Source organism: Papio anubis, chromosome 2, assembly GCF_008728515.1.
Source record: "Papio anubis isolate 15944 chromosome 2, Panubis1.0, whole genome shotgun sequence".
NCBI lineage: Eukaryota > Metazoa > Chordata > Mammalia > Primates > Cercopithecidae > Papio > Papio anubis.
In genome coordinates, this window is record NC_044977.1 from 125,180,713 (window position 1) to 125,252,801 (window position 72,089).

The 72,089-nt window shown below is 33.2% G+C and overlaps 1 long non-coding RNA gene across 1 annotated transcript; it reads right to left on the reverse strand.

Moving 5' to 3' along the window:
* Positions 1 to 20,227: 20,227 nt before the first annotated feature.
* On the reverse strand, positions 20,228 to 34,277 carry LOC116273808. The gene is made up of 2 exons (XR_004182236.1): positions 32,806 to 34,277; positions 20,228 to 21,305 (listed from the first exon to the last, which is right to left on the reverse strand). It is a non-coding gene; the product is annotated as an uncharacterized LOC116273808 (long non-coding RNA).
* Positions 34,278 to 72,089: the final 37,812 nt, after the last annotated feature.

Genomic DNA, 72,089 nt, shown 5'->3' on the forward strand with positions numbered 1-72,089 from the left:
TTTTGTACAGCAGACCTCTAGAAATTATTTATTTTGCATGACTGACATTGTAGAGCCATTGAATGAGATGTCACCTCACACTTGTTAGGATGATTACTATTAAAAAAAAAACCCAAATGATAGCAAGTGCTGGTGAGGATGTGGATTAATTAAAAACCTTGTACACTGTTCCTAGGAATGTCAATTTGTGAAGCCACTGTGGAAAATAGAATAGAGGTTTCTCAAATTTAAAGATTGGCCAGGTGCAGTGGCAAATGCCTGTGATCCCAGTACTGTGGAAGGCTGAAGTGGAAGGAATGCTTTAGGCCAGGAGTTTGAGACCCGCCTGGACAAAACAGCAAAATCCTCCCTCTACAAAAATTTAAAAGTTATCTGGGTGTGGTGGTGCACACCTGTAGAGAGGCACCTTAGAAGGCTGAGGTGGGAGGATTGCTTGAGTAAGTTCAGGACTGCAGTGAATTATAAGAGCATCACTGCACTCCAGCCTGCATGGCAAAGCAAGTGTCAGCCTAAAAAAAAACAAAAAACAAACAAACAAACAAACAGAAAAACAAAAAAAAGAGAGAGAGAGAGAGAAAATACAAATATAAAAACAACAGGTAACTTCTGGGCATATTTTTTAAATAATTGAAATGAGGATCTCAAGGAGATATCTGCACCCCCATGTTCCTCACAGATCAAGTACCTTTTAGTTGTTATAAATTGGAAAGATAAATGACTATTGATTTCATTCAAGGGCAGTAACCCCCAAAAGGAATTCTTCTACCACTTCCACTCATTGATACTTAAAACCACTGAATTTTAAAATTCATAAGAAATGGACTATCTCAATTTAGTTCAAACATTTAAGTTCTAAATGTAAGGAATTTAAGATGAGTTAGAAGTAATAAGTATATTGGCCGGGCGCGGTGGCTCAAGCCTGTAATCCCAGCACTTTGGGAGGCCGAGGCGGGTGGATCACGAGGTCAGGAGATCGAGACTATCCTGGCTAACATGGTGAAACCCCGTCTCTACTAAAAATACAAAAAATTAGCCAGGCGTGGTGGCGGGCGCCTGTAGTCCCAGCTACTTGGGAGGCTGAGGCGGGAGAATGGCGTGAACCCGGGAGGCGGAGCTTGCAGTGAGCCGAGATCACGCCACTGCACTCCAGCCTGGGAGACACAGTGAGACTCCGTCTCAAAAAAAAAAAAAAAAAAAAAGAAGTAATAAGTATATTTATAATGAGATATAATATAAGCTAGAATTTACATGAGAGAGTTGTAAATTAAATATTAGAGTAGCATACAGGTGAATGAGTTTAATATCCAAATAGGAAAAAGGAAGATTAGAGAGTGCTTCATGCAGTAATCTTTTATAAGAACAAGTAAGTATGTTTGACCTTTGCCCCAGAGAGAGAGAGAGAGAGGGAGAGACATTATCATTTTTATACTAGACCAAAAAGAAGCCTGCTCCTTAATCTGGAGGGGCACACACTCTGTATATCCCAAGGCTGTTGGCTAAACAAATATCTTTGAAAATACAGTCTTGAACAAAGGCAGTCTTTACTTCTGCTCACAAGATGGGCAGAAATGTGAAGAGCTCATGGATAACTGTCTCACAATAGAGACAAGGTACCTCAGTAAGCCACATGAGAGATGATCTATACCTGGAACTATGGAAAAATGAAAAGCAGAAGAGTGAGTCAAGCATTACAAAAATGGGTAAAAGGGAATGAATATGTGTTGTTTGGGAATGGGGGAAATGAATAGCTGAAGATTTCAATATGAATAAATGTATATCTGTTTCAAAGCATAAGATAACTATACTTGGGTAGATGCTATCTTGGCAATTACTTGCTAAGTAGAAAATGACCCAGAAAATTCACATGTAAATGATTCAACAAAACACTGTATTTGTAATCTCTATCAATTAAAATATGAACATTTTACTTGTTAACTGATATAGAAAATATTGGTTCATTTAAAGGTGATACTATCTTTGTTATTGATTCTTATATATATTAGCTAGTTTTTCTTTTGGTTCATCTTTTGACAATCAGCCCATTAGAAGCTAAATATATGTTATTTCTTAAGAAAAAATAAGGGTTTCCAGAGCTAATGAGAAGCATTGCATTTAAGTAATAAATAACCCTAAATTTAGTATAAATTTATCATAAGAATTATTCATTTAGGATATTTGGAGATATTGCCAAAAGCCAATCATGCTTATACATATATATAACTATGAGAAAACTCACAATTTTTATTCATGTCATGCTGTATCTAAATGATAGGTATGTGATTTATCTTACCTGCTGCAGTTGACAATTTAGTCATCAGTAAAAAACAAAATTAAATCCATTACTTTGCATGTTAGCAATCTGACCTATGGAATCATGGAGCTGTTAAGCAACAGCAAGCTTTATTTGTGCTCCCAGAAAACCAAAACTGATGTCAAAGAAAAAAGATTAGTATTAAGAATGAAAATTTTGAGTGCCATCTGGGATTGATGATTAAAATCAATTTCAAAATACATAATAGCAAATGTATTAGTCTGTTCTCACATTGCTGTAAAGAAATGCCTGAAATTGGGTAATTTATATGTTTAAAAAAAGAGCTTAATTGACTCACAGTTCCACAGGCCGTATAGGAAACATGGCAGCATTTGTTCAGCTTCTGGTGAGGCCTTAGTAAACTTAAAATCACACAGAAGGCAAAAAGAGAACCAACACTTCACATGACTTAAACAGAAGGAAGGGAGTGGGGGGATGCCATATACTTTTAAAATAACCAGATCCTGTGACAACTCACTCATTCGCTATCAGGAGAACAGCGCTGAGGGGATGGTGCTAGGCCATTCATGAGAACTCCATCGCCACGATTCAATCATCTTCCATCAAGTCCGACCTCCAACATTGGGAATTGTATTTCAGCATGATATTTGGTTGGGGACACAGATCCAAACCATATTAGCAAGTACAAATCTCACTTAATTTTTAATGAATATTTGTAGAGTAAATTCATTATAAAGTAAATCCTAATGCAAGCAGTGATATAACAATTTTCATGCATTTTTTAGAATTTGGGCCTATGGATTTATAATCACACTTCCTAAAATTCAAAAATAAATTTAGGATATCAAGAAGAAAATGAGGTCTTAGATAGCCTTATCAAACATCTACTGATTCTAATTATTTTTTCTAATTCCATGATATTTTACTGCCTTATTTATTTCCCAGTTGGGGATAGAATCAATATTCTTATTTTTAGGTTCAGAAAAAAATAACTGACATGAATATGCCTGATGGATTCTTATCAGGTAAATTCAATATGTAAGGCAAAACAAAATGTCCTGGTGTGTAAGATAAAAGTAGTCATTTGATAGTACAGAAAGTTGTGCTTTAATATCCATCTAGGAAAAAGGAAGATTAGAGAGTGCTTCATGCAATAATTTTAAATTCTAGATTTCTGATACTTCCAGTATTATTATTTTTTGGTGGGTTTATAATATTATCCTTTTTCCTTGCTCAAAAATTTGATTTAGAAGGATAGAAAAAAATCTTAGGCCAGGAAGAGGAGTAAAACAGCACAATAAGGCAAGAAACAAAAGAAAATCACTTTGTGCTTTCTTGCAAAAAGTTGGAGGACAACCTTAAAGTTGTCTGAGAAAGAATGGGTAGGCCACTTCCATTCCCCTCACTTTGTGACATGAACATTTTAAAATTTCAATTCTGAATAAATATGAAAATTGAAAAAGGTTATGTAGAAAAGTTTTAGATGAAAATACTTTGTGGATACTGTTGCCTGAGAAATATCACAACTATTTGGATTTAGGGACAATTCTCTGAATCAAATTGTTACAAATCATTTAAAATAAGTAAAAAGCAAAGGTCTGATTGAGTCCACCAATAATTTGTGATTGAAAAAGCCTTCAACAATTCAAACAGAAAGAAAAATAAAGCAGAACAAAGATGATCCTAGTGGACAACTTTCCTAAACTCAGTTAAAAAAAATCTTTGGTACACTTTTTCATAGACACAGCTTCTCAGAAAATTGGGCTTCTCTACTAATTATTCCCTGTGACAAATAGGAAAGATTTGGCAGAGGCACTCTTTCCTGCACATCCCTCCTCATGAGCATCTGCCTATCAGTAGTATCCTCCAAGATTTTAAAATGTTTCTAGAAGGAAGATGAGCAGCTGAAGACTTCTCCAACACTACTGTGTACCACTTCCCGCCCACAGTTGAACAAGAAGTAGTGAAGCAGGTTCACCCTGCACTGGTTGCCAGCTTGAGTCCAGTGAGACAGAACACCAATGCACAGAAGTTACATGAAGCAAGCTTATGACCTACAGAGTCAGGAAAGAGCAACAGAAGCCAAGGAGTCATTGTGTGCTGGTCCCCCAAAGGTCAGGAAGCTGCCTGGCCAGTAGAGTCCCTAGTGCACATTCCCCACTTGTAGCACAGATGAAAGTCTTCAGAAAGCAGCATAACGTGAGTTTTATGCCTCAGGATTAATGTGGCACAGAGGCCCAAAGTGTTGAAGGACATCCTATTCTAAGGGGACTGGAACAGAGCTTAGGCTGTTACAGTCAATTCCCTCTTATCTCAAGATACTGCATTTCCAACAAACTCTACAGCTATTCTTAAGAACTGCAAGTGAGAAGAGGTGAGGAGGAATGAGTTAGTTCAAGGCTACCCAGGGAACTATTCTGCAAAAGTGGCTCAAAAGATTACGAGAAGATGGCTTGAAGGGATCAGTGAGTAACTAATTATTTTCCTTTTAAGTTAGTGCACCATTTTAAGCAAACTGACTAATACTATTAAGAAATTAACAGTATGTTTGCTTTCATTCGAAATTCCCAAAGCCTTTGTTCTTTCTGACAACGTATTTAAGGCAATGAAAGTACTGGCAACTATTCAAATAAGCTTAAAAATATTTTGCAAAAGAAAGGCAATTTTTTATATGTTATATCTGCTACTCTTGTATCATACAAATGGCCAGGACTAACGTCTGCCAGTGATGTATTTATGGAAATATGGGCATTACATTTGGCTGGGAAGAATTTCAAGTAGATAAACCAAAACAGAGCGATAAAAAAAAAAAAAAGTATATCTAGTGTGTGTGACATTCCTTTGGGAAACCATCTTTTCTTGGCCAAGCAAATTTATAAAATAAAAAATGAGGGTCTTATCATGTTAAAAGACATGAAATATACCTGTGAATGTTATAAAGAGAATATTTTGTTTGGCATTGGCTTATAAAATTTTGTTTTGATGTGAAACTGAAATTACAGAATAAGCACGTATATATTTTTTTCAAAGCACAAAAACAAAACAAAACAAAACAAACAAACAAAAAACGAGTTCCTGGAAAGGAAGGGAAATATTGCCACCTGAATATATTTGCCTGAAAAAATAATTGTCTCCTTTTAAGAGCTGGCTCTGTCATTGGTGTTGAAAAAAGCATACAAAATTAATTCATATGGTTTAATTTTATTTTTTATACTTATGAGTTTTAGACTTACGTACTTTTTCTTTCTTAAGAATGAAGTCCCTTACATTTGCATTTAATACATGGTTAAGTTTATGCAATTGATATATTATTAATTTGTATTATTCATCAGTATTTTTTATTTTCAACTGGTTCAGCTGGTGCATATTAAGTGACAACTGCCAAAAATGTAAACTAGAAAATATTCACTTTTTCCAACACATTTCACTTAATCAATTTGGTGATGGGTTGATCTACTTTTGTTTTTGTTTAAGAGCTTATGTTATAAAACGGTTGTCAGATAATTCAATTACATCCTGTGGTAACACAAAATTGGCCAAAGATTTATAACATCAAATTAAATTTAGAAATCTAAAACTTGTATATGGATAATTATTTTATGATTACATTATTGGCATATTATATAAAGCTCTTTATTTTCCAAATGATTATGAAAATAAAATGGCATTCTCGAATAGGTTTAAAATATAACCGAAAAAAATGAGAGAGCAGAATGTTATACTGGCTTTCAGTTTGTAATCCTAGAAGGAGATAGCTGGACAGTGTAGGCCTATTGCCACGTGGCACACAAAAATCAGAGAACTATCATGACAGCATAGGGCACATTGGCTGTAAAAGGACATGAGTTAGCTCTACTGCACCTCCCTTAATTCTTGCTGTTCCATGAAAGGTATTCCCATGTTCCCCAAAGCACCATACAACAAAATATAATAAAACTCAGACTCAGCATCATGCAGGAGAGCCTCTGGAAAGTGGAAACTATCCTAGTTCCTTTGGGCTACTATCAAAAATGTCATACAACGGGTAGCTAATAAAGTAAATAAATTTATTTTTTCACAGTTCAGGAGCCTGAGAAGTTCAAGATTAGAATGCCAGCACATTTGGTGTCTCACATGTCTAAGGAGTTGAGTAAGCTCTCTGTGGTCTCATTCATAAGGAGACTAATCCCATTCATTAGGACTCTACCCTCATGACTTAATCACTTCTCAAAGGCTTTAGCTCCAAATACCATCACATAGGGGATTAGATTTCAATGTTGGAATTTGAGGAGGGACAAAAACATTTAGTCTGTAGCAGAGAGATGCCCAGTTTTAGAAGCTTTGCAGGGGTTGGGGGTTGGAGATTAGCTGCTAAACGGAGGGCATGTAGAATATAGCTGAAAGGCAAAGGTGTCTACAGCAATACAAGAAAGACACTGATCTCTGAACAAGTCAAACAAACAGACCATGGGTTCAACACTTGAGACTTCACTAGCAGATGCCAACAAGCCATACCAAAGCCTGAAGAAGTCACTAGTTAGAAAGCCAAAGGACAAAGAGGAAAGAAGGTGATCCTTCATGTGTGCATCTCAGGTATTCTCTCCCCTTATGCATGCCCTGAGTCAACCAAATGTCTATTTAGGTAGTGAGAAAATCCCAGGAAGATGGATTTTTACCTAAAAGAGGCTACTTAAATTAGAAAAGACTGACACACTACTGTATTTTAATTAATACAAGAAGCCATAATTTTTAAGATGTAATCCAATTTTAGAGTTGTTAACGTGCTTAAAAATGTGATTTAATTAAGAATGAAGAAAAGAATAATACTGAGAAAAGGACTATTAATACATATACATAAAATTGTATTTACCAACCTCTACCATACCTCTGAAGCTGTTATTTGTGGCTGTCTCACTTGAACTAGTCATTGTAAATCATCTTTGAATGGGGCCTCTTAACACAGGGAATAATAATCTATAGGTATAATTGCTTATTTAACCAGGAATGATTTCAGCAGTCCAAACAACATACTTGAAATAAGAAATCTTTTTTGAGTTCTCTACAACCTTTATTTTCTGAAATGCCCTATCTCCCTTACCTCATATATATCTGATGTCATAGACTACAATGAAATTTTATTATCCCACTTTGTTCTAACTGCTTAGAAAATGACTCTGTAAACTCTACTAGCAGTTTTGATATATCCATTAAGTGTATTTTAATTAACACCAGATAATTTCTCAAATACCGATTTGGATTTATTATACAATATCAACATGAGTCTAGAATAGCAATATGTGTCAGGAAACAATTAGTTGATTCTTTATGAAGCTTCAACTTCGATATATGAATACATGCAATTAGAAGATTTTCTAGGTTTATATAGTTGGAATACTAACTAAGATCATTTCCAATTAATCCCTATTTTCCTTAGCTATATTTCTCTTATTTCAATTTTAAAATCGTTCATTCATTCTCCTTTTATAATTGCAATAATCAGGAGAACACCTGATGGTCTGAGGGTATTCAACTTTGCTCCCCAGGGGACTCTTTGTGCTCTATTTTGCAAATAGTTTGAAATTTGAATTTCCCCTCTATCTATCTATCTATCTATCTATCTATCTATCTATCTAGATAAATAGATATTTCTTAATATATACATATTCTTAGATTAACTTTAAATGATTGAGTTGTTCTCAGGATTACTAATACACTTAAATTGGTGATTTTCATGTGTACTTTTACTGCCTATTAGAAAGACACTTTTTAGATATTTGTGAGAGTATATTTGTTTGTCAGAATGGCTGCAAGGACTTCTTACATTCAAGAACAGGTGACAAAGGATGCTAAGTGTACCACGTATGCATAAGACTGTCTTACACAGATAAGCGCTTTGCCACTTCCTACAGGAAGCAGCTTACAGGATATTGCACCAGGTATAAACCTTTTAAAATTTATCACTAGGACTTAACTGTATTTCGTGTTTGAACAGAAATATTTTTGCGTAATTTCACATAACACTAACCTGAAAATAAGTACTGAGGAAAGATTATAAGAACAGTTTCATTGTGGTTCCTGTCAGAAATTTTACTAAGAGTTGTTTACTGGACTTGCCATGCACATTATCTGTATAAGTCTATAACTGTTGATATTGTACAATCATGCCTGTGCATTTTTGTATGATAATAGACATTATTTTATTTTAATGGACCTACCTTCTAGACATTATATTGATTAGTAAACTTTCCACTCATGTGTGGGATTAGTCAGTGATTGCTCCAATAATGCTGCATCAGAAATTAACCATAAATGCAGTAGCATAAAACCATCTCCATTAATTTCTTGCCTTTTTCAACTAATTTAATAGTTAGAGTTTTAGATTATTTGGGGTATATTTTTCTCCAATTAGAAGGTCGAACTCAGGTCTGCTCCACCAATCTCTCATTCTCTCCTGAACCAGAGATAATCTGAAGCACATTCTTTTGGTTTGAATATAGAAGCCCAAAATATATAGCTTAAATGAGTGAGCACAGTTCAAATTTTTGCTCACATGACATTTGTTAACATACTTGGCCAAAGCAAGTCACATGGCCAAGCCAAAAATCTAAAAATGGGAAAATACACCCCATTCATCATGAAGCTAAAGCAAGACATACGACCAATTCTAACATTACTGAGGTGGAAAAGTATATGTCTCCTATGGAGTCATGTTAAGGAGACAAAGTTAATGTTTGCTGTAAAATAACCTAAAATGATAGGCATTATATTGATTTTTATTAAATTAGGTATAGAATTGGATCATGGTATCTATGACTTTCATTGAACACAGTACGCTGCTTTAAAATAAGCTTTCCGGCCGGGTGTGGTGGCTCTCGCCTGTAATCCCAGCACTTTGGGAGGCCAAAACAGGTGGATAACCTGAAGTCAGGAGTTTGAGACCAGCTTGACCAACATGGTGAAACCCCATCTTTACTAAAAATACAAAAATTAGCCGGAAGTGGTGGCGCATGCCTGTAATCCCAGCTACTCCACAGGCTGAGGCAGGAGAATTGCTTGAACCCAGGAGGCAGAGGTTATAGAGAGCCGAGATCATGCCATTGCACTCCAGCATGGGTAGCAAGAGCAAAACAATGTCTCAATAAATAAATAAATAAATAAATAAATAAATAGGCTTTCCGTTTAGAATGCACACGATATATTCAAGTTGGACCACATCCTGAATTATAAAGTAATCTTAAGATTTTGAAAAAATTGAAATTAGGTAGATTATGCTCTCTGACCATGTAGTAGGCAGAAAACGGGCTCTGCAAAAATGTTCTCATCCTAATCCTCAAAACCTATTAATCGGTTATAGGCAATAGGAATATTGCAGATGTGACGTAGTTAAGAATTTTGAGATGAGAATATTATTCTGGATTATCTGGATTGGCCCAGTGTAATCACAGGATCATTTTAAGAAAGCCACAGAAGGATTAGAGTCAGAGGAATTGTCACTAGAGAAACAGAAGTGTTTCAAAGTGTTGCCAATTCTACAAGAGGACCACGTCAAGCAATCTGAACGATTCTAAAAGCTTGGAAAGACAAGCCCCTAGCAATCTTTAATCTACTTCCGTTTCTACAAATTTTCCATCTTGTACCATGTACTAGAACTTTAGCTCTTTTATGGCTAAATAATATTCCAATTTTATGTGTATGAAACATTTTATTTATACATTCATCATCTGTTGATAGACATTTGAGTTGTTTCTAACTTTTGAGTATTTTGAATAATGTTGCAATGAATATTGACATAAAATTATCTGAGTCTCTTTTTGATTATTTTGTTTTTATATTTTAAACTGCAATTCCTATGTCAAATGGGAATTCCATGTTTTAATTTCCTTTAAAGCAACTGTCAAATTGCTTTACAAATTGACTGCAGAATTCTTATTCCCATTAGTAATGCACAGGGTTTCATTTTCTCCATGTCTTTGCCAAAACTTTTATGTGTTTTTATTATAGACATTCTAGTAAGTGTGACATGGTATCCCATCATGGTTTTGATTTGAATTACTACAAATGGCAAATGTTGTTAAACAGTTTTTCATTGGCTTATGGGTCATTTATATGGCTCCTTTGGAGAAATGTCTATTTAAGTCTGATTCTCATTTTTTATTTGGATTGGTTGTCTTTTTGTTGATGAGCTGTATCACTTATATTTTGGTTATTAAACTCTTATCAGCTACATGATTTGCAAATATTTTATCTCATTCTATAGGCTATTTTTCACTTAATCACATTCTTTAATGTATATTTTAATTTTTATATAGTCAAATGCATCTATTTTTCTTTTGTTTCTTATGTTTTTGTTGTAATATTTAAGAATTTATTACCAAATCTGAGGTCAAGAAAATTTATCCCTATGTTTTTGTCTATGAATGAAATGGTTTTACCTCTCAAATTTAGGTGATTAATCCATTTAATTTTTTAAAAGGTCTTATGTAGAGAGCCAACTTCATTATTTTGCATAATAATATTCAGTTGTCCTACTTCCATCACTTGAAGAAAGTATTGTTTTTCCATTGAATGTATTAGGCACCTGTGTTAAAAATTAATTGTCTCAAATGGATGAATTTATTTTTAGACTCTCAATTTGAGCAAGCTATGTGTCTATCCTTACATCAGTGACACACTGTTTTAATTACTGTAGCTTTTTAGTAATTTGTAAATTCTGAAAGTGTAAATTCTGCAAATTTTCCTTCATCTTCAGAGTTTGAATATGAGAGGCACCTTGAAATTCTGTATAATATTGAGGATCGTTTTCTGCAAAATAATGCCACTTTAACTTTGATAAGGATAACTTGAATTGTAGGTCCACTTTGGGTAGTATTGACATCTTAATAATGTTAAGTCTTGTTATTATAAAAACAGAATATCTTCCCATTTATTTAGGCCTTTTGTAAATTTCTCACCTCTTTGATTAATTTTATTTCTAGATATTTAATTCCCTTAGATACTATTGTAAATGAAATTGTTTTCTTAATTCAAATTTCTGATAATTCATTGCTATTGTATAGAAGCAAATCTGATATTTGTATGTTGATTTTGTGCCCTGTAACTTTACTGAATTTGCACATTAGCTTTGATGCTCCAAGAATCTTTGTGGATTTCTTGGGATTTTCTACCCATAGGATCATGTCAAATGTGAAAGTGAAAGTGAAGTATTAAAGTCCCCAGTAGATAGCTATTGTAGAGCTGTCTACTGCTTTCATACTGTCAATGTTTGCTTTATATATTTGGGGCTCTATGGGTTGGTGCATGTATGTTTATAAGAATTATACCTTCTTAATAAATCAAATATTTCATTAATATATAATGTTTTTAATATTTTATAAAAGTTTTTGTCTTAAATCTATTTTATTTGATATTACTATACTTACTTATCTTTCTGTTAGTTACTATTTCCATGGAATGTCATTTTTCAACCTTTCACTATCAATATATTTGTGTTTCTGAATCTAAATTAATCTTTTTTTATAGTTAGCTCTTTTTCCCAATATGTACTGCCAATGTTTTCCTTTGGAATGGTAAATTTAAATAATTTACATTGAAAGTAAATATTGATTAGGAGGGACTTATGTCTGCCATTTTGCAATGTGTTTTCTGTATACTGCATATATTTTTATATCATTGCTTTCATTACTGTCTTTTAAAAAAATTAGCTGATTTATGTATTAAACTATATTGATTTTCATCTAATTTTCTTTTGTGTACACTCTTTAGATTATTTTATTATTACCATGGTGATTATATTTAACATCCTACATGTATAATAATTTAAGTAGCTATAATATAAAAATACATATAAAATCTCTGCTTCTTTACAGCTACATCTCCTCATCTTATTATTGACACAGATTATATCTTAATACATTTTGTGCCCAAATAGCATAGAATTTTAATTGTATTTTATACATTTGTGTTTTAAATCATGTAGAGAATAAAAAAGAAATCACAAATCAACATTACAATAATACAGACATATATTTGACCAGGCGTGTATTTACATTTATTGAGTTTTTTATTTTTTCATATGGCTTCAAGTTACTAGCTGGTGTCCTATTGTTCAAACTGGAAGAATTCCTTTCTTATTTCCTGTAGGACAAGTCTAGTTGTAATGAGCTCCCTTCTCTTTTGTTTACCTAGGAATGTCAATAAATTCTTTGTAAATCATAAAAGACAATTTTGCTTGTTATAGAATTATTCGTTGATTTATTTTTATTTTCCTTCAGTACTTTAAATATGTCATCCCGTAGTCTTTTGCCTTCCATGGTTTCTGATGAGAAATTGGCTATTAATTTTATTGTACATTATGAGTTACTTCTTTTCTGCTGCTTTCAAGATTCTCTGTTTATGAGTTTTGACAATTTGATTATATTGTTTTTCTGGGTATGAGCCTCTGTGACTTTATCTTATTTATAATTTATTATTCTTTATAGATTTATAGCTTCATATGTTTCATAAATTCCGGACTCACAGACCACTTAGGCTCTGTTTACTTTTCTTATTTTTCTGCTCCTCAAACTCGAAATTTCAACTGTCCTGTCTTCCAGTTTGCTGATTCTTTCTTCTGCATGCTCAAATTGGAAGTTTTAATTTCAGTTATTGTATTTTTAGCTTTAGAATTTCTGTTAGGTTTATTTTTATAATTTCTGTCTATTTATTGATATTCTTTCTTGTTTAATTACTACATTATTTTTCTAATCACTTTTAGTTCCTGTCTTGTTTATGCTTTATCTCTTTAAACATACTTGAAAGAGTTGTTTTAAAGTCTTTGTCAAGAAAATTTGAGGTCTGGGCTTCCTATAGAAGGTTTTTATACATTTATTGCTTATAATTTCACCATACTTTTCCTGGTGCTTGGTATACCTTGTGTTTCTTTGTTGAAAACTGGACCTTTGAATATTAAAAGGTGGCTACACTGAAAATGAGATTTTTTCCTTCTCAAAGTTTAGGTATTGGGAGGCTGCAGTGTTTCATTTTCTTAGTGAGTTTTCCAAAGACTGTATTGCTTGTTATGTGTGGTCACTGGAGTGTCTGTCTTCAGTTCATGTTGAGCTATTGTTTTGGTAGACGTTTCTTCAAATGAAAGAAGCTAAAAAGAAACAAAAGGAAATAAAAGAAAATAATACAACTACAAACAAAATTAAAAATAACAAAAAAAATTCTCTTTGTTATTTTATATTATCTGTGTTCTGAGATACTTCTTCAACACTCAGTGAGGCTTGTATTGAGCATAGGAACCAATCCAAGGTGAAAACTTATGGCATTCTGCAGTCTTTTCTGAGTATGCATCATGCTTTTAGCATAAATGTGACTTTCCAAATCTCCCATATATTGGAGTGTTTTTTAATATTCTAATTTCTCCAGGAATCTCTCCAAGTTTTTCTTTCAAGTTGTAGGTGATTTAGTGTACACATTGATCCTACTATTTTTCAGCGGGCATCTGTGGGCTATAAGTTTTATTTCCAGCAAATTTGAGCAATGGTTTTTATTCCTGGCCTTAGTTCCAAGTTAGGAAAAACAAAGTTGACTACTTTGCATCAGTCTCTTAGCTAGACCCCAAACAAGTTATTACAGATATAACCTGTGAATAATTTGTGAAGAATGTCTGTTTTGCTTTCTCTAAAACCAAAGGTCAGGATTCTATACTGCAAACATGATCTGTAGCCATTACAAGACTGCTACCATGGTTGGTTATAAATCTTTGACTATTGTCAAGAGTTCTGAGAAAGTTGTTTCTGATACTTTCTGCTTTTTAAAAATGTTTTCATGTGGGAAAGGAGTTTGTAGTTGCCTACTCCATCATCTTTTTCTGATGTTACTCCTCAACATAATTTTCATATTTTTTTAGCAAAAAATAGCAGCCTTATACATAATGACATTTTTGTGACAAGAAGATGAGCCTAACAACCTTTGATATTTAATATGATCATATTTTTCTTCATGTATACCCCCAATTATTTAAACCCTCTTATCTTGTCACATGCAAAATGTCTTTTTAAAAAATACTAAAATATGCCACTTTAGAGTTCACATATTGTGAACTTTTATAATATTTGTATATATACTTCTTATATCATTTGTCATTATGTTTTACTCAGAAAAAAACTAACAAATCCATAGTTATTGACTTTATGCTAAGTACTTATAATGGTTTTCCGATAATTATAGAAGTTAATTTTAAATATGTTATTTAGAACTTCTTTCATTGAATATGTTACGATTAGTTACATTAGATACATCTTTACTGAAGAAATATTGTTCATAAAATAATGATTTATTTTTATGTAATTTGGATATTTCCACATTTTTCTCATGTTAAAAATAAACTTTATTTTTAATCTTATTTTTGAACCAAACAAGAGAAAAGAAATATGGTGAGTTATTTGACTGTAAACTACCTAGTTCTTTACCACATCAGTCTAAAAGTATCAAAGGGGCAGGTGTTGGAGCATCATTTCAATAGAAAAAATGAAAATAGAGCCTAAGCCCTTGTGGCAGATGTCAAGCATGCTGACAGCTGTTAAAAGAAAAATCATTTTCCTGATCCAGTGCAAGGAGACAGCCTGTAAGATTAAAGATGTATCTCTTCATCTATGTTTTTGGCAGATCGTTTCCACTGAATAGTGCCTGAAAGGTACTTCAGATGAGTAAAGGACTCCAGGAATTTTCATCATCTCAACCACACAAAAGGTATAATGAAAAATCAGAAAGTAAAGAAATACAGAAAAAGAAGAACAAAAACCTAAGCTGACCAATATTTTTGTGTGGTCTTAATCTCAAATATTACTAAGATAATATTTTTCTTGTTTAAAATACTCTAAGTACTCCAGTGGTAAAGAAATAAGACACCAAACAGTAAATGGCACATACTAAGAACTTAATAAATAATTATTAAATGAATGAATCAAGTGAACTTGATAATACAAAAATATTTGTTTGTAATTCATGGATTACCTTAGTTTATCTTGTCATCTGAAATGTTACCCAGTAGAATGGCTATTATCAAAAAGAAAAATATAGCAAATACTAGTGAAGATGCAGAAAAAGGAAATTCTTATGTGCTATATCATTGGAAATGTGAACTAGCACAGCTATTATAGAAAACAGTGTAAAAAAAATCCTTGTAAAATTAAAACAAAAGCTACTACACGATCCAGTAGTCCCTTACTGGGTATATATCCAAAAGAAATAAAATCAGTATGTCGAAGAGGCGCTTGCACATCCTTTACTGCATCACTATTTATGACAGTTGATTTAGGCTGGAATCAACCTGAATGTCCATCTATAGATGGATAAAGAAAAGATTACACACACACACACGCACACACACACGAAGACACATACAATGTAATCATTTCATTCAGCCATTAAAAAAAGAATAAAATCCTGTCATTTGCCACAACATGGATAAACCTAGAGATCACTGTTAAATGAAATAAGTCAGACACAGAAAGACAAATACCACATGTTCTCACTCATATGTGGAGTCAGGAAAAGTTGATTTCACACAACTAAAGAATAGAGTAGGAATAATGGTTACTAGAGGCTATAGAGACAAAAGGCGAGGGATGACTGAGAGAGAAGTTGGTCAATAGATCCAAAAGTTATAGTTAGACAGAACAAGTATTGGTGTTTTATTACACACTAGTGTTACTATAGCAAATAACAGTGCATTGTATATTCCAAAATATAAGAGATTTTGAATGTCATAATCACAGAAAAATGATGAATGTTTAAATTGATGGATATAGTAGCTATCCCGATTTGATCATTATACTATGCATACATGCACTGAAACATCACATTTTACTCCATAAATATGTGCAATTATTATGTCAATTATAGAGTTCAAAATTAAATTTTCGAATGTTACTGTTAATTCGTATTAATTTTATTAAATTCTCAATATTTTAATAACAAGTTTAGTTACACAAATGATTTTGTGCATATTCACTAGTAAAATTTTTAATATTAGAGTAAGATTAAAGTTGAAAATGTCTTTTAATACCCAATTCAGGACTGTCCTTTCTCTCCTAGTTTATTATATTTGTTGTTCCATTTGTAAAACAATTACATAACAAATACAGTAGGTAGTACAACGGAGTGTAATTATTTGTAAATTACAGTGTTTTACAAAAGTAAGAGTATATCTTAGCAATGTTTTCATATTAATACACATAGAGCTACACAATTTGCATAGTATTCCATACTATGGATAAATTAGAAGTTAATTATTTGTTTCCCTACTGGTAGACATTTAGTATTTATAAGTCATTTTTACTATTGCAAATATTGCTACCATCAATGCTGTTGTATACATCTTGCATTTTCTGAGTGTTCCTTTAAATGTAGAAATTGACAAGTAGAATTATCAGGCAAAGAAATACATACTTTAAATTTAAGTTGAAATTTGCCTCATTTTGTGTAAATGCTGTAATATATTTATTTTGTTATTTTTACTGTTATTAGTGTGTTCACTGATAAGCTGTCCTTACCTCACATGTCTATTCAGAACAGATATATTTTCAGATAAGATGTTAGAATATAAATAAAATATGTTCATTCCAAAATATCCTTCTTATGTTTTCTCTGACATAAATTCTCCATCTCAGGAAGAAGCATTATGAATTATACCTTGAAAACTTGTACAAATTTTCCTCCTATGTTAGTGTATGTTCTATGCTCTACTAAGTTGCATTATATATTTTGTTTAGGCTCCATTTAAAATTTCCAGCTTATTTAAAGGTGACTTAATCCCATGATAACATTCTCAGATGTCACCAAGGGTTCAAATCTTTACTTTCTCAATGTCAGACATAGTGCTTTGCATATGATCAATATATTCCAAATAAGTATAGCTTTATAAATATTAATTACACCAAGGCCATCTTTATAAAACTCAAGTCAGTTTTCTGGATTAGTTTCTTTGTATTAGTTTTACTATATATGGACCTGAGATATTTAAAAATAAAATACATATTCAGTAGAATTCAAATTGATCTGTTATTTTTGGCAAAACAATATTGAAAACATTTCAGAATATACACATTATTTTCATAAATAGTTTGTAGTAAAGATATGATGCAGTGTCATAATCATTAATGTCAAAAAGCTTTTTTTAGTGTCCAACTTCTCTTTCTGCAATTTAAACCTATTATTTCCTGTCTAAATGCGAGTAGGGACTTAGAAAACCACCTACTACCACATATGCTATATTTGAAAGTTACTAAATTCTCCCACCATTGTGTCTCTCAGTTCTGTTCTTTGGTTGTTTGTTTGTATGTTTGTTTGAGAGAGTTTCACTCTTGTTGCCCAGGTTGGAGTGCAGTGGTGTGATCTAGGCTCGGGGCAATCCCCGCCTCCCAGGTGATGTATTTTTAGTAGAGACGGGGTTTCTCCATGTTGTTCAGACTGGTCTCGAACTCCCGACCTCAGGAGATCCACCCGCCTCGGCCTCCCAAAGTGATGGGATTACAGGTGTGAGCCGCTATGCCTGGCCTTAGTGTGTGTATATACACACACACACACACACACAAAAATATATATATACATACACACACTAAATATATATATATATTTATATATAATATATATATACACACTACATAAATCTTTCAGATGGAAACTATTTCCAATGTGACTTTTTAAAATTTTGCCAATCATATGTACACTATGTACAGCAAAGTAAATATAATATCTTTCAAAGGAAGCCTTTGAGAGTCATATGCTGCTGTTCTTAAATTCAACAATCATGTTTGCTTTGGTTTTAAGCATGATTACCACTATTAAGTTTTTACTTTGAAAAGGAAATGAAAATGCCCAAAACACAGTTGCTTCCTCCTCTTATAAGCACTGAGTATGATGACCAGAGACAGTCACTGGAAGGAATTGTAAGGATATAAATATATTTTAAAAGTTGTATTTAAAATGTTATATTTAAAAGTTGTATTTAAAATGTTATATTTAATAACAGTAAAGTTATTAAAATGTTATATTAATATAAATATACTTTAAAAGTTGTATTTAAAATGTTATATTAATGGAATAGATCTTTGTGCTTGTTTAAGCATTCGTTTTTGGATCACAAACATTTATTTATTCATTGGCAATGGCAATATTCATCAATACTTTGATAACACCAGAGTAATGAGTACGCATCTCTTGAAGAAAAACGATATTGGACTTGGATTTTACATTTTAGTGTCCCTTTTTGAGTAAAGACATTCCTTGACTGTGTCTTAAGTATTTTTCTCTGAATGTTTGTAACTTACACAACACCAAACAGTGCCTTATATTCCTTAGGTATGTGTTACAGGCTGACTTGCATCCCACCCAAATTTGTATGTCAAAGTCCTCACCTCCAGTGCCTAAGAATGAATGTGTCAGGATTTGAAGATAACATTTTAAAAAAAGAAATTATTACATTAAAATTAAGTCATTAGGGTGGGCCTATTCCAATAGAACTGGTGTCCATATAAAAAGAGATTTGCATATAGATACACATACAGGGTAGATCATGTGAAGACACAGGGAGAAGACAGCCATTTACAAGTCAAAGAGAAAAGCCTCAGAAGAAACTAAAACCTTGCCACCACCTTGATGTTTGGATTTATAGCCTCCAGAATTGTAAGCAAATATATGTCTGTGTTTAAGACACCATATCTGTGATAGTTATCATGACATCCCAACAAAAAACACAATATTCAATTTAAAAATTGTGAAATAAATGAAGCTCACAACAGGTAAAGCAGAATGGTGTAGGGGAAGAATGATTTTATACTAAATGATCTTTTTAAAAATGTATGTTAGTCTTACGATACTCAATTTGTAGTCAACACAATGTGTGGCCAGTTGTTTAAGGGAAAGACAGAGACAATTATTAAATTTTTAATAAGAATATAATATACTAGTTAGAAACTGATATTAATAATTATATAAGGAAAAAGATACAACATACATTTTCTCCCTCTATATTGAGAGAGATTGTCATTATTTAATTAAGATTATTATCATTATTTAGTATTATATGCTTTTCATGTATTCATCTTGTATAAGTATCAAACACACACAGTAAATAACAGATGCAAAACTTCTTAGGATGTGGCATACTTTTCTCAGAGAAAATTTTAAATAAAGTAATAAATAGTATGCCATTTTACAGTGAATTTGTTCCATATGTAGAAAAAACTAAGATATGGGTAATTAATATGATAGACTGTGTGTGTTTGATACTTATACAAGATGAATACATGAAAAGTATATAATATTAAATAATGATAATCTTAATTAAATAATGACAATATCACTCAATATAGAGGGAGAAAATGTACGTTGTATCCTTTTCCTTATGTAGTTATTAATATCAGTTTCTAACTAGAATATTATATTCTTATTAAAAATTTAATAATTTTCCCTGTCTTTCCCTTAAACAACTGGCCATACATTGTGTTGACTACAAATTGTTTTAATTCACAGACAGTATTGCAGAAATTGAAAGATAATTTTAATACTTTCCCAGCACTACAAATTATTTACATCTATACACACATATTAACTCTCCCCTGTAGTATCTCTGGGTGAACCATCCTTGCTCCTAAGAAAACTCTTGTACCTGTTTGCTACAATCTATCTATCCTTTTCAACATGACACACACATGCTTTGGCAAGCTTCCCTTTTACATCTGTAATATCAGATTGTTTCTCTGTATGGGATCATTCCCATCATAGTACAAACACACAATAAATTCTCATCTTAGAAAAAAAAAATCACATACCTATAAATAAAAACTATCCTCCCTTGACCCTGATATTCTTCCATGTCACTCCTAAATGTGTACAGAAAAGTTTTTACATGTAGAGCTTACATTTATTCAGCTCCCATTATCTCTTACACCGATTTTAATCAGGCTTTTATTCCTTCCAAGGAAGCAGTTCATTTCTGTATTGACTACCCACTTCAACTGGGCTTTTTTTTTTTTTTTTAAAACAAGCAAATTTTCAGCATTTCTTACTTGAAATAACACGTTGTGGACAATGAGATACAGCAATGAACTAAATAAAGCTAAACAGAATAAATCAGGTGTCCTTTTTCATTGGTATTATAACACGGAATGCATTTGAACCGCAAAAAATAATGACATCATGTCTTTTGCAGCAACATGTTCAGAACTAGAGGCCATCATGTAAAGTAAGGTAACTCAGCGAAACAGAAAGCCATCCCACATTTTCTCACTGATAAGTGGGAGCTAAATAATGGGTACACATGGATATACAGCATAGACTCACAGTCACTGGAGTCCCCAAAAGGTGGCAAGATGGGAGGGTGGTAAGGGTTGAAAAATTACCTTTTGGGTACAAGGTTTACTATTTGGGTATTGGGTACACCAAAAGCCTACACTTTACCACTGTGCAATATAGCTACGTAACAAACTGCACTTGTACCTCCTAATTCTATACAAATTTTAAAAATATTTAAAGAAATTAGATAGCAGGAAAAATTAGTTCTTTAGAACTTCCTACTCACAGTATATTCTGTGGACGACTAGCATTGGCATCATCTAGGAACATGTGAGAAGCAGAAACCATCAGGCTCTATGACAAACCTGTAGGATCAGAATTTCCATTTTTACTGAGATCCCCAGGCAATTCAAATAAACAGTAGAGTTTAATTTAGGAAGCATTGGAAAACTCTTAACAGAAGACACCTACTTGGAAAATATGTAATAGACCTCTAATATTTTGTAAATTCATATTTATGAATGATTTTAATCCATCATTTATTTATTAGTATCTTTGCTTGGTGTTATTTCTGTGGTTTGCATTATAAATTCCAGTTTATAATTTCATTTCCTGTTTATAGATTTCATTTAGTTGCAAGAAACAGAATAGCCAGTACCGCAGATATAAAATGTGATTGCCATTCTTCCAGCAGCTCAACAGCATCACTACTGATATTTATCTGATTATCTCAAAAATTCAGTAATGTTGCAGGATGGTTTTTGCCTTCAAGCTGGAAAAAAAAAGAGAAGGGACATAACAAGCATGGTTTCTGTTTTCATCAGAAAAGTAGAAGCTTTACCCAAAGCATTCTCATCACAAAACATATCATCTTATTTGTTGTGTGCCAAAAGTGGGTAATTTGGCTACAACTAGCGGCAAGATAGACTAGAAAAGTAACTACATGGCTTTCTAGGTTATATACAAAAAGATTATAAGAGCAAATATGATTAGAAATGTCTCTTGGAATAGAAAAGCAGCAGTGTCTGCCACAACATCATAGATATATTAACTATGTCTTTAAACTTTAAATAGACACTTATAATAATTATTTATGACTACTACTACCACCAGCATGTCCATCTCCACACTAAGTATCACCATTGTAGATTTTCTCTTAATGAAGAATCTCAGGACCTACTAACTTTGCTGCTACTCTCATACGGATCCAGTGGTTTAGGTCATTCCTAGGATTTAAGTCACACAATATGGGCACAAATAACATACAAAATATATATTCTTTATGTTAAAAGTAAAAAGAATGGAATATATTTGTGGTGAGCAGATACTCCTTTGCTGTCTTTGAAGAAGTATGCTCACATGTTTTGAGTTGCCTAAGAAGATATGTGCATGGCAAAAACTGAGAAGTCTCCTGCCAATAGCCACATGAAGACTGAAGCATTCAGTCTGACAGCCTGGAAGCCTACCACCTGGGTTGCAGCTTTACAGAAGTCGCCATGCCATGCCTGGACTCCTGACCCCCAGAACCAGTGAGATCATGAATGGGTATTGTTTTAAGCTGCCTGTTTGTGTTAATTTCTTACACATTGATAGATAACTAGCAACAAATTCAGTTTTTAAATAATATATAATTTGGTATCTTTAATTTGCCCATAAATAATGCTTGCTGAGACATTTTTATGAAAATATTTGGCGTGTATTTTAAAAATAGAACTCCATTGTTACCAAAATATCACTATCAGTGCTTACCATAGCTTTTCTGTACACAATATGCACTTGTTGCTTCTAGTCTCTAGAAGTGACTTTTATTTTTATCTTTTTTTAGTCATGCAAAAATGTATTTATTTTTGTTTTACCATAATTTAATTTAATTTATATTGCCTACTCCTATTTTCCAAAATAAAAGAAATGCAATCTTATTCAATTCAAATTTATCTCAGTTCTATGTTTAGACATGTACTCTTTTTAAAATCTCTTACATTAGACATTAAAAAGAGGAGATATATGTATTTGGTCATTATTTTTAAACAAAGGCATCTATTGAAAAAAACAATCATTTTTTTTTTAAATTTTTAAACTTTTATTTTAAGTTCAGGGATACATGTACAGGTTTGTTATATAGCAAACTCAGGTCACACCAGTTAGTTGTACAAATTAATTCATAATGCAGATGTTAAGCCTCCTGCCCTGTAGTTATTTCTCCTGTTCCTTTTCCTGCTCTCCTCCTCTACTCTTAAGTAGACTCCATTGTCTGTTGTTTACCTCCTTGGGTCTATGTGTTCTCATCATTTAGCTCCCATTTATAACCGAGAATACGCAGTATTTGGTTTCTTGTTCCTGCATTAGTTTGCTAAAGCAAATGGCCTCCAGTTGCATCCATGTTCCTGCAAAGAACATGATCTTGTTCTTTTTAAGGGCTGCATAATATTCCATGTTGCATAGGTGTGAATTGTTTTTTTTGATCCAGTCTACCGTTGATGGGCATTTGGGTTGATTCCGTGTCTTTGCTATTGTAAATAGTGTTGCAATTAACATATGCATGCATGAGTCTTTATGATGGAATGATTTATAATCCACTGGGCATATACCCAGTAATGAGATTGCTGGGTCAAATGGTAGTTCTGTTTTTAGCTCTTTGAGGAATCACTGCACTGATTTCCACATGGCTGAACTAATTTACACTCCCACTGACAATATATAAGTGTTCTTTTTTCTTCACAATCTCTCCAGCATCTGTTGTTTTTTGACTTCTTGATGATAGCCATTCTGACTGGTACAAGACGGTATCTCATTGTGGTTTTGATTTGCATTTCTCTAATCATCAGTAATGCTGAGTTAAAAAGCAACATTTAAAAAGAAACTCACAAATTAGGACACTGAGTGTATGTGTGTTTGGGGCATGTGAAAAGCTTTTTCCAAAGAAAAGCCTGCCATATGGTTCCTTATTTGGATATGCATCATTCTCATGATGTGAATTTTAGTTCAAACTTAAAATTAATAGAAATTTTAAAATGTGGACTATATATCTGGTAGTCAGAGTAATTTTAAAAGTTGTAAATGTTTATCACACCACATAGACCAGAAGAAGAGAGCATTTCATAGAGACTTTTATGCCCCAGTAGTTGTTTCACTGAATTTATGTTTATAGCAGATACTTCTATTTTTAATTGTTCAATTATTACTTTCAATTAGCAAGCCATTACAGTGAACCTGTTATTTTACTTTTTTCCTACTTGAGAGAGAGTTCATTTTTTTGTATCAGGATTCAGACTATCCAAACAGCAAATCCTGCTCTGTTTTTTAATTCATCTATTCTGATTAATTAAATATTTAACATTATCACTATTTACATTTATCCAATAGAAAGAAAATCTTTTCAAAGTAAAGAAGTTTTGTGGCCTCAGGGAAGTGTGAACCATAATGACAGTGAGAATAAAAATCAAGAAAATGAACTCTGGCCTTGTTATATTGTATCTGTAATAAAAAGGCTATTCTCAGAAAGGAGAACCTAGGATTCTTATACAAGGAATACATGGAAAATCATATAGCTCTTCTGGCTTTCCATGGTGTCATTATTTTGTTTAAATTATTATATACTAGGAATTCATTATGTACACCCATGCTACAGAGCAATAATAATACATTTTTGAAACATAAGATTTGAATCATTAACCCTTTTGTATTATCCCTTGTATTTACATTGTAGAGTTAGCCGTTCTCACCAAAGCTAAAAGTGTGATTCTTCTTTTGCCATCATCTTCCTTTATAATTGTAGCACTAAATATTTATCTTAAATAGAACTCAAAACTCTCAGAATTCCTTACGTGGTCTCTACTTAACCTTACTGTAAAAGTTTCTTTGAGAACAGTGGTCACAGCTATCATATTTATAATTGTATTTCTAAACTCACAAAGTGGGTGCTCAACAAAATATTTGATGAATAGCAGAATTCTCTTAGACCAGCAGGATTTTCATACTACATTGGCAATTTAATCATAAATTTTAATTCACAAATTGCTAATTTGGAACTTCAGTTAATTATGGCTTCAGGTGTCCAATTTAGCGCCTCAAGAGAGCTTACAAGCTTGCATGCCATTACACGATTAACACGTAACAATTTTATTCATGAATTTTGAAATTCACACATGCTTTGAACAAGCACAGCAGTATACTAAGGGAATGGGTTGGGAGCAGTTCAAATTATGAATAGCCATTTGGGGCAGCATTGTCAGTAGACAATATAAAAGCAATAATAAACTCACTAAATTTTAGTCTGCTTTATATTATCACCATGTGTTATCAATTATAAACAATGCCAGAGATAAAATACTCTTCTTCAAAAGTACGTACCACTTCGACAGTCCCTGCCTTGGTTAAGTCCCTGAAGAAGAAATCACTAAATAAGGATTGCTGCAAAATTCATTTATAAAAATCTCATTTGCTTCGTATCCCTAAAGGGAAGTGTGAACTTCTCAATAAGTGACAAATATGCATAAAGTCATGAACACTTAATTTAGGAGACAATGACTAGAAAGGCATAAATTGAATGGGTGGGAGTGAGCAATCAATAAACAGCCATTTGGAAATGAACTAATTCCAAATTGAAAAAGAAAGGAAAAGTCCAATAGTATACTAAATGCTAATATAATTAAATTTTAATTTGGTTATACAGTATATGCAATATAATGGCTTGGGGACATTATTAGAATGTAAAAATTAAATCCCTTATACTTGTTCATAGTTTTCTGTTATTTATTTTTAATCACTTTTTTACTCTTGATGGTTAGTCAATGCTCTTTTTCCTTTAATTTGAAAAACATTTTATTAAAAACTAACATATGCTCGTAGTAAGACAAAACCACAAAACATTTTACCACACATTAATACTCTTCTTAACATGTGGGTGAATACCCTTCAGACTTGATATATTTATGAATATGTTATAAAAGAATTCAACAAATGGTTACTATTTTACAAATTGTGTTTTAAAAAACTAACATTTTACTTTTCCATTATTGTTCTGTAGGCAATAAAATTCTACAACAATTACATTCAATCACTACATGATATTCTATTATAAATACAAACTTTATATATAAAAGTCTCATTAAAATGTTATTTTGCTAGTATGGATAATAAATATTTGACAATAAGTATACTTATAGGCTAATTATTATACTCATCTCTATTGTTTATTTTTAGTAAAGACTCCTACTGGACTTTTCATAGCAAAGAGTATGGACAGAGCTATTTAGTATATGTCTTGTGGTCACTTTACATGTAGGCACTAATTTTTGCAAGCTTCTGAAGGGATTATGATGATGTTTGATTCAGGAAGTGAAAAATGAATTTGTTTTAAAATATTTATATAAAGCAATAACATCAAAATTAATAACTGCCTTACAGGTAACATTGTCAACCTAATAACATGATTACATTTAATATTGCTAACATTTCTCCTTGCAACAACAGTTTATAGCTTTTCTTACTTCATAAGAAATTCCAAGTAGGCTTGGTGGTCAAAAAATAAAAGTCAGGCAAGACTTTTATATATATTATCATCGGGAGGCTGTACCAATTTGTAAGTATTTTAAATAATTTGTTGATACATACAAACCAATGGAATAAATTTCAGTGATTCATTAGCCCTAGACCTCTTCTCTCTTTCCTGACAGAAATTCTGCAGTTGACCTGCATACCAAGGAGTAATACTTTTTAAAGGTAATATACTGTTGGTAAGGAAGCAACACATTCTCGTTCGGAGGGATAATGATCTTATCTATTTAGAATATGAACACTCACTGATTTAAGTGGGCTTTAAAAAATAATGTGCCAGTTCAGATAGTAAAGTTAATGAAGATATAAGTGGAATGGGAGAGAAAGTTTAGCCTGTCAAAATGTGACTCTCCATACAAATGTTTAAACACAGTAGTGTCTTTCATTCAATGTTGTACATCAGCATAAGAAAGTTATGACACCAACCCACAAGTAACTGGTTAATTTCTCTTACACTGAATGTCTCTGACTTGTCAATTATTTTCTTTCTTCTTCTATCTATGTCAGATCTGAGGAGCCATAAAAGAGACATCATGCCAGCAACTCTACTCCAGAATGGAAATATCCAGCGCCTAACCAGAAGCCAGGGAGTAGGGTGAATGAGATAGATAAAAGATCATCATCCCAGCCTGCAGCCCTCAGTACTGATCGCTCTATGGAGTAGCTATTTTTTTGTTGTTTCTTTACTTTTCCAATAAACTTGCTTTTGCTTAAAGAAAATAAAAATAAAGGAGATACGAGAACATCCAATAAAAGAAGGCAAAAGTTGTGTACATAGAGGGTACTAGGCTAAGGAAAGCAGGGCAATTAGCATTAAACCAACCCATACCTTTGTTCAACACTAAGAATGAAATCTAAATTTATTTCTCTGGCCTTGACTAAGCCTATGACATCAACCTGAGCTACTCTTCTGCTCACAGCATTGCAGACACATTGACTGTTTCATGTATCTTTGTCCTTATTGCTACACCTGAATTCTATCCCCCACCTTCCCCACGTAAAGAACACCGTTCTATTACTTCTTCTGTGAGTCATTTTTAAACAAAACTCAATATTTCTGTCTATTTTACTGTGTCCAATACATACTTTAGTCAAAGAATCTAGGTCAGGGTTTTTCAACTTTAGCATTATTGACATTTGGGTTTAGAAGAATTTTATTTTGAAGGACTGTTGATTGAGCAGCTTGGAGGAATCGCTCACTGAAGATGGTTATCCACATCTCAAGACTCTGATCTCTAGCAGGCTAGTAGCATCCCGTCAAGTTTTGACAAGCAAATATACCTCCAGATTTTACCATGTTCTTCAATGAGGAAAGTCATCTCTGTGGTTGAAATTACTCATTTAGGCCTATTTTTATTGCATAGAAGCATATCATTTCTTCTTTCAGCATTCTTTCTTGAGAGAAAAAATCACAATGCCTGAGTCATCTCTTTATCCCCAAAGCGTATCCCAGTATAAGACTCCTGGAAAACACTTAGGAGAAGTTGTGTTTACTACAAGACAATAATATCAACTAAAAGTATACTTAAATCATTTTAATTCTTAAAAATCGCTTTAGATATTGAAGGATCATAGCTAAGATCCTCCCCAGGAATTGCCCTGACCAAAGGGAAATACCTTTCCCAAGGTTGTTGCCTTTTCCTGGGAGCAGCTTGCATCCAGGGACTGTTGATACAAAGGTACAAATGCCAAATCCCTGTGGCTTATTTGAGGTAATGCCTGAGAGTCAACTCCTTATTAGATTGGTTGGCATGGCTGGCGTAAGTGCATCAGAGTTCACCCTCTTCCTCTGCCCCATCTTGTGTCTCTTACAACATTGTAGGTGTTGTTCTCAAGTGCACTCCCTAATGAGCATCCTTAAAATATCTATAGAAAATCCATCCTGCACAGAAGGTAGCCTCCTTACCTTGAAATCTTATAGAGTCAGATACCTTTTTGTCTCCTTGAGTATAAAAGGTGTTCAATTAAAACATTAGGAAACACTCCCATTGATTGTCATATCAATGGAAATATATAAAATACCCTTATTTATAACTTAAAAGTGATTACTAGGGAGACACATTTTCCCCTATTCACACAATAGTTTGAAATCGTTATTTAGCAGCTTTAGAGTACAAAGTTTACTATTTTAACATAGGTTTTTTCCCAGTGAAATAATAAGCACATTTTAGTAAAAAACAAAAAAGAAAAAAATTCTCAGCCAGGATTCTTAAGTTCAGTCAAAATCCCACAACATTAAGATATTTAAAGGAATAAATTAATTTAGTTTTTACAAATATCATTGACATTTGTACTAGAAAACTATTATATTTTAATTTTGATCACATGTCAGCCTCAATTATGTTTCTAGCATAACAATTTACTTCAGTAATATCTTCATTTCCTTTTCTAATTTTGGAGTCATTTTCCTGGTAGTTATAATGTTTTATAATGTCATTAAATTAACAATGCTTATACTAAAAATTTAAAATCTATCTTCTAAAATGAGAAAACACTTGATATCTCACCAATGCTAAGCCATATAGTTAACATTAGAAACTATCAGAGCAATAACAAAGTTAGAAAATCATATAGAGTTGGGAATCATTAAATGCAATGAAACTTTATAATTAAATATTTCAATTAAGTATGATACCAATTAATATTTACAATCCTTCAGAGAATACTCTCTCATGCAACTAAATGCAACAAGAGTAGGTATGACACAATCAACATAATAAGGGAATTAGGCACAATTTTTGATGCCAGAATTATATAAGGGATTGTATTATCATTTTTATGATGAGATATTCAACCAGTTTGTTTTGCTCCTATACTGCTTCCACACAGTTATTTTAGCAAGAAACTGGCTCATTTTCAGACATCATGAGTTTCACCTGTCTTAATTATCATCACCTGCTACCAAGAAACTCAAAACAGAAGGATAAAATAAATTAAGAGTAAATTTTGTGGCAATATCCACCTGTAGAGTTAGAAATTGAATTTATATAGACAAGATTTTATTTCTGTTTGAATTTTGGTTTTAATAATGTCCACCTAAAAATCAGAGAAAAATACTACCAAATATGTTGAATTTCATTTGGGATTTTTTTTTAAAAAGGTTATATTATAGAAGCATGATTTTGGCACGTCACAGGTTCATCCTTCAAGGGAAGAGTATAGGGAAGCTTTTATTGGCAAAAGGGGGAAGTTCACATAACCTGCTGACAAACAGAGTTCAATGGTCCCAGAGTCTCGAAGCCTGAATTGTCATCGGTTTATTGGTGGAGATGTTGTTACTGGACAAATGTTATCTTCTGGAGCATCTTATCTGAATTGCTGAAGTCCTAAAGAATGTCTAGTCATAAACCTTGTCATAGAAATATGTGCGTAAGTGTGCACGTAACATGCAAGCCATGAAAAGCGGGAGAACATGAAGAGCATGAAGGGACTTCTTGTGGGGCCATTTTCAAGATATTTTTTTTTCTTTCATCTCAAACAGGTAAGTATGAGGTTTTTTCCGTCATGTTCTCACAGCCACAATTTGTCTGGGTTTGACTAGTGACTTCATCTTGATAGCTGCAACTTTCACATTTCCCCTTTTGGTCTAGATATTTCCTCAAAAGCATCCTATTCATTCATGTTGTATTCAAGTTGTGAGTGCCCCTTGGTGCCGGAATGAACGTGTCCTAGTTCATTGGTCTGGGTCCACATCAGGAAAGATAATGAATAGTTGAAAGTGAGTGTCAAGACCCTTTTAATCACTTTTGAGCAACAATGAATATAGAAAGAGAAGTTCTCTGTCTTAGTTAATCTAGATTGCATCATTAAGTTTGATTACTATTACATAGCACTATCATCTCAAAGCAGTGGGCCAAAATTATTTTTTCAGGAGTTGAATTTCTGAAGAGATTTAACAGGAAACAGGCACAAATTTTAAAAAGAAAAATATAAAGCAAACATAATAGCAATATTACAATTCCAGTTTGCATTATGGTTTTGAGACACGAACCTAGATTTACAGGCAACCAACTGAACAGATCAAATGACCGAGAGGAACTAGGTGAGACTTGTTATATTCAGATGACTTTTTCTTTTATTTTATATAACCGAGCCTCAACTTTCCCAGAGGAATTTATCCAGGTACAGCATGCAGCATTAGTACAGGCACCATTTTACTCAGCTAATAAATGATCAAGAGCAATCCAGTTATCTAAGATTACCCTTACAGCAGAAGCTAACAAATGCTGTTATATAGCAATATCCATTGCAGCAGAGTCTGCAAGAATTCCTAGGGTAGGAGATCAATTTCTTTCTTATTCATTAGTGGATACACCATACCATGATACAAAAGATCTGGCAAATCCAGAGACCCAGAGCTCACCACGTTACTCATGTTTGACCCTTCGATGTAGTGAGAGGGAGCTAATCCATTGGTTATTCCCATGATTGGTTTCAGATGTCAGTTGTCAATTATGTATCACAATTATGCTAACCCTCATTGGCCTTTAAATGTGTACACATTTGGGGGCACATACTAAAATGTGTCACACACAAAAGTAAATATATCCAACATAGAGCTCAGACACTTCTTCCATCTGTGATTTTTCTGTATAAGGTAGAATTAAACCAGGGTCAGTTGTATTACTGTAAGCTATAATAACCTCTCATCCTTAAATCAGTTACAAGAACTTTTTCTACAGATGTTAGGGAGTCTGAATGAACAATTTAGAAGTAATGATTTATTGAAAATCCCCGAGGTCAGAATTGGGAGGCCACTAAAAAGGTAAGGCAAGTTAAGGGTAAATAAGGAAGCTTACTCACACAGAACGGTTCAACAGTACAATTTTTTCAGGCGGTTGGAGATGGGATGTTAGTGAAATCTGTTACAGGTTGAAGTTGGGGGTTATTAGAGTCAGAAACATGTTGAAGTTTCTGATGGCACATCCAAAAATTATTAAGAATTCCTTGTGGTGACAGACTGGAAAATGTCAGTAAGGGCATTTTCCTTTTAGGGAAGAGGGATATAAAATAAATGAGAATCAGAAATTAGAAAATGATATACAGGCCTGGTCCAAACATCTTGGGAAAAGCCATCTATTCAGATGCTATCTGATTCAAATCCCAGGCATTTTTAATTTCAATTTGTTGACAGGAATGCAGGTCCACAAAGGAGATGTTTTGTTTAGATGAGATACATGTATCCAGGAATCAATTACTTTAAGTTTAGGGGCACAGGTGCTAGTCAACAGGTCCTCATAGGAACCTTTCCAACCTTTCCATTGAGGTTGGAGTAAGTCCTTTTGGAAATGTTTCCATCAGACAAAACTTCCTGATTGTAAGTTATGGCATTTTAGGTCTCCTGGGGTTGCACTGTGGAAGGATTTTTCTGCCAGAGTATATTTTTTATCCATTGCCTTGATTATACTTTCACAATATTAAATAATTTCATGTTTTATTAATTTTGTGTCAAAATAAGTTTAGGCCAAATGCATGGGTTGTCCAGTAATTATCTGGAATGGTGAGAGATTATGTAATCCAACGGAAATGTCTCTTAAATTCATAAGCTCTAAGGACTTTTGGTTATGTCAAGTGTGAGGTTTCCATAAGCGTTGTCAATTAAGTCTTTAGAGTACTACTAGTTCATGTACCTAGTCCAAAGGATTGGAGACAATAAGTTCATTGGAAGTGTGATAAGATTAACCAGATAGCACACACATGTTTTATCACTTATTCAGTAAAATGAGTCACTGTGGAGCTCCAGGGGTATTCCCCAGGTAGGGATTCTCTTTTATAAAAGGACTTTAGTCACTGCTGAGATACTAGCTCATCTGCAGAAGAGTGCTTCAACTCAATGGGAGAACACACAGATCAAGACAGAAACATATTTGTATCCATGCGAGGAAGTAAGCTGTATGAAAATCCATTTGCCAACCTCAGATGGCTCATCTTGTAGATTAAAATGGTCAGGGGTTGTGTCACTGGCCTTCTAGGATTAAATATAGGACAGGTGGGGCAGGCTAAATAAACATTTTTGGCCACTTTATTGATGTCGCCTCACCAGTATTATTGCATAAAATTGATAATCTTTTCTGTAGCCCAATAAGTTATATTATCTATGTTAGTTAATGAGGAACATTTCATGGAGTCTGACAGAACAGTTTTTTTTTTTTTTTAATCTTTCCAAAACCAGAATTCCTCTTTATCACTCAATCAACTGTCACTCTTTATTTAAATTTCTTTTTCAGCTTTTGATGATCAATTCTGTGCACCTTTAGTAATTGTTTGAGGATTGTCATCGGGAGGCTCTCTAGGAGAAACATGGCAGAGATTTGATTGCTAGGACCTATAAGGGCAGCATCTGTTGCTGCATTATCAGCAAGTTAATTTCTCTAGTTTCCAGAGTATCTAGGTTCAAGTGGCCTGGAATTTTGATAATGGCTAGAGCAGCAAGTAACTACATAGCATCTAATCATTATTTTACATAAGGGTCATTCTTCATATTGTCTCCATTGAAAGTGAGGAAAGTTATTTGAATCTACAAAATTCCAAAATCATGAACAATTCCAAAAGTTTACCTACTCCCTGTATAAACATTCACAGTTTTTCCTTATGCGAGGAGATAAACTCAAGCAAGGACAAATAGCTCTGCCTGCTGGGCTGAAGTGGCTAAAGACAAAAGAGCTGCTTCCGCAATCTCAAAGGAAGTAGTTTTTGTGTAGCCTGACAACACTTACCAGAATCATTCTTTAAATATGAGCTGTGTGTAAACAAAGACTTGCAGTGTTGTCCAGTGTTGTCTAGTGAAGTTCCCTGTAGATTCTCCAATGAGTTGAAAGATCATCAGTCAGAGTTAAGCAGGCATGTGGTGTCTCATCTGAAAGAAAGGGCAGGAGAGTTGTAGAGTTAAGGCTATTGCAGCATTAGAAAAATAAATGAGATGCAGCTCTCAGGAAAAGCTCATTGGAAGTAAGTTTCCTGGAAGAAAACTGCTAAGTGTGATGTGAGAAAGAGGTTGAATAAGCTTCCCCAGCATAAGAAACAAATATAGTTGGGGGTATCCCATAACAATCTCTTCAGTTGCCTTGACTGATATGGCTGTAGCAGGAATTGCTCTTAGGTGGAGCAAAAATATTCATGCAGTGGAACCCAACTGTCAACTATAGCATCTTAGAGAACAGTATTGGCCTTCACACTTTTGGTTTAACACCCCAAAAGTACTTTCTTTATTTTCATATACAAAAAGGGAAAAGGGATTTTATAATCAGGATTAGCTAGAACTGGAATATTTATCAATTACTCATTTAACTAGTTTGCTTTTCAGATTCTGTCCAAATAACAAGGTCACATTTGGTAACTTTAAGTAAACCAAACAGGGACTGCACCAGAAGAGAAATGTTAGACATTCAATTATGACAGTAACCGGCAAGTCTAAGAAACAAACAAGTTGGCTTTTTTATTTTGATAAAGTGCAAAACTCTTTGAATCTGCTCCAGATCTAAATGTAATCAATTTTCTGAAACTAAATGGCCCAAATATTTCACCTGAGATTTTACTGGGTACAATTATTATTATGATTTTTAGTGACTTAATTACCTTTAAAAGCCAATTGTTTTAATAGAAATACACTATACCTGTAAAGGAGAGCAAAGATGGAGGTTATCTACATATTGTAGTAAAGTGGAGCCTCAGGGAAACAAAACACATCCTCCAAGTCTGCCCTTACTATTTGAGAGAAATAGGAAGGACTTTAAATAAATCCCTAGGACATTAATATTGAAGTGTATTTCTGGTTTTCCCAGGTAAAAGCAAAAAGTTTTGGGGTGGGTTGATCTATTGAAGTACCGAAGAATGTACAGATCAATGACCATAAAATGCCAGCTCTCAAAGGGCATTGAGTTTAATAATGTATGGATATTTGGAGACATTAGATGTGTTGTAATAACAATATAGTTTATTGCTTGTAAGTGTTGAACAAACCTCCACCCATAGTTGATTGCTTTATTAAAATAGGTAAAATAAGGGTATTACAAGGACTAGTGCATAGAATAATAAGGCCCTGATTTTTATGTCTTTCTATAATAAGTTTAGTATTTTGAAATGCCATCTAGTTAAGTGAATGTTGTTTAATGTTAGGCAGGAGTTTTGATGGAGCAATCGGGATTTTAATAGGAGATGCACTATAAATATTTCCACTATTTATTGATAATTTTGCTCCTTGGCGTGTGTTGATTCAGTAATTACCAAATTGTAGCATTATTTCTGCTTTCTGAAAAGGAAATGGCATAACAAATGTGGAAATCTGGGGAGTCAGGTGACTCCAAAATTGAGTCAACAGTTTGGTTGCTCAAATCCTAAAATTATTTTTCCCTCTCAGGAAAAGGAAAACCTACCATCATATTATTTTTTTTCCAGAAAATTAATGCTCATAGGCAAGTATTTGATTCAGTAGTGAAAGTGTGGCATTATTTCTGCTTTCTGAAAAGGAAATGGCATAACAAATGCTTGGAAATCACAGAGTCAGGTGACTCCCAAAATTAGGTCTGTAACAGTTTGGATTTGCTCAAATCCTAAATTAATATTTTTTCCCTCTCAGGAAGAGGAAACCACCATCCTTATTATTTTTCAGAAAATTAAATCCCAAGAAGTGGATGAGGTGATAATTGACAAGAAAAACAAAGCGGGTGTCTTGAAGAGGGCCAAGGAAGAAAGGAATAGACTGTAAAACAAAAACAGTTAAAGACTCGTTGGAAATTCCCACCATTTTTTTTTTGCCAACTTTTAACTGAAATAAAAGGGGTAAATGTGCATTATGTGTAGGTTTGTTAAATAGGTAAATGTATGGCATGGAGGTTTGCTGCACAGCTTATCTCATCACCCAGGTATTAAATCCAACATCCAACAGCTATGCTTCCTGATATTCTCCCTCCTCCCTCCCCACCCCCCCAACATTTGACAGGCCCCAGTGTGTGTTGTTCTCCTCAAAGTGTCCATGTGTTCTCACCGTTCAGCTCACATTTATAAGTGAGAATACATGGAATTTGGTTTTCTGATCCTGTGCTTGTTTGCTAAGGTTAATGGTCTCCAGCTCCATCAATGTCTCTGGCAAAAAAACATGATCTCATTTATTTTTACAGTTGCATAGTGTTCCATGTTGTATATGTACCGTATTTCTTTATCCATTCTATCACTGATGGGCATTTGGGTTGATTCCATCTCCTTATTCCACCGCTCTTATGAACGGTGTTGCAGTAAACATACATGTGCATGTGTCTTTATATATTCCTTTGGGTATATACCCAGTAATGGGATTGCTGGGTCAAATGGTATTTCTGCCTCTAGGTCTTTGAGGAATTGCCATACTGTCCTCCATAATAGTTGAATTAATTTATGCTCCCATCAACAATGTAAAGTGTTCCCTTTTCTCTACCACCTTACCAGCATCTGTTATTTTTTTTTTATTTTTTAATAATAACTCTTCTGAATGGTGTGAAATAGTATCTCATTGTGGTTTTGATTTGTATTTCTCTAATGATCAGTGATGTTGAGCTTTTTTCATATGTTTGTTAGTAGCATCTATTCTTCTTTTGAGAAGTGTCAGTTCATGTCCTTTGCCCACTTTTTAATGGTTTTTTTTTTCTTGTAAATTTGTTTAAGTTCTTATACATGTTGGATATTAGACCTTTGTCTAACATTGCAAAATTTTACCCCATTCTGTAATTTGTCTCTTTACTCTGTTGATATTTTGTTAGTTGTCATTAGAGTTTTTTTTTGGTGTGCAGAAGCTTTTTAGTTTTTAGATCCAAATTGTCAATTTTTGCTGTTGTTGCAATTGCTTTTGGTGTCTTCATCATGAAAGCTGTTTAGTTTCATTCGAGTTTTTTTTTTTGAAAGCTGCTTAGTTTCATTAGAGTTTTTTTTGTTGTGCAGAAGCTTTTTAGTTTTTAGATCCAAATTGTCAATTTTTGCTGTTGTTGTAATTGCTCTTGGTGTCTTCATCATGAAATCTTTGCCTGTGCCTATGGCATTGCCTAGGTTTTGTTCTAGAGTTTTTTATAGTTTTGGATTTATATTTAAATCTTTAATTCATCTTGAGTTGATTTTTCTATATGGTATAAGAAGGGAATCCAAGGGAACTTCCACAATTTTTATCTCTGTATTACTCCACAGCAGGAGCTAATTGAGAATGGTGGCATTAAAAACTGATAGTGTTGCTCAGGTATCTGTAAGTGATGGATGAAGGAGGCAGATACGGGGGAAGGTTCCCAGAGAATCTCCAACTGGCCTGCACACTGGGAGGATGGGTAGGGCCATAGGAAATGTGTGCCCTTTGCAGGGAGAAAGAGCTTAGCCTCTCCTGTTCCCAGGTAGTAACCTGAGATTCAATCTGTGAGATGGGGGCCTATTAACTGGAACCCCTTTCACGTTGCTGAGAGTATTTTTCCTTTTTGCCCAATAAATTCTGTAATCCCTCTCCCTTTAAGTGTCAGTGTGCCTAACCTTTGCTGATCCTGTGACAGGAACACAATTTTTCCCACAACATAAGCAGAGGTATTCTTTCTGCAGAACTGCTTCTAACACTGGATTACATCTGCCTTAAAAAAACGCATCAGAGGAAAAATATTTCCAAACATGTTAAATTTATTAGTGAATAAAAATGTAGGATTACCATCTGGCATGAATGACTGCGGCAAGCCACAGGTGCTTCTGCTGAGAGAAGGGTAAAGGGAAGCTTTAGTTAGCAAAAGGAAGAAATTAATGTAAGCTGCTTAGACAGAGCTCATTGGTTCCAGAGGCTCAAAGTCAGAGTTATAATAAATGTATTGGTGGAGATGAGTAATTTGTAAATTTCTTTGAGATTTTTGTTTGTTTGTTTGCTAAATCTCAGGCACATATACATGTAAATATGAGTTTATTTTCTTCATACTTTCTCAGTCCCAAATTGTCTGGGTCTGACTAGTGACTTCATCCTGGTATGTGCAATTTTCACAATGAGTTATCCAGGAAAAAAAAAAATGAATGACAGAAGTGAAAATATTTAGACTTCCTAGAAAGAGGAAAGCTCTTAGACTTCCTCCTCTGTCCAGAGAATAATATTTTGTACTAACCCTGACTTTGACCTTGTAACTCGTCGCCTCACACACATTGACAGGGCTGTGTTAACCACTTGAGGTGGTCATCATTCAGCACATTTCCGTCAGTGTAAGAAAATTCCAAGTAGACTCAAAGTGTTTGTTCTCCATAAGTAAATATAGATTTCTCCTGTTCTCTCACATTCTCTGTGAGAGAATGAACATTATCATTTTCTCTCACACTCACTTTTTATCTTGATCATACATATCCCATTTTGTTTTTCTCTAACACTCTTTCTCCCTCTTTCTCACTTGCTCTTACAACTCAACCTTTTCAATTCCTTTCTCATACACACTGCCTTTCACTGGCATGCTGACTCACTTCACATCTTTAAGTATTCTCTTCGCTCTTGCATACTTTCTGTTCTTGCTCAGACCTCCTTCTTTGTCTTCTTCCACTCACTTTCTCCTACTCAACTCTAGCATGCTCTTAACCTATTTCTGTCTGTTTTACTCATTTTGTATTTATCTTTCTTTCAGCTTTTCTGACATTTTCACCTTCACACTTCTTTGTTCCTAAATCATTTCTTAAACTCTCTTGCTTCCACTCTTACATCTTCTCTCTTTCACACCCTCAATTCCACACTTTCATACCTTCTCTTCTCACTCTCTCTCTCTCTCTCTTATACCCCTACTCTTTTTTAGGCAACAGAAAGAAGAGACTAATCTGGAATTACTTCCTCCTCTTGCGAAAACTCATCAGCTTTATCTTGGGTGTACAAGAAACTTGTTCTCTCTTAGCAAGGTGGTAACAAGAAGACTGTCCTTAGGGGAAGGAAAAAATATCTTAGGGCTCGAACATTGTAACTTAGTTTTACAGGTCAGCTTTAGGGCACAAGACACAGTCAAAATAACACTTGCTCCAGAGTATGTGGATAACCATGTCTTTAGCTGAAATGACTAATAGAATTCTTTTAATTCCATTATTACAGTATTCAGTATTATAGTATTCAGTCTCTGTGCCCATGAACTACTCTGCAAAATTTACTCAACAAGGTGAGTCATGAATTAAAGTCTAAAACATCTTCTCTTACATTTGAGAAACAACATATCACCAACAGTTGTCTCAGATTATGCTAAAATTTGGAAGTCAAAACTGCCCCACTGTCCCTTAAAGCTGAATATTCTCTAAAGAAACCATTGATACGTCAAACATATAATGCCAACAAAGGCAATCCACACATTTACTTTCTTTTCAAACTTGCCGACCTAGATTAGTATTATTCTCTTTGTTCTCATCAAACAGATTTCCAACATAACTTATTAGTAGGTGCTAGTTTCTTGTATGTATTATTATTAGTTGATCTGTTGATGACTGAGGGTTTGAATCCTGTATATATCACCTTAAACACATGATCAGTGCATATGGTTTTTCTATGATATCGATAATGATTAAACTTCAAATGTTATAATTTCACAAGAAAGTGATTAGAGAGTTATTTTTCTTTAAATCTTTGGATTTATCATTTGCTCAAGTCTTCTTTTTTCATATTTTATTTCAACCTGATGTAGATATTGAGAAACCTTTAATCTATTTTTAATATAAATATCAAACGCTTATTGTTTCCTTATACGATCTGTAATTCTTCCTCTTTTTTGTTTTTTCAATACCAAACTATTTTAATATTAATATTATTTTTAACCAAGAAATATAGAAATGCTGTGGAGTTTCTCAAGTATTTACAACAGTCTTTCAAAATCAGTGTGGCTAAGTAGACGTTCAAGACCTCCTTTACACTGTTGAAAAAAAATCGTAGGTTTGCTGTAACAGTAGTCATGTCATTTAAATTTAAAATAATTTAGATATAAATTCTGACTAACTTTCCTACATTATTGCTGGGCACCTTTGACACATTGAACACATGCTAATTACAGCCATAAACAGAATACATAATTCCTTAAATCATATGTTCAGCTCTTTAATACCACTATGATTTCTTAGACTATCATAATTTTTAGAAAAACTATACACTCAAATGCTTGGAAAAATTTTTATATTTTTTTAAAATCTCAAAATATACTTAATCTGGAAGCTTTCCAAGATAGCTACAAGGACACCTTTTTTGTACTCTCGTAGCGCATTGCTCATAACTCTGGACAATTACAGCTATAAATGTTTATACTAAAATAACAGAATGCTTACTATTTGTTTAGCACAAAAAGAAGTATCTTGTTTTATTTTAATGATAACATTATTTAATGGGTATAATTATTATATTTGGAACTGGTAGAGTTACGATTTAAATCTAGGTTTATCTGATATTTAAGAACGGTCCATTGTTCCTATGTATTTCACATAGACTATTATTTCCAAACATTGTCTCATTTCTGGCTTCCCTTAAACTAAACTAAAGTAAACCAAAATCCTACAGAGACGGCCTACCTATTATTGTTGACCACTATTGTCTAGAGTACTGCCTGGCAGATAGCTCACATTTAAAAATTAATAAATGAATGAAAGCACAATATAATTGTTTTCAGTACTGCCAAAGAAAGTATTGAGTGTTCCATGCTGAGAGTTTATTCCAGAAAGGCACATTTACAGAAGCCTTCATTCCAAAATCAAAATGTGCACATTATCTTAGTGCACATTATCTTTATATCTAAGATATAAAATTCTACATTAATATACAAAATGAAAGGTATTCACTTAGGTTATCAATTTCTGACTATGAAAAATTTGTTATTTATATCATTACTTATTTCAGTTACTAAATTAGAAGATTATAGTAACAATGCATGTTTTGCAATGTAAAATTAAGGCCTTAACTATTCATGATCCTTGATATATTTCAAAGAAAAAATAAAAACAGTTTCAAAAGCCTGCATATATTCTAATGTGTGACATTTTCTTCTACTCAGTGAAGTTTCTCCTGAACTTTCAAATCTTCAAATGGAATTTTTTCCTGTGCTCAGCTATGGAGAAATTTGCGGTGTGGCATTATACAGCTGTCAAATTCCACCCATGGGAACTGATTTGGCAGTTTACACAAGCGAAGCTTCTACTGACTCTAGGGACAGTTACCATTTTTAGCATTTGTTGGGAATAAAGGGTAAGAATTGCTTCGTTTGAGAAAAACTTCTTAGAAATTACTTTACGCACAAAAAAGATAAAATATACTGAATATTTAAAAGCTCAGAAAAGAATAAACTGAGCTTTTAAAATTTTTTTTAAAAAACAAAACCCAAAGTATAACTTTGTTTTAATTGCAAAAATTCATAGAAATGGAAAAGGTATGTTCATTTTATATCTTATTTTCTAGACAAAAATAAATAATGATTGTCTTACAACATGTTCGAATATTTAAGATGTAGAGACAAAATAGGCAAAAAAAAAAAGAAAAATCAAACAAATAAGCAAGAAGAACAAGAGTGTGATCAAACTCAATGAATTTAAAGCAAGTCATGAAACAAAACACAATCACTTTAAAAATGTATTCAGCAGAAAGGGTTAAAAAATAAAGGGCAAAAAGCCTGTAGCAAGATTTTAAAAGAGGAAACAATCTCTGCTCAAACTTATTACCAATCTTTACATTCGAAACAATTTAAATCAGGTTTAGCAAGCTAAAATTTGACAACTGGAGAAATAAGTTTTCAAGATAAAAGCCTCCTAGGTAAGTCTCAATTCTGAAATGCAGAAGTCAAGCTCTTTCACACAACAGTAGGAAGACAACACGTTAAGGTAAACATGTACTGAGGGAAATTCATTGATACAGGGTGAGAGTGTCAGAAATTTTCTCCTATTTCCTCTGTCTTGGTAAAGTACTAAATTGGGCTCCAAATTGAAACAGGGCACGTCATATCTAATGATATTAAACAATATGCTAAGAAGATTGCCGGCATGTTGGCAATGAGAACAGACTTTGCCAGTGCGTGTGTTCCTCTCTTGCATCACGTAGGGGAAGAGTGGAAGGGCAGACAGCTGGCTTACATTCAACCAGCACCCCATTCAGTGAGATCTCTGGTCGAGACACTCCACCCACATCCCCGCAGCCAGTAGGCAGCCTCTCCTTTCAATAAAGTACACTGAAATTACTTGTAGCAATTAACAATATCCTTGTAATTGGAACACAAATCCAAGAATTGTCAGACAATTAAGGAGAGTCAGGAAAAAATTCCATGTTGAAAATAAAACTGCATTGGGGCCTTTATTAAATGCTTTGCCAATTCCCTTTACTATGGATAAACTGGGCTCATACATTCCCAAGTCCAATTCCTGCTATCTCAACCTTGATCTCATCTTTCTGATATGTTCAGAGACCTTGCTCTCAAATGTATCTCTTTTCTCTAATAAATTATTACTGTTGTCCCTCAGTTACATTAGTCCTGTATACAAACATGCTATAATACATTTTATGGGAAAACAGAAGAAAATCTCCCTTGACCTTTTATCCCTCTAACGACCACACAAATGTTAAGCTCCAATATAGAGCCCAACCTCAAAGAAGCATGTTTGCTTCCTGTTCTCTGGACATCCAGTCCAATCAGGCTTTTACTTTAGCCATTTATCAAAGATCACCAACTGACTCTGCATTTCCAGACCCCAAAGTCAATTTAAACTTGGAGGCTGGGAACACTGTAGCCAGTAACTGACACTGGTCATCTGCCCATAACAGAAAGGGAAAGTAGTGACCTAAATTATGCTTTGTCCTATATGGTGCTTTCTGTGCAGCTTCCTGTTGGTGTTGGCGGTGGGGGAGTTGCTACAGCTCTTGCCATCTCCAAGGAAGAGATAATCCCTTTGTCAATTACTACAGCTAGAGTGCATAAGGAGAGAAAGTATTTCTGGGAGCAAGAAGTTCTTTGACATCCGTACGATACTGGGTTTACTATTCATCAAGCAGAAATATATCTGTATTTGATTACATCGTGTATAACAACAAGGATGTCATCTACAAAGATGTCATCACCAAACTGCAGCCGAGAACTCTTCAGAAAATGCCTAAGATGGCTACTCTGAAAATGAATATGATTATTTTGGAGAAGAGTAAATTTCAGTCTGCAAAGAAAATGACAAAAAGATAATACTTTAATAACATCAGTTTTAGACAATAAGTAATGGATGAAGCGATCAAAATCTAAATAAATCAAATGTTAAACTTCAATCTAGAAAAAAATTGAACTTAAAAATATTGTATTCACTGAAAGGAAAGAAGTTGCATAAAATGAGGACGAAAGTGGTAACACTGCATGCCCAGCATGATGGATCTCTCATCCAGATAAAGCAGAAAAATGACGTTACAGATGCTGCCTTAAAACCATGCAAGTATCATGCAAGGTTGAAAATATGAAATATTTATCAGGCTTCGTATTTACATTCCTACTAATAGTTGTGGGATTTTTTTCAGCTATGGATATAATAAAGTTTCTATTTAAGTAAATTTCTGGATTTTTTACTTAAAAAATCTGTTTTTCTCATTTCAAAGTTTAATTCTGCTTTTGCTTTTGTGAATATTATTTTACTTTTATGCACATAATGGATATATGACCAGTGTAAATATGTCATGAACATAATAACAGTCCCTTTATCTTTTCTTCTGTGATTGACTTTCTTTTTTGTTTTTTTTGAAACGGAGTCTCGCTCTGTCGCCCAGGCTGGAGGCTGGAGTGCAGTGGCGTGATCTCCGCTCACTGCAAGCTCCACCGCCTCCCGGGTTCACGCCATTCTCCTGCCTCAGCCTCCCTAGAAGCTGGGACTACAGGCACCCGCCACCCGCTCGGCTAATTTTTTTTTTCTTTTTTTTTTTTTTTTTTGTATTTTTAGTAGAGACGGGCTTTCACCGTGTTCGCCAGGATGGTCTCGATCTCCTGACCTCGTGATCTGCCCGCATCGGCCTCCCAAAGTGCTGGGATTACAGGCGTGAGCCACCGCGCCCGGCCTGTGATTGACTTTCTAATGCTGAATGTTGCTAGACAATGTCCATTCAGGTGAATGATAAATGTAACCTAACCTATGGTACACATCCACAGTAAATGCTTTCCTTATATTCTACAATGTAGAATAATTTGCATGTATAGCTCTTGGGTGTTCCGTTTAAAAGGCACAGTACCTTGATCATCAATCAATCAAACTAAACAAGAACAACAAATCCTATTTACCTGTGCCCTAAATTGTCAGCTATTCTTTGAACCACATATTTGGTTTCAGAATATTCTGTAGTTGTTTGATGTGTTAATGATAATACAGCAGGGCTTATGCACCCAAAGCACTTTTCTTACCATTATCCTAGTAAATCATTCTTTTGATTGCTATTTATATGTGCATTCCAAAAATTAAAAGAAAAATCATGTTGTGGAATGAATGTTATAATATAATGAAGAATTTTCTTTTACCACTTTTAGAACACAAGATTTCTTTTCTGTGCCTTTAATTTTAGAGCTGTACTAACTGTCCATGTGTGGCATCATCTACCAGGAAACTTAACTGATTTTGCCAGATAGCTAGACATAATATCAAACATTAGGGACAGCAGACAAAACGTCTGCAAAAATAATAACTTTGGTTCTGGCCAATAAGGATACCAGTCATAGCTTAACACTCAAAATATACTTTGCTAGCCAAAAATTAAAATTAAAAAAAAGCACTGACAAACGTCTGAAACAGAATATCGAGTGAGTAAAATATTTGTATTTCCATTTTATTCAGTAGTAATCCTTGTAGACTCTTCTGCTGTCCTACCTTTTCCTCTCCCCTACCTACTCACCATCCTTTATCTTTACTAAACACTTACACATGTATTGCTCCATTAATAAGCATACCCTGTTTCTGTGTGTGGTTAGTTCTTTATTAGATGTACTAATTTTTATTTGGGGGCTAGTTTTTTACTTAATCTCAGATTGGTTTCTTGTTTGATATATAGCAAAATTAAAATCTGAATGTATTCATTTTTCCTTCATTATACTAAGTGTCTCTGCCGAGAAGTTACAAGTTTAAGAAGACAAACCACAAATGTTGCTGGAATTTGTATCTGAACACCTTAAAACCAAACTCCTTAATGATCACCGGAAGGTATGCTTGCATTAGTTTGGTAGCACAGAGTGGAATCCATTTTCTTCAAGTGATTGCTAGGGCACCTCTTAATGCCCCACTGTCTGATTTTGATGGTAAATAGACAACTTCAGCAGTTATAACCTGAGAATTGCATAGTTGGCAATGGGTTAACACCCCTCAGGAATGAGAGTTTGGTTTTCTTGCATGAAATAAGACACTCAGGCCAACGGAAGTACTAGCTGAGGATAATGGGAATCTAAAATAGAAATAAAAATAGAGGAAGAAAAAGTCAAGTATTAATTGTATCATCAAGATCAGCTGCAATGACAGATGCCATGATTTGTCCCACTAATTTTTTACCGATATTTTTCCCCAGGAAGAAAAGCCCATCAGAATTCTGTAGTTTCTGCTTCCAGAATTTTTTATAAAAATCTGTGTCTGAGCACTTAAAGACAACTGCCACTGATTTTGCGATATACTTTTTCAGTTTCCTTTTATAATTATCTAGATTTATTCCCCCATATACTGCAGTATTCCAGACTGACTGTCCTATACCATAAGACCTTTTCTGATATTTTCCTTAGCTGAAGGGAGATACCTAACTCTTGGCCATATCTCGTCCCGGGGGAAACCTCATCCAATGACTGTTTGATGTGGTGAATCAACACAGAAAATTATCCTGTTAGGACTAAATAACTTTTCTCTGGGTTTTAGTGTATTAGCAAACTACAAAGTTAAGAGTTTAAAATTTGAATGTGAGAAATCAGCCGATCACTCCAATTGAAATATTCAACATCTGTGGCTTGTAGGCTCCTTATAATATTTTACCTGAGAAGATTTCATACAAATAGTCAATGTAATGATATATAAATTTTAAAAATATAAATACATTTTAACTCCAGAACTATTAAGCTTCCCCCCGCTTCTCTCACAAGATTGCTTCACAATATCTAACTTCAAAAGAAAGAAATCCTAGAATAGAACTCTGTCCTGGTTAGTTGTCTTTTCTTTAACTAGTATAATATTAGTGTTTATTATCTTTGTTGTATATAGAGTTATGGTTATGTTGGATTATTTTTTAAAATCTTGTTTTTAAGTCTCACGACTTTAGTGGCATCATTAAAGTTTATTGGGAAGAAAAGCTGAAAAATAAATTATGTCAGATTAATTGAGCAAGTACAGTGCAGGGATAGTAAGGAATAATTTCATATATATTCACCTGTCAGCTGAGAAGGAAAAAAATTGAGCCCCCATGAAGGTGGCAAGCAACCCCACAGCAAGGCGAAGATAGAAAGTTCAGGTACTTGAATGCGATGCAAAGTTAAGTCAATCTATATGTGATATCCATTGATTTACCAATTTTTATTTTTCAGGAAAATTTTTTAAAGAAGTGAAAGGAGAATGTTTACAAGAACTAAGTTATTTGAGTATGCCACATTTTTTATTAGAATGTAGTCCAAGCTCAATATAAAGAATAATAACACATTAGAGATAACAGACAAAATGAACAATAGCTCAGTAAAATAAATATTAACTAAGGTCATCTAAAGCTACATCTCAAGACTTTTTATTTATTAGAGGTTTTCTGGAATTACATACATGAGATCTGGGCTATAAGCTTTTCTATGGGTGAAAATATAAAATATATCTTATAATAGAAGTTATTTTTCTATTTTATTCTCTGTATTTCCCTATGACCCCAAATGATTTAAAATTCATTTGTTGTATTAATTTTAAATTGAAGTTGCATAAGAATGTATGAAAATATTTTCTTTCTCAAATTACTTTAGTCATCATGCAGAGACATAACAGAGCATGGTATTAGAAATAAATATATTAAAAGAATATAGCAATTGGCAAATGCCCTCATCACAGAACTGAAAAATATGTAGTTCACCACTTCATTCAAAACTCCCTTAAAATAGACGTATTTGTTTATAAAATTTTGAAGGTTTTAGTTGTGCCTAGTGATATGTATTTCAATAAACTGTAAAATAAATGTCCATGTAGGGTCATGATTATGTTTTTATATAATACAAAAATATAAAATGATTATATTTTTAAATGGAATTTAAAGGGTGCAGTAACCAGTTGTTGGTATGCACAAAATATATGAGGGATTTCTTAGTGTTCTCAAATATCTATTCATCCTTTCTTCCTGTCTTTCTTTCACTCTGATTTTTATCAGGGTGCATTGCCTTCAGCCAATGACAACATCTTTCAACCTCCCTTGTAGCTATCTGTGTCCGTGTGATTAAATTTGGGTCAATAGAACTGAACAAAAGCAAAGTGTGCAGTTTCTGAGTCACATTCTTAACCAAGAAAAATTAGTTGCCTGCACTCTCTTTTTCTCTTTCTTGATCGCTGAAAAACTGGCCATCACAGAAACAATTTCTTTAACTGAAAAGAAGATAGTTTCATTTTATTATGTTACTTTTATTAGGTTATTTTATTTTCATTTTTGTGATGAGCATCCATTATGCTTTTTGTCTGCCACACCTTTTTTCTCTCTCTCTCTTTTTTTTTTTTTTTTAAACAATCTTGCTGTATTAGAGGAATTTGTAGCTTATGAATTTGAAGCCTCCTACTCAGTGTTCTTTGCAGTCAAAACACAGACATGTTACTTAGATTTCAAATAGGATTCACTCACATGGCATTTAGATTTGCAAGAGAGCAGCTTGGAGCAGGAGCATCTGTATACCATCAAGGCAAGGTGACAGAAGTGTGGCCACCACAACAGTGCCTACCAGATCTCCAACTCTGGGGAGTATAATTAACCACAAGGCTCAACTGCTGTCTTCTGAGAGCCACCTGCACTGGGGCCATACTCCCACATGGCTGCTCAATGAGTGATGCAAGATACCCAGGAAGGGCCTATACCTGTCCTGACAACTGACTTCAGCTGGAAGACACCCTGATGGACCTTCCTGAATAATCCTTAGACTGCAAAGCAGCCAGCACACCTCCACCTACCTTAACTCCCTTTTTCTGAACTCAGAATTGTTTAGAGGTCTGATGGTTCTCCCTGCTATTCTAGCATGCTATCGTTTACTCTCACACAGATATTTTCCCTTAAAAATTATTGCATGCTTCGTTCTACACAGGTGTCTGCTGCTAGGAGGACCGGGATCAGTGCAAGAGGCATTCAGCTTTGAAGGAAGTCAATGGCTGCAAGTTGAGTCCCTGGCACCAGAGTAGAACAAGAAGGGAACAATAGACACTGGGGTCTACTTGAGAGTGGAAAGTGAGAGGAGAGAGAGGAACAGAAAAGATAACTATTGAGTACTGGGCTTAATACCTGAGTGATGAAATAATTTGTAAAACAAAGCTTTGTGACATGGTTCACCTAGGTAACAAACCTTTACATGTACCCCCGAACCTAAAACAAAAGTCAAGAAAAAAAAAAGAAGAAGTTCCTGTAAATGTAGGGGAGAGCCAGACAGTGAGCTTTGACGCTATACTTGTAGGGAAAATTTCCCAGTCTACATGTGAGAACTTCCCTGATAAGGAAACATCTAACAAAGCCCTCACCAGGAACTGATACCAGGACCTTGACTTTTCTGCAACTCATGATGGAAATATATTAAAGATGGCAGATGTTCTTGTGAGTTTATATTAATAAGACTAATAGGGAAGCGGATTATAAGAGTTTTAATTAATCTTTTCACACAGAAAAGATTCCTATATTATAGAAACACATATATTTGATAAACAAGTATTATAAATTCACGTGTATTTCTTTAATTGTGTACATGATTTTCCTTTTGAAAATGAATGGATTCATAAAAGAATCGAAGCCACACATTTGTATAAACTGGTGATTCCATAGATTTGTGAAAAATTCTAGTGAAAAAACCAAGTCCACTGCACTGACAAGTAAACAGTCTCAATACTTAAGGAGTGATCCCAAAACTAAAATTTGAAATGCTGTGGAAATGTTGATTTAGGGGATAACTTAGTCCAGGAGCTTGGCAATTGTCCTCACTGGGTTCTATTTTCCAGCCTATGCAACTCAAAGATTTATGCTTCAAAATATCCAGAGGTTCAAAAGTAATCATTCTGTTGGGATCATGGAACCAAACACAGTAGAAGGCATTTTGCAGTTTTCCCTTGTTTTACCTGTGGAAATATTTCTTCTAAGTTTAAATAATAATGTTGTCACATGGAGAACTTCGAATGGCATCAGTAAAAATCTGTGAACACTTATTTTTAGAAGGAAAGTGAATTATTTATAAGTTTCTTCTTACTTTCGAGTCAAGTCATGAATCATTGTGTATGCCAGATCTGTTCTGTTTCACTTCATGCCTCGTTCTTCCATAATCACTCCTACATAGAGTAGCTCTAGTAGAAGATGTGAATCTGTATCTGTGTATTAAATTACTGTTAAGCATATTTTATAAAATTCTGCATGCCCAATTATCTAGATAGGATCAGAAACTTCTCACATTATAAATTATGATGAATTATTAACATCAGGCATAGTAGTATAGATTAATTTTTAAATGAACTGGAGAATTATTGTTAAAATATAGGGAACAAGAAAGTATAATAAAGACGTAGTACAGTAAAAGTAGTTATCTCTAAGTAAGGACAATGGATATCTTACAACGAACAATTGATTATCTCTGAGTAAGGACAATGGATATTTAACAATGAACTCGTTGCATCACTAAGTGCTATGTAGAAACGAAAAGAATGGCAGTTCCTGGATTTTTTTCTTTCTGTAACTGAGATGGTACTGAGAACACGTGCTTATTAAAATAAATAAATCCTTTGTAGTGAAATATAGATTTTTATCTGTAAACTCAATAGCAATCTTGCAGAATTTCTATTAAAATTAAGTTATATACAGAATTTTTCTGTATATAGAGCATTGTACAGTTTATTCTCACTAGGATGTAGTATTTACTCTTGTTAACAGAATTTTCTTCACATGACATTATTCAGTCTTCACAACTCTAAAGAAAAAAAGAAAACACGTGTTCCCCCATGTTTGCAAAATTTCGTAGTAACTTGGCTCTGTTATGTTTTCACTTTTTAGGGCTTATAATTAGGGTATCTGTGAATTATACAGGTTTGTCTAAATCATGGCTTCTACTGCAATGAATTCTCCATCTCACACTTAAGGGAGTTTGGTCGCATATAATTGATTTACTTTAATGTTGCTCATTCTTTGGTCCTCCAGATCCTTGTCTACTCAGTCTCTGCCATTCTCTACTTTCCTTGGTGTCTTACATCACCCAGGTTTCCTTGCCTTCTGTCTTTTGGTTAAAGTTGGTCAAACAGAGGTACCAGCAGAAAAAGTCAAGGGAAGGAAGAAACGTCAGGTCTCTTCTCAGCTTTCCTGTCACAGAATGTACTTTTTGCAGTGATTGGATTATTTTACATTCAGCTATATTGCCTGGTAGGCAACGACTTCCATGACTATAGCTCATATTAGTTGCTGTTAAACTGCCCTCTGCCTTTGGACCTGTGGTCCTAGGGGTAATAAGGACTTTCCACTCTTAGTAGTCCCAGATCTTGTCATCCATTACTGGTTCTCATAAATATGTTAACATTATTTTTGTAGTTCCTATGTGAAGTTATCCTCAACTAACATCTCTGAGTGTATCATATGTTTCCGCTTAGGAAACTGATTGATGCAATAATCTATACCTATCAATACTCTATCAGTTCAAAGACACAGAGACTCTTAAGGAGGAAGCCAGATTCCTTTGAGAATGAATTCTGCAATGCAAACACTAAATGTAGACTTTAATTCTTCCTTTTAGCCTAAGCTACTACAAAAGGGAATGTTGGCCATACATTAAGCTTTCTCTTTACTCTAAAAAGTGAAATACTCATACCTTCTGTCTCTCAGAACTGATACTATCTTGTATTTCCTGGGAAACCAAAATGCTACTAAAGTCTTTTAATTAGAGAGGGGCTAAAGGAATTTAGGTGACAGAGAGAGTCTTAATCTAAGTACTTAATCTCAGTCACAAAGGTTTTGTTGAGACTGCAGATACACACTGCTGTTGTTTCCTCAGTTTCAAAATGCATAATGGTTTAATGGATTTAATTCTCTCTCTCTCTCTCTCTCTCTCTCTCTCTCTCTCTGTGTGTGTGTGTGTGTGTGTGTGTGTGTGTTTGTAATGAGAGGCACCTCACAAAACACAGTTAGGGCTAATTTGTAGGCCAGGCAAAGTAGAACTACCTCCCACCCTTTACTAAAATAATAACCAAAAGCCATATTCTATACCTGAGAAAATTGAAGATGTTAGTGCAAAAGCCTGAATATTGCTAGGATGATCATTCTTATCACATTTCTATTTAATTCTCCTACTTGACCACTGCCACAATCTGATGGGTCTGAGAGATTAGCTGTGGACTATTATAAACTAATACAGGTGGTGACACTAATCACACCTGTTAATTCCAGATGTGATTTGTAATAATTATTGCAAATAAACACATCCTTTGTTTTTCAACTGATGAATTAGCAAAGGCTTTCAATTAATTCAAGAGCCAAGAATAGAAATCCTCCAGGTCCTGGCCTAGATGATAGTGTTGATTACAAGGAGACAAATGGAGACAAGTAAGACTATACTTAGAATTCAAGACACTTTCTGGGCTGCCTTTTGCTATTTTTGTTCCATTAAAGAACACAAAGAAAACTTCCCAACACACTCAGGGCTGGCTAAAAGTAAGGGGCATATGGAATGCTGCTAGAAGGACTCTGTGGTTGTCATCTTAGGTTTTAAGACAAAGGACAGATGTGGGGATTGCAGCACTAATTATTTTTATTATCTCCTGCTTTTCCCTGCTTCTTTACTTGAAAACTACTGGGAATGATTGAATTAAAATCCTCCTTAAATGACACAAAGTATTATGAGATTTTTATATTTTATCTTGGTTGTTGAGCTGATTTACTTTCTGTGTAAACAAAGGATAAGCATAGATTTTCTTGCACCCAAATTCTACCTGCTGTTAATCTCTGATCTTCTCTTTTTTTGGGGAGTTTCCCCTCTATGAACATTATCCAGGCTTCCTTTTACCCTCTAATATCTGGTTTGTTTTAACCAAGTGGAGGCACAAGGATGAAATTAAAGGGAGGAAGGAGGTAAAGCTAATAGTAACTCTCCACCTCCATTTCCTTCTACCTGGCCACTGCTTTTGCCTTGGCCTTCTCTTCTTTATATGGTTACATCTGTTACGGAGAAGACCTCCCACAGTGCTAAAGTTCCTCTTACCATCCAAGACTAAGTGACAATGAGAGGAAATTTTGATTTTAAAAAGTTTGGATATTTCTTATCAGGGTGTGTTTGACCATCCCTTGTGGGTTCCCTTAGTTTTGACTACAACAGGTCAACTTTGCCAGAACACTGAATGATGCAACATTAAGTTGAAAACAGCATTTCATTTAGAGGCTATAATGTATGATGTTCAAGGACTCTTTGAGGAGATTCAGAAAAGGCAATGTAAAAAAATGTGACATAGAGGTAGTGATTTTAGAGTGATACTGAAAAATATATAAAATGGTCTCTCTTCAACAAATGGAAGAAAATATAAAAATACATTTTCCTATAAAGTTTGCCAATATCAATTTTCAATGTTAATTTAATTACTTTGGAAAAAATCTTCAACATGAAAATTTTAGGACATGTTTTAGGAAACAAATTAGTAAATTTTAAAAATTTACAATAAAACAAAACAAAAAAGCCTAATTTCTAGTAGGTGTAGTAGTCAAGACTCCCTACAAATATTTTAATTAGTTTTGATGATTCAATATTAATTCAATGTCTCTAAAGAATGTATAAGCCCTTCCTCATAAATGTACCAGAAAACAAATAAACCCTCCTGGCAATACTAAGCATTACTGTGTAACAAGCTCACATTAAAAAGTAAATAATACAGACACGTAATTTTGTCCTTTATCTTCAACAAGCTCTGTTTTTTAAATTTAATCTTGGCGAATTCCATTTTGTAATTTTTCTGTGACCTAAGGGTAGCCAAATTAACTCGACAATTTTTTCTTCTCTGCAGAGTCTAGTGAATAATTATTATGAAACTTTTGTACACGTAATCACTCAAGGAGCTAGTTTAAAATACCACTTCCTGGGCTTCACCCCAAGAAAATCTGATGGAATGGATACTGAAATTTTGAAAATCTTCCTTTAAAGCCATGTAATTTCTTCCCACAAAAAAGCATTGTTATAGTCAGCAAATTAAATATTTAGGATAAAATGTAAAATTTCATACAAATTATAAGAATAGGTAAGAAGTAGATAAACAAAAGGTAAAAAGAAAAAAAAATGGTCACAGACATTCAGTATATACAGATTTTGAGAGTTGGAGATTTATTCTCCTTCAATGATGCCCTGCATACACATAGCAGCACAGACTGTATTTATATAGCCATTCCACAGATTGTCTACTTGGTTCCATAATTTCTATCATGGGAAGCATAATTACTGGTTTTAATAGATTCTAATGTATTATAATCTCTCCTACATAATCTGTTCCTAAAAATATCATTTTTCTGAAGTTTAGTGTTGACTTTTTGTTTTATTAAAATTTAACTTTGTAACTCTTAGACAAAAATAGCTGTATTTGTAACAACACAATCATTGTTTTTATGATACATTTCCTTCACTGTTTAAAAGGCGCTTTTATGCACACGATCCCATTTGATACTAATATGTACTTGCTTATTAATCATCTCTGACACACAATCACATAATTATTATAAATAAATCTTATTGTTCCAGTGGCTAAGCAAGAGTGAAAAGTAAGACAAATATAAAACTCTAAGGGAGACAGTAACAGATCAATTTTTAGTCATTTGCCTTTCCTAAGTTTATGAAAAAGATATATGATGTGTTTGTGTATATATATATATACACACACACACATTTGTATAATTTAATTCTTTCAATAGGAGTTGAAAGAATGCAGTTGCTGCCTACAGAGGAGAATTAACAAAATGATCAGAAAAAGTATCCTGAAAAATGTTGTTTATGTCTATAAGAATTGTTTATCCTTCCAATATTGGCAGAACACCTACAGTTTGGACAGTTTGGAGACTGCTTTTAATAATTGTATACACTTATAGGCTGTCAAAAAAAAAGAGGAAAAATCAATCTCTTCAAAAGTTTTATAAAATAGTCACTTGCTTTTTGAAACAGAATACAAAACAACAACAAAAAGTAGGCCTTACTTTCTAGCCAGGGCAATCAATGGCAATAAATGAAGCAAAACACAAAAATGTGATAATCCTCATTCTGTGAATAGAGAGAAGTTTGAGGAAGTAGGGATTGATTCAGGAGGGATAAATTAAGAAAATAATCATTGAGGTATAAAGTCTAAATTTAAAGATGCAGGTAGAAATTTAAGAAAGAAAACTAAGGTATATCCTTCAGGATGAAGTAAATTGTATGAACAAATAAAACCAAATAGAAAGTAAAAAGGAAATAAGGACACACTTTTAAAAAGAACAATGTTATACATAGTTACAAAGAGAGAATATACATTGCTTTTCATAAAGAATTTATTCAGTTTATGAGTTGCAAAGACAATAAAGTCTTATTTCAATTGAACACTTAATATGTATATATCAGATTTACATCACAAAATTCCCCAAAACTTAGAGTGTTCAAACTATTATATATTATTCCCTATGATTTTACACATCGAGAACTCAGTCATGGATCAGCTGGGTAGTTCCGCCTTATATGATTCATTCTCAGGCCATACATGGAGCTACATTCAACCTGAAACTTGACTGGAGCTGGGTGTCCAACAAGACCTCATTCATATGATTAGAAGTTGATGCCAGCTGTGAACTTTAATTTTCCTCTGCATCATCTCTTTTTCTCTAGTGGTATATAGGTGGTCTTCCAATGGAAGTGATGAAATCTCATAGAAACTAGACAAAAAACAGGTAAACTGTCACTTCTACCCATTTTAATGGTAAAAGTAAATTCAATACAGACATAAGAAAATTAGAAACCAACTCCTTTAAGCATAGTGGGGAGAGAAATCTTTAGTAGCTGCCTTTGGAGAATATTTACCATGGCACATTAGAAATAGTGTGTTATAGATCTACTAGATTTGGTAGATAATGGTTTTTTTTTTCTAAAAAAAAATCTGCAATGATGCAAATCCTAAATTTGTTTAAAAATCCATCTGTAATTTCATAAACTAAAAATTGGCAGGCCAAAAAATTGAATGCTATAGATATACTACTGCCATATGACTTCAGTCAACTTCAGCTGGTAACATAAAATAGCAACCAAACTATGTAAATTATGTTGTAAACAGGTTGCTGTTTATGTGGATTGGAATTTCAGCCACAACTTTAGCAAATGTTTTACTGTTCTTTTAATATTGTTCTTATAAGTTAAAATATTCTTTCCACTCTGTAGTAGCAATTCACTAATCTAATGCTGAAAATACCCCCCCAAATTTATAAACTTTAGAATGTCAGATGTGATAATATAGTATAAACAGGGTCAAATATTATTATATCAGAGAATATCAATGACAATGTAGACATTTTTAATAAAATGAAAAGGGTCAATAAATTTAAAAAAATCTTTTGCAGTAGTTTAGGATTTATAAACTATGGACACTCTACTTTTCCCACTTTTCCTTACATATTTTACTTTTATTTTTGTGGAAAATTTGATTTAAAATAGAGTAACCATGTTTCTATTGTACATGCATGTGAATATCCTGTACTATAACAGAAGGAAAAACTTAAAACCACCGTCTGGTCAGGCAATGTCAAATACAAGAATATTCCATTTTCGAATTTTTCTTACGATTGCATTATTATGTAAGATAAGTGTATTTAATGAATATGAAGTAGAGCCCTACATAAAAAGAATAAACCTCAGGAATAGATATGCAAATACATCAATAAATAAGTTTCACTTTTTGGGTGAACACACTAGGGATAAATGAGTTAGCAGTTCAGAAGCACACATATAAAAGAAGATTGAATTCAGTGATCATGCAAACATTGTGACATTGTGTGTTAAATTGATACACTGAACTCAGACTACACACAACTTTTTACTTAAAACAATACAAAAGTAAACAAAAATATCTAACCAGTCAAGGCGCAGTCTAAAAGAGTTCCTTAATATTATATGTATTACCACTTATATCTGGAAGCATAAAACTAGATTGTGAAATCACTCAATCTTAGAAACAAAGGTAAAAGATATGAGAGGGAATAATAGGAGGAAGTAACATGCCTTCCTTTATGTTCATCATATGGAGATAAATCTGTTTTTATATGAAAAAACTGTTTTAGAATAAACTTGATCAGCATACTTGTAACAGATTATACAATAGTCAAATAAAGACTTCTCAGGCTATGCTAAAGAGATAAGACTTTATCTTGAAGGTGGTGAGGAGACCTTAAAGGTTTTTACAAGAAAAGTGACAAAATTTAAAAGGTAATGGTGGCACTAAAAAAAAAATATAGATAAAGTAGTTCCAGGATATTACAGTAAAAACTCATCATAAAAGTTACAGAGAAATAGAAAGGAATGAATGGAAGTGATAACAGAAGAGATGAAAAGGAATAAATTAAAATGAGATTTATATGGTAGGATTTTAAAAATCAAGGGTTTATTTAATTAGAAAAGACAGAATTAGAAGAGTCCAGTTTGTTACATTTAGATGAAGGTGTCATTAATCAAGATTCATAAAAAAGGAGAAAAAATATTACCAGGGGGATGAGTCCATTTTTGGAAATAGATAATATTTTGAAAGGAGAAATAAGTTATCTTAATTTTCCTTTTAACAACAAAATAAAAACTTTTTATTCTAAATAAATATCAAAACATAAGATTAGAATCATTACATTTTATTTTAATGTTTATTGTGGGGAAATTAATTTATTCACATAACACATACTGAATAATGCATTATGTATTTTTATTGACTTATATTTCTACCATTATATAATTGGCATAATTTCAGCTGATTGTAAGAAGTTATTACTACTCTTTATTTCTACAACCTAGAGCAAATAAATTGCTAACTCTAACATATTTGTTTCTAAACGTAATATGAATTTTCTTTCTTCAGCAAATCACTGTCGTAGAAAAAATAAATGTACTCACTCATTTTGTTCTATAAGTGTTTCAACGAATATGTTCTCACTGATCTTATTTAAAATAAACTTACTACCATATAAAATACATAATTATTGTAGATAGTAAAAAATATCACAGGCTAGAAAAGAAGTGATAAAAATTGGGGAACCAATAAAATTGCTCAAAATGAAAATCGAGAGAAAAATTAAAAGTTTGATAAATAGCCAAAAGCATTCTTACTCATTTTGCAGCTTGTCTTCAAGGATGTGTATAATATATTGCCTGATTTTCTCATCACTAAAAACACAAAATTTACTACTGTAGTAATAAGCTTGTCATAAAATAGAATGAAAATCTACTATTCTATACTTTCTAAATGAGAATGTTCCTTAATTAAAATTTACTCTTGAAATTTTGAGGTTATATAAAAATTAATTTTGAGTTTTGACCCACCATTTTTGTATGAATTATGTCTTACTAAATTTTTCTAAATTGCTAAATTTACACGTATATAAATAATTATGTGAATTTTTGCAGTAGCAAGCCTTCAAATTACATATTTAGAGTTTCAAGGGCATCTATTTTCAGATATATATTAGTTTCAACTTTTTAAATGTATACTTATTTTTCAAAGATAGATTATACTCTTATGGAACATTATTTTTTAAATAATTTGATATTGTTTTAAACACTGCAATAGCTGCTGGATATAACAGTAAACAAAGGAGCTATGGCTGCTACCTCCAGAGATTAATGTTTTAATAACAAAACTGCATGTTTCTATGTAAGTGTCTAGAAAGGAGACTCTATATGAAAATCCTCTCAGATGAAGTGATGCTGAAGCAAATACACGACAAACGAGATGGAACCCTAGAAGAAAAGAGAGGTGAGGTTTATTTTTATGCAAGAGAAAGATATACAAAAGCTTAGAGATAAGTAAGAACATGGTGAATTCAAAAAGAAAAAAGAACAGGGCATGGGCTCACATGCCTGTAGTCCCAGCTGTTAAGGAGTCTGAGGCAAGAGAATCATTTGAGCCCAGAGGCTGCAGTGAGCCATGATTGCCCCACTATACTCCAGTCTGTGACCTCAAATCTTAAAAAGTACATTAAAGAAAGAAAATGTGTTATTCCAAGTCTTTGCCACAGAATTAGTGCTGCAATAAACATACATGTGCATGTGTCTTTATAGCAGCATGATTTCAACTTTGGGTACATACCTAGTAATGAGATGGCTGGGTCATATGGTACATCTAGCTCTAGATCTTTGAGGAATCGCCATACTGTTTTCCATAATGGTTGAAATAGTTTACAATCCCACCAACAGTGTAAAAAGTACCTTATCTCTCCACATCCTCCCCCCAGCACCTGTTGTTTCCTGGACTTTTTAATGATCACCATTCTAACTGGTGTGAGATGGTATCTCATTGTGCTGGTTTTGATTTGCATTTCTCTGATGGCCAGTATATAAGCATTTTTTCATGTGTCTGTTGGCTGTATGAATGTCTTCTTTGAGAAATGTCTGTTCATATCCTTTGCCCACTTTTTGATGGGGTTGTTTGTTTTTTTCTTTGTAAATTTGTTTGAGTTATTTGTAGGTTCTGATAATAGCCCTTGTCAGATGAGTAGATTGCAAAAATTTTCTCCCATTCTGTAGGTTGCCTGTTCACTCTGATGGTAGTTTTCACAGGCAGAAGCTCTTTAGTTTAATGAGATCCCATTTGTCAATTTTGGCTTTTGCTGCTGTTGCTTTTTGGTAGTTTTAGACATGAAGCTCCTTGCCTGCTTATGTCCTGAATGGTACTGCCTAGGGTTTCTAGGGTTGTTAAGTGTATTAGGGTCTAACATTTAAGTCTCTAATCCATCTTGAATTAATTTTCAGATATGAGTAAGGAAAGGATCCAGTTTCAGCTTACTATGGCTAGCTAATTTTCCTCAGCCAGCCATTTATTAAATAGGGAATCCTTTCCCCATTTCTTTTTGTTTCTCTCAGGTTTGTCAAAGATCAGATGGCTGTCTATGTGTGGTATTATTTCTGGAGGACTCTGTTCTGTTCCATTGGTCTATATCTCTGTTTTAAAACAGTACCATGCTGTTTTGTTACTGTAGCCTTGTAGTATAGTTTGAAGTCAGATAGCGTGATGCCTCCAGCTTGTTCTTTTGACTTAGGATTGTCTTGGAGATGCGGATCTCCTTTTTTTGGTTCCATATGAACTTTAAAGCAGTTTTTTTCCAATTCTGTGAAGAACCACGGCAGCTTCATGGGATGGCATTGAATCTATAAATAACCTTGGGCAGCATGGCCATTTTCACAATATTGATTCTTTCCTATCCATGAGCACATGTTCTTTCCATTTGTTTGTGTCCTCTTTTATTTCACTGAGCAGTGGTTTGTAGTTCTCCTTGAAGAGGTCCTTTTACTCCTTGGTAAGCTGGATTCCTAGATACTTTGTTCCCTTTGGAAGGACAGAATGGAAGTTCATTCATGATTTGGCTCTCTGTTTGTCTGTTACTGGTGTATAAGAATGCTTGTGATTTTTGCACATTAATTTTGTATCCTGAGACTTTGCTGAAGTTGCTTATACCTGATGTAAATGACGAGTTGATGGGTGCTGACGAGTTGATGGGTGCAGCACACCAACATGGCACAAGTATACATATGTAACAAACCTGCACATTATGCACATGTACCCTAGAAGAAAAAACATGAACAGGAATTAGATATTAAACAGCCTCTTAAAACAAGTAAATGGACTTCATCTGTACAGTAAAAGCAATCAAAACTCATCAAAAAGTTCAAACAGGAAAAAACAATTTTACATTTGCATAAAAATCAGATAACTCTTGCTGCAGTGTAGAAGACAACCATAAACAAAAATAGGAATCCCAGAGTCTAATTCAAAGACCCTTTTGGTGGACAGAAATTGGAAAACTGTGGCAGAAACGGCACAGAGAAAAGTAAATAATTTAAATTAAGGATAAAATGTGAAAAATAAACAGAATCAATATAATAGTTGTAGTATTCAAGGCTGAGATTTTTTTTTATTCTGGATCTCTTCCTGTAAGAATACAAATAAACCACTTCTATCATGGATGATAGATTTACGTAACTTAAAATTTGCAAAAATCAACTTACTCTTGTGCCCATTCCCACTATAGAAAGAAAAACATTTCTCAAGAAAATCAATCTACCCAGAGTTTTATCTAATATTAGAAAAAAATACTACTTTTATTAAAAATGTTTAATCACCAGGAATTACCAATAAAATATAAATCAGAGCTGACCTCTCAGCAGAAACAACACAAATAACAAGAGAGCATAATAATATCATCATGATACTCAAAGAAAAAAAAATAAACTGCTAAAAAGAATACTGTATTCATCCAAGATACCTTCAAAAATAAAAGCAAAATAAAGACTTTCCCAGATTAATAATAATGGAGAGAATTTGTTGCTAGTGGAATTGCCTTACATAAAATATTGAAGGATATTCTTCAGACTGAAAGTAAATGATCCCAGGTAGTAGTTAGAATCTACATTAATCAACAAAGAGTGCTGCTAAAGGTCATTTTGTAATTATAAAAGAAGCTAAAATACTCTCTATTCTCCTTTCCTCTATTAATCTATCTAAACAATAATTGTATAGAAAAATATGTATATGTGCTATTGGACTTATAATATATACAAATGTAATTCACATGTAATATATTTGCCAATAGAAGAACAAAGGAGTTGGGTGGGAAGAACACTTTAATGAGCTAAAAGGTCATTACAGTTGGTAAAATAATTATAAAAATATATTGTTAGGCTTGTAACATTAATGAATAGGGTATGTATAACAATAATATTACAAAAATAGGCAAAGGGAATACAGCTATATTTTCATAACATTTTTCTGTTATTAATCTAGTATAAATCTAAAGCTCACAAGAATATCTTGAAATATATATTTAAAAACCCTAGAGCAAGCACTAGAAATATAAATATATAGTAAACTATAGTGAAGAAATCATTAATAAAATTAAAATGTTACATTAGAAAATATTCACTTAACACAAAATAAAGCAGTACAGGATCAACAGAGGAGCAAAAAAGACTTGAGACACAGAGCAAAGAAATAATAAAATGCAAAGATAAATCCAACCATATTAATATTATTGTTGCATTTGAATGGATTTAAAATTCCATTCAAAAGGCACAGATTTTCATACTGGATAATATCAGTGACCTAACTACATGTTGTCTATAAATGACATGCTAAAGATTCAAGTACACAGCTAGACTGAAATAAAAAGAAGGAAAGCAAAGCATAGCAAGCTAGCAGTAAACATAGGAGGCTAAAGTGGCTTCACTAATATCATACGAAATAAACTTTAACAAGAAAAAGATAGCAGATATAAATAGGGATATTTTATAATGATTAAAAAGGGTCAATTCATCAGAAAACTATAACAACTATAAGCATACATGCACCAAATAACAGAGTACCAAAATGCATGCAGCCAGACAGATAGAAATAAAGGAGAAAAATAGGCAAGTAAAACAATAATACTTGGAGACCGAAACACTTCACTTCCAATAATGGATAGAATACTAGACAAAAGAAATAAAAGACCTATACAACACTATAAACTAACAATACCTAACAGATTTTAAAGAACACTTAACTTAGAATTAGAATGTATATTCTTTAAATAGTATGGGACATTTCCAGATAGACAATATGGTACTTTATAAAACAGCTTCATTAAATAATTTAAAAATACAAGTGTGTTCTCTGATTGGAATAAAAGAAAAATAGAAATTAATATAATAAAAAAATGGAAGAAACTCACAGGCATTTAAAAATTAAACAACACGTTCCTGAATAACTATTAGGTCAAAGAATAAGGAAAATGAGAAATCAAAAATGCTTTGAAATGAATTAAAAGTAAGAAAAATCATACCAAAATTATGGAACACGATTACAACAGAGCTTTAAGAAAAATGTATAGCAGTAAATAACTATATTAAGAAATAATAAATATCTTAACTTTCCACTATAAGACATTGACAATATAGCAAATTTTACCCAAAGCAAGGAAAAGAAATTAAAAAATAAAAGTTTGAGCAAAAATTGAAGTTCAAAAGCGAAAATAATCAATAAATCCAAAACTTGTTATTTTAAAAGATTAACAAAATTGACAAAACTGTAACTAAATTGACCAAGGATAAAAGAATATTTAGATTACTAGAATGGGAAATGAAAGAAGAGACTACTACTGGTATTACAGAAAGGCAAAGAAGAATAAAATGAATGATATAAGAATTAAAATTGGGTACCATACATGAAATGAGAAACTTCATAAGAAGACACAAACTACCAAAGCAGACTCAAGAAGAAATCAGCAATCAGAATAATACTATAACAATTGAAGTCATTTAGTTAGTAATCAACAAACTATCTACAACAAAAGACCCAGGTAAACATGGCTTTATCTCTGAATTCTAACAAATGTTTTAAAAATAATGCAGACCAACTTTTTACACAATCTTTAAAAAATAGAAAGAAAACAAAAACGTTTATAATTCACTTTATAAATCCAGCATTACCCAGATACCAATACCAAACACATACAACATAAGAAAGGCCAATTAGAGACCAATGTCTGTTATGAATATGAATGCAAAAATTCTCAATAAAATCCTAGCAAACCAAATACAGAAACGAATAAAAATAATTATATACCACGACCAAGTAGGATTTATCTTAAAGAGGTTTTGTAATATTTGAAAAAATAATTAATACATTATTTTAACAGAATAAAAACAAAACTTACATAATTGTCTCAACAAATGCAGAAATAATACTTTTTAAAAATGAGCACTTTTTCATGATTAAAAAAATAAAAAAAACCAAAAACCTCTTAACAAAGAGTGCAAGGAAATTCCCTCAAACTGATAAAAGTCATACATGGAAAGTTCTCACATGTTATCATATATAATGATAAAAGACAAAATGCTCCTTTCCTAAGATCAGGAGCAAAATAGGAATGTTTATTCTTGCCATTTATGGCCTACATTCAGCTGATAGTAAAAAAAAAAAAAAAAAGTGAAATAAAAGCCATCTAGATTTGACTTGAAGAAGTAAAACTATCACCATTTGCAGATAACATGATCTTGTATGCAGAGAAACCTAATTAACACATGAAAAACTATTAGAATTTATGAGTTCAGCAACATTTTACAAGATTAATACATAAAATTCAGTTGTATTTTATACACTTGCAGTGAGTAATCTGGAAATAAATTAGGAAAACATGCCTTTTGAAGTAGAATATAAAAGAATAAAGTACTTAGAAATAAAACTTAGCAAAAGAAGTGCAAAACTTATACCCTCAAACTATAAAACACTCTTTAAATAATTAAAGAAGATCTAAATAAATTAGAAAACATCCCATGTTCATGGATCAAAGCCTTAACACTGTTAACATGGCAGTATTTCGCAAGATAATCTATAGATACAAAAAATCTCTATTTAAATATAACTACTTTGTAAAAATTGATAAGCTGATTCTAAAACTCAGCTTATGGTAATTGTAAAGGATGCAAATTACCAAAATAACTCTGAAAAAGAAACAGGTAGAAGAATTCATACTTACCAATTTTATGACATAGTACAAAGCAGTGGTAACTGAGATTATGGTATGGCACAAGTATAAACATACAGATCTATCAAATAAAATCGTGTTTCTAAAAAGGCTCATACACCTGACATTTAAGACATGTGGCAAGACCATTCAATGAGAAAATAATAGTCTGTTAAACAAATACTCATGGGACCACTGGATAGCCACTTGCAAAAGAATGAAGTGGGATTCCCATCTCACACTCTCTATAAAAAATGGACTCAAAATGGATCAAAGGTCTAAATAAGTGTAAAAAAATAAAAATTTGGAAGAAAATACAGGTGTTATTCTTTATGACAAGCAGAAAGAGGAGCCCGATAAATTAAACTTTAACAAAATAAAATTTTGTGCTTCAAAGAACATCAAGAAAACGAAAAGGCAGGTCATAGAATGGGAGAAAATATCTTTAAGTTATATATGTATTAAGGGATTTGTATCCATAATAAAGAACTCTTTAAAGCTTATTTACCTTTATTAGGTAAATAACGATGTTAAAAGTAAGCACAAGTTCTTAATAGATATTTTTCCAAGGAAGATGTAAAAATGGCCAAAAAGCACATGAAAAGATTCTTGCCATCTATAGTCATCAGGAAAATTAAAATCAAAACCACAACGAGTTGTCACTTTATACACACTACAATGACGAGAATCAACAAGGTAGAGAACAACTGTTGCCAAGGATGTGCAGAAATTGCAACTCTCGTGTACTTCTGGTGGTATCTGAAGATGGTGCAGATAGCTGCACCATCTTGATGAAACAGGGTGTCAGTTTCTTTCTCTTCAATTGCTCTCATTATTCTTACTCTATTGACCATTCTCGAATTCGCCATAGCCCTTAATGAGGCTTATGTCTTTATACTACTAGTAAGCCTTTATCTGTATGATAATACAAAATGACCCACCAAACACATGCCTACCATATAGTCAAACCCAGCCCCTGACCACTAACAGGAGCTCTCTCAGCTCTCCTAATAACATCTGGCCTGGCCATGTGATTTAACTTTAACTCTATTACTCTTTTCACTCTAGGCCTACTAGCCAACACACTGATTATATACCAATAATGATGTGACATTATCCGAGAAACTACATTTCAAGGCCACCATATAACAATTGTCCAAAAAGGCCTCTGATATGGAATAATTCTGTTTATCTCAGAAATATGATTCTTTTCCAGTTTCTTCTGTGCATTCTACCACTCTAGTCTAACCCCAACTCCAGAATTAGGGGGACATTGACCCCTAACAGGCATTAATTCCCCTTAACCCTTTAGAAGCATCCCTCCTGAATACATCTGTATTACTTGCCTCAGGTGTAAACTTCAGTGAAAACTTCAATTATTTGGGTTCACCACAGCCTGATAGAAGGTAGTCAAAAGCAGATAATTCAAGCACTATCCATCACAATTACTTTAGGTATTTACTTCACCCTCCTACAAATCTCAGAATGTTTTCAGGTCCGCTTTACTATCTCTGATGGAATCTACAGCTCAACATTCTTCATAGTCACAGACTTTCATGGACTTCACGTTATTATCAGATCAACACTTCTCACTATCTGCATCCTCCACCAACTAAAATTCCACTTTACATCCAACCACCACTTTGGCTTTGAAGCCACCACCTGATATTGACACTTCATTGATGTAGCATGACTATTCTTATACATCTGTACCTACCCAAGAAGATCCTACTTTTAGTATAAACAGTACCATTGACTTCCAATCAATTAGTTTTGATAACATCTGAAAGAGAGTAATTAACCTGACACTAGCCCTAGTATCCGATACTTTACTGGCCGTATTACTACTAATAATTACATTTTGACTCCCACAACTTAATATTTTCATAGAAAAATCCAGCCCCTACGAATGCGGATTTGACCCAATAACCTCTGTCCACATCCCCTTTTTAATAAAATTATTCCTAGTAGCCATCACATTTCTCCTCTTTGACTTGGAAATCACTCTACTACTACCCTGCCATGAGCCCTTCAAACAAATAACTTGACACTAATAATCAGCATAGTCCTTATACTAGTTACCATTTTAATCCTAGGCTGGACTTATGAATGAGCCCAAAAAAGATTAGATTGAGTTGAATTGGTAAATAGTTTAAGTCAAAATAAATGATTTCAACTCATTAGATTTTGATAGACCATATTTACCAAATGTCCTATATTTACATCAATATTATATTAGCATACACCATGTCACTGCTAGGAATATGAGCCTACTGATCCCACCTAATATCATCCCTATTATGCCTAGCAGCTATAATAGTATCAATATTTATCATAAACTACTCTTATAACTTTAAACATACATTTTGCTCTAGTATCCATAATATCCATCATCCTCCTAGTATTGGCTGCCTGCAAAGCTGCGGTGGGCCTTGCCTTACCAGTTTTAATCTCCAACACATAATGGCCTAGATTACATACAAAATCTAAATTTACTTCAATGCTAAAATTATTATTCCAACAATTATACTATTACAAATGACATGATTCTCTAAAAATTCTATAATTTGATTCCTAACCATAGCCTACTCATCAGCCAGCCTCATTATTCTACTATTTTTTAACCAATTCAACGATAACTCATCTAACTTCTCATTAATCTTCTCTTCTGAGCCAGAAGAGAAGCCCTTTACTCCCTATATATGCTAATCACAACACAATGAGGAACACTTGCATATTATATTAACAGTATTAAACCTTCTCTTACATGAGAAAATACATTAATACTTATACATCTTGCACCTATCTTCCTATTATCCTTAAACCCTAAAATTATTATGGGATTTGCATGCTGTAGCTATAGTTTAACTAAAACATTAGATTGTGGATCTAATAATAGAAGTCTGCAACTTCTTATCTACCAAGAAAGTGTGCAAGAACTGCTAACTCATGCCCCCTTGGGCATGAGTTACCTAGGGAAACAGGGTGTCAGTTTCCTAAATGAATAAACTTAGAGACACTGTATGACTCAGTATTTTTACTCTCTACATATGCACCCAACTGCAATGTAAATATATGTTCACATAGAAAGTTGTATATGAATGTTTGTACCAATGTTACTCATACTAGCCATATGTTAGAAACAACACGAATGACTACTAGAAAATGAATAGATTAACAAAGTTGGTACAGTTACCAAAAAACCCACATATTATGTAATTCCACTGATATGAAAGTCCTGAATATGAAAATACATAGAAACAGTAGATTAGGGGTTGTTTAAGGTTGAATGTGGGCACAAGAATTATGATATTGGAAGCAGGGTTGATAAAAGATACAAGGTTTCATCTGAGGTTATGAAAATATTTTAAAATTGACTGTGGTGACATTTGCACACATCTATGAATAATATATCAATATATATTCTTGATAATAAGTATCAGTAAACTAGAAGTAGAGAACTTCCTCAATCTGGTAAGGAAACTATGGAAAATTTTTACTAACGTGGTATTTAACGGCTATATTCTAAGCATTCTCCTTACTATTAGATGGAAGGCATGCATATATACTTTCACCACTTATCTTTGATATTTTACTGGAGTATTAACCTAAAGAGTAATTTAAAAAAATCATTTTAAATATATATGGAAAGACAAGAAAGGAAGAAGTGAAACTGTCTCTATTTTCAAACGACATGATTGTTTATATAAAAATGTAAAGCATTTTTAAAAAGCGTTAGATTTAATGTGATTTTTAAATAAGATTATGGTTGCAAGATCAATATAAACAAATAGAACTCTTTTTTTTTTTTTTTTTGAGACAGAGTCTCGCTCTGTCGCCCAGGCTGGAGTGCAGTGGCGCATCTCTGCTCACTGCAAGCTCCGCCTCCCGGGTTCATGCCATTCTCCTGCCTCAGCCTCCAGAGTAGCTGGGACTACAGGCGCCCGCCACCAGGCCCGGCTAATTTTTTGTATTTTTTTAGTAGAGACGGGGTTTCACCGTGTTAGCCAGTATGGTCTCCATCTCCTGACCTCATGATCCACCCTCCTCGGCCTCCCAAAGTGCTGGGATTACAAGTATGAGCCACCGGGCCCAGCCTGAAATATTAAATTGTTAAAATGTTGCTCTTTCTAAATTGATGCACAGATCCAATAAAATTTCAATAATAATTTCAGGGGATTCCAAAAATAGATACTGACAAATGGATTCTAAAATTTATAGGTAGAAAAAAAGCCCTATTATAGCCAAAACTATTTTTGAAAAGAAAAAGATTAGATAATTTATACTACATGAATTGAAAACTTATTTAAAAAAAAAAAAAACTACTGTAATGAAGACCGTGGTATTGTCATAAAGATAGAAAAACAGAACAATAGAATAGAATTTTAAAAATAGAATTAGAGACATGTATACATGTCATTTATAAAGACAGTGTTACAACAGTTCCTTAGAAAATGGAAAGACCTTTCCACAAATGAGACTGAAAACAAGTGTATGTTATTATAGGTAAAAAGAGCCTTATTGCTTTCAGAAATGGACTCAAATGGATGGAGTATGTATCTAACCCTAATGGTTAAACTATAAAAAAACCTCTCAAAATACAAATGTCTTCATGACCAAGTAGATGTCTCAGTAAGCTCAGACTGCCATAACAAGACACCATAGACTGGGTGGCTTATAAACAACAGAAATTTATTTCTTACAAATCTGGAGACGGGAAACCCTAGATAAGGGTGCCAGCATGGTAGGGTTTGGATGACGGCCCTCTTCCAAGGTGCAGACTGCCGTCTTCTCCGTGTTTCTTCACGTGGTAGAAAGACAATGAGAGAGCTCTCTGAGGATCCTTTCATTAGGCCACTAATTCTATTCATGAGGGTTCCATCTTCATGATTTAATTACCTCCCAGAGAAACTGCTTCCTAATTCAGTCACATTGGGGGTTAAGGCCTTTTTTTTTTTTTTTTTTTTTTTTTGGTGGTGGTGGTGGTGGTTGGTTTTGTTTTGTTTTTAGATGGAATCTTGCTCTGTCACCCAGGCTGGAGTGCAGTGGTAAGATCTTGGCTAACTGCAAACTCTGCCTCCCGGGTTTCTGCAATTCTCCTGCCTCAGCCTTCCTAGTAGCTGGGATTACAGGTGCGTGCCACCACACTGGGCTACTTTTTAAATTATTTTTAGTAGAGTCAGGGTTTGCCATGTTAGCCAGGCTGGTCTCGAACTCCTAACCTCAAGTGATCTGCCTGCCTCAGCCTCCCAAAGTGCTAGGATTACAGGCATGAGCCAAGAAGCCTGGCCTAAGTGTATGAGTTTTGAGGGGACACAAATATTAAGAATTTATAAGATAGGACACATAAAGCAATAATCATAAGAAATATATGAATTAAACTTATTGAAATTAAATCTTCATTGAAGGACATTACTGAGAAAATTGATAAAAATATACATCTGGTAACTAGTATGAGAAATGTATAAAGAAATCCTGCACATAAATTTTAAAAAGGAAATAGATGTACAAAAAGCTTGACCTTTCACAAAGGAAAATACAAATAGTCCAACAATCAATTGAAAAGTCTTTTTATCATTGTTAGTCATCAGGAAAATGCAAATATAAAATTATAATAAGATATTATACACTACTAGTAGAATGACTAAAATTAAAATGATTATAAATAAAAATATTAAGGATGTAGAATAACCATAATTCTTACACATTGCTGATCGAAAGGTTAAACTGTATAACCACTTTAGAGAATCTTTTGGCAGTTTATTTTAAAGTTAAGCTTGCACTTACTCTTTGAGTCAGCAATTCTACTTCTGGATCTCCAAGAAAAATAAATACCTATATAGACAAAATGACTTGTATAGAAATATTCATACATTAATACCTGGAAATAACCTAAATATCCATCAATAGGACAAATGCATAAACAGTATTTATTATATCCCGGCAATAGAATACTACTGAGTACTTAAAAAAATACTGATATACAACCACATGAATGAATCTCATAAACATTATGCTCACGACAAGATATGATTGTATCTTTATTCAGATCTAAAATGGAAAAAATATAGTCTATGATAAAAACTGAACGAGAGTTGTGGTTGTTTCTGTTAGAGGACTTTACTATGAAGAAACTTAAAAAACATTTCCGAGAGAGACAAAAATGTGTGTGTGTGTGTGTGTGTGTTTGTGTGTATGTTGTGTATCCTAAGAAGATTAATTTTATTTGTCTAAATTCATTAAGTTGTATATTTTATATTTGCTTTTAAACATACACAAATTCACTGCAAAAATGTAATTTCAAATAACCAAAATTAATAACAAAATTCAGGGTTGTTATGAAAATTAAATACATTATTACCTCTAAAGCTTTTGGTAGAACAAACAAAATGTAGTAAACTTGACAGATTTTAAATGAAGAGGAAAGATTAGAGTTACTTGCTTTTTAAAAATTTTCATTTAAACTTAGAATTCAGTGAAAAAAAATTATTTTCTCTGAAGGACAAGCAAATCAGCAAAAAACTATAATAAAGTAAAAACATCTAAAAATTCAAGTCAAATATACAGACAACATAAATCTCTTAGGCTATGTCTATTCTGTATTCCTCTCTGGAGTCCATTCTGTAGACAAAGCTAGTTATTTTAGAAATGCTAAATAAATTATTAAGGCTTTATTTTTGTCAAATAACAGGCTTTATATATTTTACAATAAAGTATAATATAAATTCCAATTTAAGCTTTAATCAAATTCAAACACTGATGACCACTGCTTAACTATGTCTAAAAGTGATTTTTTTATAGAATTGAAGTCATCAATGTTGTTTTTTAAAAAAATAAATTTTCATAACTATATTTCAAAATAGATCTTTCTTGAAACCAATTATGTCTATTTTTTCGATATAGATCCCCTATATTTATTTATATATGTATTTTTCCAATACACAGATACCCTATAACAAGAACATATATTCAAAGGAGTATGTTATGTTTTCTTGGATGTTTAGCTTAAAACATATGGCCATACACTATGAAAAAAACATAGCTGCAAGCTGTAAAAGTACAAATATTTTAGATGTTTCAGTGCAAAAAATGACCAAAATAAAATTACTTTGTGTGATTGTTAAGATAAATGTAGTTAACCCTACACTATATCTTAATAAACAGAAGATAATAACTTGCTGGCCAATTTCATTTCATTTCAAACTTTACAAATTGCTATCTCTATATTGTAGAAAAGTACCTTTTCATTGTCATGACATACCATGCTTTATGTATGGAATTTAAGAAGCTATAACGAAGGGAACACACCTATTAAAAAAAATAAAATAAAATAAAATAAAAAAACTTCCATAAAATGCCCTTACATGCTTAAGTTACATTATGAGACTAATCAGAAGTAATATTCTTGCATGAATTAACACACTTTATTACAATTTATAATAAAAATAATAAAATGTAAGGCAAAGGTTTAAAGAGATATGATTCACATAAAACTACAAGGCATAGAAAATAACATTTTCTCAGTTTGAAACAGAGTTTTGAACTTCATTAGTACCATTCAAAACATTTTATATCTAGCAGATTTTAAATAAGAAAAAGAAATACTGTTGTCGTTTACAATTAGCCATTACAGCCTCTTTAAAACAGAATTCTGTGACATGTGGAATATTCTCAGTAAATTTTCAACAGATTTTGAACATGTACTCAATTGTAAAGTTTTAAAAATTAATTAGAGAAAGGACAAATACTTCCAAAGTCACAGATAAAAATAATTGTGTAAATTTTCTTTAATTTCTTTAACAAAAACTGAAAACAAAAATTAATGTTAACTTTGAAGAGTTATGAAGACAAATATTAAATAATTGAGACAACTTACCTGCTTAAGACTACAAAATCAGTTAATTATAAATTTGCCAAAATCATTCCCTTAAATGAAGTGAGAAATTAATTATAGAAATCACTTTAGTAGCTGGAGGGAGATAAGTTTGTCAGATAAAAACTCTAACCTTCATGAAATGCCAATGTTTCTTTAGCTGACACCTCTGACCTAACATTATCTATTTTATTTCTCTTGTATTGTTCATTCTTCTATATCTCACTCTTTAAGACAGCCTTTGGATAGTCTACAGGAGACTAATCTCCAAATTATCTCTTGCAGGTAACAGCTGCTCTGGCAATCCAAACAGCTGTAGAAAGTGTAAACAATTGTCATCAAGCTGGGTTAATGAGAGTTTATAGCAATGTTCTAGAGAGTTAACAGCTGCAGCTTTGGGTGTCACAAGCTTTTCGAGTTTTCTAAAGTCTCTTCATCACCAACCATTTTCTTGTCATTTGATCTCATTTATAAGATTTTTTTCTATGAATTCCTCTGAATTATAATATCTTTTAAAAACTCACCTAGATTTATAATAGGACAGAATATTCTATATTTTCCAGTATTCTTCCCTTCTCCAAGATAAGATCTCCAAATATTATAATCAACAAGGTGTTATTTTTGAAATAGAAAATAATGAATAAAAGTGTGTCTCATCACACACACACAAACACACACACAACTTTTCTGTCCAATATCTATTTCTCATAAAAGCTCAGACACAGAGGCAATGGAAAACAGTGATAATTTCTTGCACATCTTTCCATACCACTTTTAAAGATTAAATATTTCCTCAACTTAAATATTAGAAGCTTTATAATCTCTCTTATTTTTAGACAGGGTCTGTTTCTCACTTAGGCAGGAGTGCAGTTGTGCTGTAACAGCTCACTGGATCCTTGACCTCTGGAACTCGAGCAATTCTGCCACCCCCAGCCTCCTAATTAGCTGGGACTACAGGTGTGCACCACCAAGTCCAACTAATTTTTTTATTTTTATTTTTTATAGAAATAGCATCTCGCTATGTTGTCCAGGCTAGACTCAAACTCCTAGGCTCAAGGAAGCTTCCTGCCACAGACTCCCAAAGTGTTGGGATTACAGGTGTGAGCCATCACTCCAGTCTTTATGTTCTTTTATACAGAAATTTACATGTCTGTTTTCCCACCTAAATTGCACTTGCATTTGCAATAAACTTAGCTAAATTTTAGCTGTTTCTTTAAATCTAATGTTACTATTATTTGGTTTCTATTCAAAACCAGTAGAAATATAGCACCATTCTGATAATCTGTTTGCATTCATTTACCGTT